Source organism: Apteryx mantelli, chromosome 5 (assembly GCF_036417845.1).
Source record: "Apteryx mantelli isolate bAptMan1 chromosome 5, bAptMan1.hap1, whole genome shotgun sequence".
NCBI classification, from domain to species: domain Eukaryota; kingdom Metazoa; phylum Chordata; class Aves; order Apterygiformes; family Apterygidae; genus Apteryx; species Apteryx mantelli.
The window spans coordinates 31954681-32026769 of record NC_089982.1 but is presented as its reverse complement, the minus strand read 5'-3'; positions in this window follow the sequence as shown (position 1 = coordinate 32026769).

The following is a 72089-nucleotide window of genomic DNA, read 5'->3' as shown; positions in this document are numbered from 1 at the left end:
AATCATAGAGTTATGTTGGAAGGAACTTGTGGAGTTCATCTAGTTCAACCTCCTGCTCAAGGCAGGGCTAACTTTGAAGTTAGATCATGTTGCCTTGCCCAGCTGAGCTTTGAAAATCTCCAAGGATGGAGGCTCCACACCCCCTCTAGGCAGCCTGCTCCAGTGCTTGACTGCCCTTGCAAAGAATTTTTTCCTCATGTCCAGTTGGATTTTCCCTTTTCTGCAACTTGAGACTGTTGCCTCTTGTCCTTTCACTGCACATCTATGAGAAGAGAGTGAACTGTTTGAACTGGATATCAACTATAGTTGATATAAATTAAGGGAAGGGTTTGGGGCACTTGTGGAAGTGTGTACTTAGGTCGCTAGGTATTTAGTGCTAAATGCAAGCCATTAAGGGTTTAGAAAGGAAAACTGTCACTGGAAATATATTTACATACACTAAAAATTAAACTTCAAAGCATTTGTAATTCATGGTTCTAAACACACTGAGGAAACAATATTTCTAAGCTTTCCCTCTGTCTTACTGTGTTGTTTACTGTGTAGGTAAAAAAGAATAGTAGGTGTCATTCATAGGGTATACTGATGTTTTCCACATCAGGGACAGGTTTATTGTGTAGATGTTTACTCAAGGCATAGCTCTGCATGGTTGACTAAGTATCTTGTGTAATTTTTGCTTGTTTCCTTGTGTCAGATAGTAGACAGTGCCAAGAGCAGGGTATTGAGCTGCTTGCATCAGTGCTCTGGGTGCTATAGCCATTATTTTGAATGATACCCTGATAGAAATGGGTATTTTATGCTTGAGTACATTAATATTTGGTAACTTCAACATTTACATTTCTAATTCTGATGCCTTCTAACAGTACTATTGGTACTTCTCATTGATTTGATTTATATCTGCAGTAAGTGGAATCCACTAAACTGCTTGTATTTCAGCAGTGGAATCACCTTTATCTACATTCGTTCTCTCTACAGTCTTTATAGCATATATAGAAGCTGTTTATCACTTCCCCCTTCCCCAACAAGAAGTCATTTATTCAGCTCCTCTTGCTGGTTTCCCCCCCCAAATCCTTCTTAATGATCTTTTATGCCTGACTAGTTCTGAAGCATTTATAAAATATATTGGGCAGGAGGCAAACTCATGCTTCTCAACCTTTCATCAGTTTAATGCAGAAACACTGTACTTCAAATGTGAAAAAGCATCTATGGCTAACTGGAAATTTTAAAAGATATGGAAATAAAGACTTTGAGCCTGAAAACAAGTGTGACAAATGCCATCCTATTGTTAGCTACTTTAATTTTGAAATTGCAATTAGTATTATGAGTGGGGTATTCCAGAAAGGAGAAACTGGGAGCTTTTAGTATGAAGGGCTGAATGAAGTTAAATTCTGACAAAACAGTTATTTGTTTTATGTGAAACATGTTCATTCGAAACATCCCATATTATTTCACTTATCCAAGATTATAGTCATTTTTTCCCCACTTCAAATTTGTACCTAAAACTGTTCCCATCCTTTAGCTTAAACCATGTTTCGCTGAAGTAAAATTTAGCTTGATCATAATGACTTTGAACTTTACCATAAGAAATGAGGTTGTTTAGTATGAGCTCAGGCTACTGAAAGCTATACTTGACTTTTAACTAATATATATGTGTGTGTACATATCTGTACCTATATACACATGTGTATATATATACACATTACATGTTATATACATATGTGTGTGTATGCATACATTTATGTGTATATATACAGACATATATATACACACACATATATATTTTTAGGTAGATGAGAATCCCCATAGAAAGCCACATAAACCTGCAAAAGCCTCCAGATTGCTTTCAATTTAGAGTTCTCACCTATGAAAAGCTAAAGCATGTTTGAGCAATATTGCATTTTGACCAACTGTCTGCAATTCATATTTTACTCATCCTGGAAGGGTGCACTGATAAAAGTGTTTAAGTGATACTTATGAATGTTGTATACTGAAAAGGAAGATTATCAGTTTTATTTTCTGTTTTATTTTTGTTAATTCAGATGTTATGTTTAAGAATGAGCCATAATCAGCAAAAACTCAGCTCTGGTCATACTTTTTTATTTGATATAATATTTCATTTTGGGGTCTAAGTTTAGTCATACCATCTAATTTCATATGATACTTCATTTTGGGGTCTAAAAGTTGTGGTTATGTCCTGAAAGTTGTAGCTGGGAATTATGTAGGTGACTAAGGCATGGGATCAACCCAAAGTTCTCCCTTACCCTGGTGACAGTGCTATGGGCAGGAGTACAAATACTAGTAGTAATAATAAATATTCATCAGAACCAGTTTCCAAAGGGGAAAATAATTTTAGCTGTTTGTTTAGATGAAACATACTTACTTTCTGTGGAAAATATAGACTTTTCAAGAAACTAAATACCCTTTGCTTAGAAGTTTGGATTTTATACTTAAAATAGAAACATATCCTTGAAAAATATCTTTAAAGCATTTGATTTAGGATTACTGATTTTTATGCTTTCTCCCAAATTCTCTGCCAATTTTGGGATTGCAAGTTCTCCATCTGGACTATGTTTTCAGTTAGATGTACCAACAGCTCACTGAGGAAGGGGAGAGCCATGGGCAAACACACTCTTCCAGTCAGGGAGCTGGGCTCCAGCGTGAATGGGGAGAAAAGGGAAGATTAAGTGCTACAGTTTCTGGGAGTCACCAGGGTAACACATCCAGTTTTAAAAAATCAGCTGAATTAGTAAGATTTTGAGTTGGAAGTTGAAATTTGTTATAAAGTCATCTTCATTTTCTGCCAGCTCTAGTTAGTAGACCTTGAAGGGAATATAAATTGTAATGTGCCCATTTTAGAAGCTGTTTATATTGCCATAGTTTATGTGAGACTTAGGGTCTTTGAAATTAATTAGCTGCTCATTAATGAAAAGCAAAACACTTTTTCATTTAATACCCTTAATTTTAAGTTGTGAGTACTTGGACATATAGATATGTTATTTTTGCAGATAGCTTATGTAAATTATTTTACTGCAGTTTTGACATATCTCATTCTAGCTGATGTTTTTTCTTCATCTTTCACTCGTCTTGCTCTGAATTTCTTTTGCAGCTAGAATTTTTATTGTATAGATGGATATTAAAATTTGACCTAATTTGCCGTGTTTTAATTTGTTATTCACGCTTTATATCTTGCTCTAAACTGATAAAATTATTTGTTTTCCACATGGGAAAGGATTTTGTGTAGTTGAAACATGTTCTTTGTTAGCAGAGAGTTGTTTTGGCTTTCTTTTTAATGCTCTGGGATTTCTAGTCAGATTTTTAGTTGTCTCCAGGTGAGAAAAAGACTGTGTTTGAATGACTTGCTCTTTTTAATCCAAATAATCCTGGTCTCTAAAGAGATTAACATAAACATACATATACTTGCTTCATTGTGCCTGTGCTTTAGTGGTTTGGTTAGCTACACTATCGACCATCTTGGATTTATAAAGAACAAAACAGAAAACAAACTAAAACCACTTTGAAAATTGATGGCTAATTAAAACAATAACTGTTTACTGAGAGAACGATGCAGGTTGGGTTCAAAATGGATTATTGTTCACATAAGAGAAATAACTCAGGTTTCCAGTTGCAAACCTATTTAAATAGTTATACTGATATTCTTGCACAGCCCCAGTGAAATTCTAAGCTGACTAATTTGCTTGAGGAACGAATTTCATGCAAAATAATCTTGTGTTCTACATGTTGATCAGAGAAATGTTCTTTTACTAGATACAGCAAATGAATATCCTGTAACTGATTGCGCGTATGGCACTAAAGTACAAAATTCTTCTCATATGTTTTGTGGGTTCAGTAAACACTGAAAGAACTGTTTGAAGGGGATGATTATTAAAATTTCTTTTAAAACAGTATGTACTATCCTTGAAGATAAAGAAAGGACCTTGAATGTAAATAATATAGAATTAATTTGCTTCCTTTCATTATTCTAAGTACTCAACTTCTTAATTTGGCCTCTGTTAGACAAAAACTTTTTCCTCCTGTGCACACAACTAATCTCCCTACTAATGTAGCTCAGATAATGACATTCTTTCTCATGAGAGGCTAAATTGTTGCCTAAAGTGTCATTAAGGAAGTTTCAACATTTATGTAAAATTAATTCTTTAAGAGCTGCTACAGTGCTGTGCATACATAATGTCCCATCTCTGAACACACGTTACAGCTATTTCCAAATAATTTACACTGTGTTTTTTGCCACTCTTAATACCTGAAGCTGTACCTTGCTTTGAAAGTAGCTCTCAAGGACTTTACCACATCAGTAAGGGTCTTACAACCTCGACTAGCAAGTATCTGTCTGGATTAGTGTTTGTGGTCCTGTTTCAACTCCCATTGATTCATTGCCAATTGTTTGTCTAAAATACTACAAAAATTATAAGGGTCAGGCAAGAATAAATGCAAATGGATATGGAATCTAAATTAAAATAGATATTATTAATCTGGATTTGCCCAAGTATTAACCATTCAAAAATATTCAAAGAAAGAGCTGCAAAGTTAAGCATGTTATTTTTTAATTAGTAAGAGTTTTCACACTGGCCTTTTAATTTAGTGTTTTGCAACACTTTCAGGATAGTTTAGTTGAACTGATAAAGAAGTGTAACATCAGCATCTACGGTTCACTTACTTCTCATTCATCTTTTTCTGAGGTGAATTCAATAAGTGTGAAGTACCTGCTTTTTCATTTTGATCCAGGCCAATAGGAAGCTCAGGTTATATGATATACCTTCTTGAGGTGTTTATATTGAAAAGCAGGTGTGACGATTACTTTGACTGTTATAGTTTGGACAGTCTCTGTAGTGTGTGATAAATAATGGCTTTGATTCGCTAGAATCTACATTCTTAGAATTAAAGTACTGAAAATAAGAGTGATGGAAAGTTTATTAAATCCGCTTTGTGATGGAGTTAGTTCGTACCTCATTTATCTTTCACATCAGTTATTTCTAAAGCAAATAGGAGCAGGATGCCAGTGAGTATTGAAGGTTACTAATATGCTGTGTGGCCAGAAAATTTCCTGGAGAACTTTTTAGGTGCTTCGCCAAATATTTGCTGAGCAAAATGGTCTTGGTCAAGGTCATTATAAATACATGCACTGTAACAGACTTTAAGTCTCTGTCATGGAACATAAATGAAGGAACTGCAAGATGCAATTTTTAGTTGATCCAAAAGACCTAAGGGAAAGATATTTTTCCCTTTTGTATGTTACCTGCACTAGCCCAATGAAAGCTAGTGAAACAGAGCTCTGAAGTGATTTGTTTTGCAGCTAGCTGAGTGAAAAACAAAAAAAACTTGGAGAAGAGGGAGTGAAAACTGCAGTTGAAACATGAACTTCTTTTAAAAAAACACTCTCCAGAATGATATTTATCTTTTAGGGTTTTTTCCTTTTACTATTTCAGAAATAATGTTTTAATAATTTAAGCACTTTTTCAAAATGAAGAAATGAAATATTCATTTTGATAATGCTGAAATAAATGCTTTTTAAAAATCATTTATAGTTGAGGTTTATTTTCTGAAACAACTCTAAAGTTCTGCACAATTTCACAAATTGTTTTAGCTTGAAATCTTGTTTTGTGAAAAGCTTTGTTTGGACTACTTTGTCCGCTGCTATAAAAATATTCAAGTAGTTGTAACACTTATCTAAATCTCTTAATGTTTTAACTAGCTCTTAACTGAAAAGAAAACCCAGTCCAAAACAGAGAATGCGGAGGATTCAACCCAAACTCAATCTATGAGACTGAATAGTTTACTGAAGAAAAGACACAGTTCCTAAGTATGAGGCATTGGCCATCAGATGTATTTTGTTTAATTTAAAACAACGAGAAAAATCCATTCCTGGAAAAGGAATGCTCTGGTGATTTAGCTGTTGCTCCTGGATAGTTAACTTTAAGATATCTTGATTTTCAATTAAATGTCAAAAGTCATTTGGCATTGAAAATGGCTCTGTAATGCAGAAAGCAAATAACTCTATATGCCATATTTTCCATTTGCAATTCCTGTAGCAGTGCCAGGAATGGTAATGTACTACAATTGCTTTTCTGGCAAAAATCAAGCCAACTGAAGCCAATTGAAATATATATATATATATATATTTTTTTACTACTAATAATACGTAGGCTGTTATATTATATACTTGGTTAAATACTTTGGAAAACTTGAAGTAAAAGAATGCAAAGTTATCTAAATGCTTACTAGAATATTCTTAAAATCTAAGCAGTTCACTCAGCAGCACCCTGATGGGGTGCTGGAAGAATTAGTTTTCCTGGGGGTCATTAGAATTAATAGTCAACTCTCTTGCATACCACTGAATCCTGGGGTATGTTCCATGTGAATGAAACACTAGGGAATCCATACAATATAAAACACCAGTTACTGCCCTCCTATACTCTGAGCCAAGCTCCCTTTTCCAATTTGCCTTTGTATTTTTCATATTTTTACATGTACTGCCAAAAGGATGGAGGAAGTTTTGATATGCGATTTGCAGGAAAGAGGTGCTAACAAACTTTAGGAGGCCAGTCATCACATGGAGTATCTCTTTTAGGCTTTAGTAAGGTTACAGAGGAGCAGAACACATCACAAGAAAGATAGGGAGCTGGCTGTCCTAGTGCATGTGAGTGACCTGATATGTTGTTGCAATTGAATTTCACAGCTTGGAAAGTAAGGAACCGAAGAAAGTGAAATAGTTCCTATGTGGCTAGAGAATGAAAATCTAAACCTCCTCAGAGGAAGGGCTATCATGAGGGAGCACAGTTTTCAAAGGTTTGCCACAGCAAATACTCGTCTGATAGCGAGGGTATTGTAACTGTGTGCAGTGCTCCAAGAAGCAGCTTTGTACTTCTGCTTGATGATGCCCTACATGTAATATAACATGTATGTGTTCATAAAGGGGTGTATCCAGAGTATCATGGGGAGACCTCATGGGATCAAGGTTTGCTTAAAGGCATTGAGCATTGAAGAGGAGACAATTTGTTTTATGTGCAACTTCCGATTTCAAGTCGGCTCCCTGCCAAGCGAGTGAAAGAAATGGAATCAGAAGATATGGGCCAAATGGAAATTACTCCCTCTTCTCCCCTCCACCCTCTTCTTAAAGATGAGAAGAAAAAAAGGCAAGTGATGGAAGACTGAGATGCGGTCCTCTAATAATAGCTTCTTATTTGATAATTTCCTAATGCTCAGATAGCCACAGACAGAAATCCAAGGAACTGAGAAGTGATTTAAATTATACCACTTTTCTTGCTGTTACCTAACAGTGTGACCATACCCTAGTACTTCATAAATCTAGTGTGATACAGAAGTTGGTCTGCCCTTGAGTGTCAAAGATGCTCCCATTGCCATCCCAGTGGCAGTTTTATGCCATGATCCAAGTCTTAGCTATATTGCACTGTCTATGAACCATAATTATATATTTATAGGCACTAGTTGTAACAAACATTCCACAGTAAGCTAAAATAGTAATGTTGGCATTTGTTGGAAAGCACTGTACTTGGTGGCAGGTGATGAGAAGATGGGAGGGACAGCAAATACTTCGGAAGAAGCAATTAGATTAACAGTGAATTTGACAAATTAGAGAAGTGATAAATATGGGATGTAGTTCAACAATGACAAATGCACTTCTCTGTATCTAGGCAGAAACAGGCAAGCGTAGGAATTGACAATAGGCGATAGCTGGGCAGGTAGCAGCAGTTTTCTTTTTTTAAAAAGGTGGGACTTCTAATAGGTTAGAGGCAAAACATTCAATGCCATTTTGCTGTGCAAAGACAAACAGCCCCCCTGGCTCTATAAACACAACATTGTCAGTCATGCGCTCATCTCACATCTCGTTGGTTCTGGAGCACGGTTGTCAGTTCTGAGTATGAAGTTAGACTCTTATCCACTTGGTCTGTGTTGTTTTCTTAAAGTGCAGAGGAGGGGAGCAAGAATCCCCTGTTGAAGTAGTAGGGTTTCACTTGGTCTAGTAAAATGAAGGTAATTGGAGTTGTGTTTGTGAGTCACTAATGCCTCTTCCAGCCCTGGGTACTGGTTAGGGATTTGATTAGCTGAAAGGATTGGATAAGGAGGTTTCTTTGAAGAAACTCATTGGAGGCCTGTCTAGCTGAACAGTACAGTTAAACGTTAAGAGAACCTCTCTAAGGTTAAGAGAGTAAAGTGTTACCAGCTGAAATGTAGAGGATGTGGAATATCCATTATTTCAGATAGGTTGAACAAATAAGTGAGAAATTGCTATCAGGATTAATTCAGTTTACTAAGGGGCATGGAGATGGACTAGAGGGTCTTTGAGTTCCCTTTCAAACTTATTTTACTACAAGTGTACATCGTAGATACTGCTTACCTGTGTGAAATGACTATATACAATCAGGAGGAACTTAAGTCTGTCTACAGAAGAGGGTAATGGAAATACAATTTATGAGCTCTTTAAAAATAATTCTTACTATCAGTAAAAGAAAGATCATGAGCTACAGCAAAGAGAGCAGTTCTCCTAACACATGGGGTAAAAAAGAACAATAAGTAACAGTTTCAGTACAAGACCATCTCTTCCAGTCACTGCTGTGGGACCATCTCTTTAGGTCGTCTGGGCCTGCGATATTACAGGATTGAGTCACAAGTGTTTGGTCACACTGGCAAAACTTTAACATGGAGTTTGAAGAGAGGGATAGGTAGGCATATCTGCAGGAACTGCTACACATCAAGTATTTTCAACTGTAGTGTAATTCTCTCCCTACACCCGCAAATGCCCTCCCATTTAGTTTACTTAATTTACTAGTGTTCAAATGCTAGAGTTCTGTTTCAATTTTACTCCTTCCTTGTTCACATAAATTTCCTGCAGCCACTGAAATCAGTGTGCTTTGCTTATGTAAGGATTGCATAAAAGGGTAGAGTAATTTGTTAGGAATTATTAACTGAGCTCTGAAATTCATAAAATACTCTCCTTGATCCATGACAGATTACCTTTTTTGTTTGGACAGGTCATAGTCCTGGGAGTATATGAGTATATTAGGTGATTATCTTCATGCAAGACTGAAGTCTGTTGGCAGCCTAGGCAATTAGAAGCTGGGATATTCTGCTAGATTTTACCCTGTTTATTGGCCAGTTTTCTGCCCAAGTCAAATGGACCAAACATTCTGGGTTTTTTTTGTTTGTTTGTTTGTTTGTTTTTTACTATCTGTCAGCTAATTTCCAGAGATATACAAACATAATATAACTTAGATGACATTTAATGTAACTTAAATGACTACTAGATTCTGCATCTGGTTGGAAAATAAGTTTGCATTCTAGCCTCAGGCAGAAGGTGATTTCAGATTAAGAATGCACAGCAGTGGTGCTGTAGAACCCTTAGAGACTTGGAAGTATGCTCATGACCATTTGACATGGGAAGCTCAGGCTGTCAAACCTTGAGATTTCAAGGGCTTCGTGTTTTTTCAAAGAGATTTTAAGGCCTGATCCAGAATTAATGGTTGAGAAAGTGACTAACTGGTCAACTATGGTTTGCTGGGTAGAATCATGGGAAGGAGCATGATGCAGATACTTTACAAGGAAGCTGATTGTTTTTTAGTACATACAAGGCTTCAAGCTACAATAACCCTGGTTTGTGCTGAATTTCTGTTTTAAAATCCAGTAGTTAGCTCACTGAGCCTTGAAAACCTTTTGTCACCTCACTGTATGTGATGAGTTCACAGGTGCTGAGTCAGATGCTTCTATCAGTCAAGAGTACAAGCATGTCACTTAGATATATCAGTGAATTGTCACTGCGATATCTTCTGATGTAGAATAAAATAACCAGATCAGAAATGCTTCTCAGAAGGTTTGAAATGAAATTTTATTTCAGTCATTTTTGGGGAAGTGCATCATAAAGGACATCTACATTACATTTTATGCTTTGCTCTTATTCTGAAGTAGCCCTTTACAGTGAGAAGTAAAAAGCTTGAACATGCAGAGTAGAAACCAGCAGAAAGGAGCATGTAAAGCTAAAGGTTTTTCTAAAGAACACAAATTCTTAAGGACAGTAAGAGTGACTTAGTCTAGTCCCATAGCATGGCAGGCAACTGATGTAAATAAACATTTAGTCTAGAAGGGTTCATAGTATCTGTACCATATGTCTCTGCAAAACACCAGTCCAAAGCGTTGTCCTGAGAACTCAAAACAAAATTGAAACCTGTGGTACAAAAGACTGAGAGCTAAAAAGTATAATTTAGCATTACAGGAAGACAAGAGAAGTGAAGGCATAAGCAGTACACTGAGTCCATGCAGAATGCAGGTTGCTTATTAGTTACTGATGTGATGTGGTGAGGTTGTTTATTTTGTTTTAGGAAAGTCAGCATTAGATAATGAATGTGTTTCACTTTATAGATCCTGTTACCAAAGTTTGTACCTGCAATATAAAAAAAGATGTTTTTGAGTATTCCAGAAGCCTTTGTGTAGTCCCCTTTTATGCAGTTGAAGCTCTGCTAGAATGCTACTATTTGAAGATGGAAATTTCAAAGTATAGTTCAAGAAAAAAATCGGGTATCTCCCCTATTCTTAGTCTCTCTGGTGGATTGCACAAAACTATCCTTTTTACAAGATTCTGTGAATGACTGTGCTATTGCCTGTTTTATTCAGCACTAAGTATAAAGTAAGCCAAGAAAAATCCAGATACTCTTTCCAGGTGAACAGATGTTAATGTCTTCATTCAATTTTTATTTTCAGTTCTTGCACTGCTAAACTCCCACTGAAGTCAGCAAGTCTGCCTAAATAAAGAACAAATAAAAATTAAGTAAATGCCTTAGATTTTGTTCCAGGGCAAGGAGATGACTGTTGGATAAATGATCAGCCAAGCTTCTCCACAGAGAACAGATATTAAGATTTCCATTTATTAAAAATTCAACATGTATAATTCAAAATAAGTTCAAAACCATCCATCAATGATCCATTTCGACCCCCATGAAAAACACAGATAAATATATTTTGAGTAATACTTATTTCTGTAATGGCCTTGCTTTTAGGACAATAAGTTTATGAAGTTTCTACATTTTACATGTATAAACTAATAAATTATCATACCACTCATCCATAGCTTCTATTAAAAGAACTGTTATTTTGCTTATTTTTAAAAAGGGATAGAATCAAATACCAAAGTCTTTCATGTGAGCATATTGTCTGAATCGTTACTGTTTGTGATAGAGACAAGAGAGAGATTACTTCTGTCAAAAAAGCCAAGGAAAAGCTGAGGCCTTTGTTTGCAGGGACTTGAAGAGCTTTCTGTATATTGTGCTTATGTTTGCTTCTTTTGGGACCTCTGGTAGATGATTAGCTACCTGTTTCTGAAAGCTAGGGTCCTAGATTAAAATGAGGTAGGTAATTTATAAACTGAAGTGGTAAACACAGGGAGTTGCACGGATATACTTGCATTTGTGTAGATACACTCATGCACTAGACTTAATTCTTATGTGGTTACACACAGATGTGCTGTGCTTGAGCACTCAAAGAGGGGACTGAGTTCTGAGGCAGTGGATGCAGTTACTGCACAGCTATTGAGAGTTAACATCAAAACCTTCTAAGTCTTAAAGGTCTGGTGGAACGCAGGCTAATCACATGCTAATGAAGAAGGAAACAAGGATTACTGCACAGCTGTATGATATGAATATGCATATTTGTTGCATTTATTATAAGATCTAAATACAAGCTATTCAGTGATTTCTTGGGTATGTTGATTATTCACTTGAGTCCAGATGTTAAGTGAGGTTCCATTGCTGTGTTTTTAGAAACCTGAGTATGGTAACAGAACATGGAATGTATTCAATGAGAGATTCAGCTTTTACTTTAAAGCATTCATCTGGTTTTGTGAAATAAGATAGTAATAATAGCTAAAATTATCTGTCAGCTTCCTATCAGTGTGTTTCTTTACTAATGTGGACTTGAAAGTTAATAGCGTTCAGTGTTGACTTAGATTTAGGTGTGAATGATTGGGTACTGTAGCTTAGGGGACTTCTGTTACAACTTGTTTTAAACGGGATAGTGTCACAGCATCTGCAGTGAAGCAACCGCAACCCCTCCAGCACTCCTTGGCATTTTTTCTCCTGCCTTTAGTAATTTGCATTCCGAATTTAGGCTAGGGTGTGATCCTATCAGCACTTCACAAGCAAAATTCCTCCCCCAAAGTGAATGGGAACTCGATGAATCAGTCAATTTTTGGAGATTCCAACAGTTGCTAGAGTAGTGAATGAGCAACTTCATTCATTATCTCTCCTTTTGTATTTTTAATGCTAAGTTACCGTATGCATGTCTCACTAAGGCATAATCCCAGGACAGAAATTCAGAGTTTTCATCATGATCAGTGCTGTGAATATAATTAAAAAAAAAAAAAAAGCTAGAAGAGGCAAGATCATGTTTGTCATTTGGTTCAATTAAATACTTCAGAGTAGATCATGGGTTCAGAATTTTTATGAACCATTCACCTATAATTTTAATCTTGATTATCATAAAACAAGTTGATGCAAGGCAACTTTGTCTTAAAACGGGTACTTTGTGAAGCACTGAGTCTTGTCACTCGCCAAGTGCTGAACAGACCCTGTATCCATTTCCAGATTGTCTTTGACACTTTACACTGGAGGGCCGCAAGACGTGCAAATGCTAACCTAGCAGAACCAGATACATGCCTCTGTTTTTCCTGGAGGAGAGAGAAAGACAGGGCCAAGACCTGTTAAACTGAGTGTTTCACAGCTATTCACACATCCCTGTCTTTTTAATTGAAGTACTACAGCTTCAGCAAACTGTTTTTCCTGTAGGCAAATCTTCACAGTTCAAGTTTTCGCAGCATGCCTGAGGGTTTTACTTGAGGTGAAACTCATGACTGTGTTTATGTTTACATTTTAACTTATATTTCTCAGTATGAGTCTAAGAATCAATATCTGGAGTTTCACCTTCTTTACTCAGGATTTTATCTACTTTAATTATGCTTGAATAGGGCAGAGTGTTAATCAATGTGGTATGCTTAAAAGTGTTTAAGCAGACAGCTGTGTTTTACCCTGATCATTAAATACTGCTGCAGTTTGTAGTTTTCTACTCCATAGCAAGACTTCATCTCACCGAGTTTTTACAAGACAGACACTTAAAATTTGCAGGTGCAAACCTGAGTTTTAACAGCAAGTACCGCTGGCATTTGTTGCAATAGGTTTGGTGTATGTGTCCCACTAAATGTAAACTTACAAACTCCGCTTTTGCTGTTTCAGCGAAACCAACACTGAAATAGAAGGAAGCCGCCAGGCATAGATCAGGTTATCTTGTCCAGGAAAAGACATGGAGAGTGACAAGCCAGGGTTAGCAGCATGGCAGTGTTGGGGGAGACACTTTGCAAAACCTTCCCTGGTGTCTTTCATGTCAAGAGATCGGAACTGTTTTCCTGAGGTCACACAGGCTGTATCTTTCTTGTTTTGCTGCAAAAGCTGGACCATCCATATGCCAATAAGCCCTTCGAAATTCCTCCTTGCGGTTTTATTATTTTAACTTCATAATACATATTGGAAAGGCCAAAGTTTTCCTTTATTATTTTGTCTCCTCTTAATAGAAGCAAACAGTAGTAGCTTGGGTGACACTTTAGAGCAAGTGGAATAAAAATTCAGTGTTCTGCTAATGGTTCAATACAAAGGCCTCCGCTTTTCCTTGGCTTTTTTGTTAGAGGTAATCTCTCTTTTGTCTCTACTACAAGCGGTGCTTTTGGCCTATTTATAACTGCAACTGCCTTGAGAAAGCCTAAAGGAGATGTGATCAGGCCAGACTGTACAGCAAAACATATCATAAAAACACGCAATTGGTACCGAGGAATAATTTGAAGTATAAGAGCAAAATGTCAAATAAGATGTCTGAGAACCAATTTGGCTTAAAATTCAAAGCATTATGTATATGTGGCATTTGCCAGCTTCCATTCATCCTTGACAGAAAAGCAGACATCAATCATACCTGCATGTCAACTATTGTCAACAATGCTAAACTTCTTCGGTGGATTTTCTGCTCTGGCACAGATTAATTTAGAATATATTAATGTAAGAACTCTTGCTGTGATCATTTTTATAGGTGAACTAGAAATGATTTTACCTCAAATACATTATTATTATTTTTTAGTTTAATAACATATATATGTCACTAGTGATACATGTTCACTGCCATTCAAATGTTGCTGTATATTAGGAACAGGTTTTTCTTTATGTTATTAGAACCCTTTGAAAGGATGAGCTAGAAGGGACTTCAAAAGATGAATTTATCCACTTCTGTGCTCTGAAACAAATAAACTGAATGTCCCTGGCAGATATCTTTGCAGCCCTATGGTTTAAACTCAGTTTTACTAATCTCTAAACTAAGGATTCCACCCCCCCACCCCAAATATGCAATGATTAATTCTTTTCTTCCTCAGCAGAGATCTATTAGTTATTCACTTAGAATAGCTTTTTACATATTTGGGAGTCTGTTGTTGTGTCACTTGGCCTTGTCCTTTCTGAACTTCTAAACTGCTTCCTTCAACCTTCCTGCTTGGGGCAGATTTTCTGGGTCTCATTTGCTCAGAGTTTTTGAGCTTTTTCTAATTAGTCTTTCTTTCTTAAATTGTAACGCCTAAAGCCAGAGGCAATCTTCCCGCTGAGGTTTATTGGGTCTGAGAAGAGTGGAGTGTATAGTGTCTTGCACATAAGTGTATATTGACCTATTTTCAGTATTTTCATATATTTAATTTTCTTTCTATGTACTTGTCTTTACTGAATTTTGTCTTTTTGGATATTTTCCTTGACCATTTCTACAACTTCAGAATCACTTTGTGTTTGTATCTTATACTCTAAAATGTGTGCAACTCCTTACAGTTTTGAATCAGCCACTGATTTTCTATTCTTTTGTTCGAATTCATTTTTTGATGGAGGAAAAAAAAATTCATCTTAAACATATCCTAATCTTTTGAATTCAAAAATATGACTAACAGTAACATTACAGCAGGCATCTTCACAAAAGGTTATCATTACCAGAAATATTACAATAGCTATTCTTGGAGATATTTAGCACATTTTACTTTTTGATTGCAGAACTAAGTGATTAATGTATAAATAGCAACAAGAATGAAAAATGATGCATACCTAATTTTCAGAAGAGATTTTTTTTGAAAGTGCCTCACCTGACAAATTTTTAGGCACAGTTATTAGTGTCAAAAGCATTACTAGTTTATTAATTCTCAATTGTCATCAGCAGATCTTTTGACAGTTATGCAGGATCCTTAGTTTGTTGCTATGGTTCTTCCACTGCAGCAGACATTCAAAGGTCGAGTAACTATCATGTGATAGGAATTAGTCTGGCAACATTTCCTTGAAATTACAAAGAATATAGTTTAAAAGGCCAGGGTTGCTGTAATTTTTATGATGAAAAACAGACTGAGTGCACATGGGATTTCTTTTCTGAATCTTTTGCTTTTGGTAGTTATTGGACTCTAGGGCTTCATTGTCATCCCAATTCACTGTGGAAAGTATGTGTGACATCCAAGTATTTAAATCTTTCTTTCTCTGTTCCAGCCATCGTTCCTGGTATGGGATTAGCTCCCTGCCCTTCCTCTTTGAGATTGTTGTGAGTCCTCTGCGAAGGACTGGACAGAGATGTTGGCATGGCCTATATGATTGATCGGCACATTCACAGTTCAGCTCTGCAGTAGATGTACCATAGATTCAACCTGAAGCAGGTATCTGGTGCTTACCATGCCTCAGGTCTTATCCCTGAGTGGCAATGGCGAGCTCAAATGGTGAGCTTTGATTTCTGAAGTTAGGATTGTTCTTCCTCATGTGGATCACTCTCTCTCCTCTGAGTTTCCTTACCATTTTATTACCTGGTCACCTGGGCTCCCCAGAACAGTGAATGGAGTTGGTAGAACTAAAACTAAGAAAGACTTGTAGAAGCATATCAATTCAAAATAAGAGTGAATGGAGTTAGTAGAAATAAGACTTTAAGATTTCTATAAGCATAGCAATATGAAAAAGAGTATGAAATATTTGGCAGATATTTTAATGATAGATACATGCTTGTTCAGTGAGAATGTAAGGTTTTGAAAATCTTCTTACTTTTTGCCTTCCTAAAGATCTAGGGAAAGAATGAGGCTTTTTGAAGCCTCTTCTTCCCTACTACATTCAAAATCTCTTCAATTTCTTTTTTCGTTTTAAATATAAATCATTTTGACTGCTTTTTTGTTCTTTGTTTGTCTGTTCACCCTTGTTGACTTGACACTATAGTAACCGTGGCATTGCTGTGGAACAGTGATTGTGTAGTGATTAATATTTGTGAAAAGGTCTTTATTTCCTGACACTAGAAAAATGGCTTAGAATTACGAAAGGAAGCGCTGCTTGCTTTGTTGTAAGTGCCTGTTACCATACTGTTTTCTGCAACACAGAAATTAATGGGAGCACAAGGATTATAGTCTTCGATGGTGACACTGCCAAATATGCTTGCTTGTGCAATTAGACAGGACAGAAGGTGTGATAGGCTTCAAGAAGGATGCCCTGAATCATTTCTTCCCAATTAGTTTCTATAAAAACACTGAGGATATTATTACTATTATTAATCATTATTATCGCTTGTATCGTCGTTCATTTTCTATCCCTTTTTCCTTATATTCATCAGACATTGCCCATTTTTGAGGTTACTGATTATTATGCCAACAAGAAGGTCACTGAACTTGGAGAGCATTCAGACGTCATCAGTTTGCTTTATAACTAGCGTGTTTATTCAGCCAACAGCAATTTCATATATGCACTGAGCAGAGTGGAACGTTCCATTTCTTTCTTCTTAAAAATAAGAAAACTGTGGCTTCAGTTAAATAAGAAGACTGACAGAGTTAAGCATGAATCGAGCCTGAGGAGGTGTCGGGTCATCAACCCAGCGACAGGCCTGGTATGGGATCGATCTCAGTGAAAGGCTCGCAATGTGGAAGTGCCGTGAGGGAATTTGGGTGCTTTTGAGACTCCGTTTGCAAGGACAGAGAGTGTGTGTGCCTGCGCTGTGGGGATGGGGCTGCATAACCATGACCACTGGAGGGTGAGGGTGCACGTGCTTGCTCCATCCTGGCTGCAAGGCAGACGGGCTCTGCAGCCCCCAGCCAGACCTGGCTCTGTGGTTACTGCGTCCAGGGACCCATGGTGCCATACAGCAGTCCTTTCTGCTTGCTGGCCTGGCTTCCTGCTGAAGTCAGCCAGGTATTTAGTGGGATGGTGTTTATGCAGGTCCCATGCGTGCCTGGATTTAAAATGAGAATAGCGTGTGCACGTGGCCTTGCCTCGCAGGACAGAGCCAGCCATTCTCGCCCTCTTGCCGTATGAACCGAGTTCAACACGTGGTCGTTGTTTAAAGGAGAGTGACCATGATAATAGTTTATATTCAAGTATGACACATACAGATATATGTGTGTCATGGTATGTATCTGTGATGATTAATGGACCATGTATTTTTGATTTGGTATTTGTTTTCATCTTTTAACTGTTTATAGTTGTACAGGCAGCAGACTTTGATAAACGAATCTATACCAGTTATTTTAAATGGCTTTTCAGCTACATAACTACTGCCAGTTGAGCCTTCTTGTGCTACATTTTGAGTGCTTTTAAAAAATATACATAGTCTATTATAATAGATTGTACTATAAATTCTGTAACGTTGGATAGGCTGCATCATTTGGTGTATTGTAAAAGGCATAGCAGGAATATTTGTGAAGTCCTCTAACTATTGAAGCTCTGAAGGAAATCCTGTTCAAGCAAAGGCATCAAAACTTGGGCAATATAAAAAGAAACAAAGTTTTGTAATTTTACTTTTTTTTGAAGACCCTGTTTGTTTCTTTTTTTTGGCTGGACTGAAGTCTCCCTCTTTTATTTAATGGTGATCTGTTACATTCCTCCGGAGTTAGCAGACTTCCTGTGGCATTCCATCATTATGTCAAGGTGGTACTTCACAATATTTTTCACGTTTTCTGCCTCATACATCAAACTACAGAATGTTATCCATAAGGTACAGCTGTCATTCTGCAAAATTCTTAGCAATGTTCTCATTTTTATCTGACATCTAGAAATACCTAAAGTAATAAAAAATCATTTCTACCTCATATTTGCTTTGGTGCTCATTCTGTCCCTGTCAGCGTCTATATGTTATAGCAGGCAAAGATTTATATATCACCTTTGTGTTTTGTGAGGGCCATGAACAGAACACGAGACTGTGAAGTTATTCTTATTTTCAGGGGGAAAAAAAAAAAAGATTTCAACTTGCAGAAACTTCCACTGAATGTATTCTTTACGCTCTGTTTGAACATATAGCAACATTTCATAGAATGTTTTCTATTCTCCGTATGCTCTTTTCTGCACACATTCTCACGTACTCCTGTTTCTGTTGTTCTGAAGATGACCATTAACTTTTGCAGGATTGTTTGCATAGAATGATTCTATTCAGGAGAGGAAATTATGTCAGAACCTGTCCTTGATTTGCTATTCAGTTGAATTAAATGTCATTTGCATCTGCAAATTCAGTTCTCTAAGCATTTAAATCATTTTGGAGAAAATATCAAATCTATTGTATTTTAAAATAATAATTTGCATTAAAAATCAAGATATATTACAATAACCTGATACAGCTGGAAAAAAAAACCCACCGCACTCTGAGTTCCAAAGTGTTTTTACCCCTTAACTGTCCAATATCTCTTCTATGCAGTTGATATCTTTCTCAGATCAGTAAAATGTCAGGTTTTGAGGGTCATCTGTTTAATACCTCACTACATTCTTCATGAACTAGGTTAACTTCAAAGAATATAAAGGATTTACATTTCTGTTGGTCTAACTCATTGTTTAAAATAATACCTGGTTAGTACCACTGAAATAGTCAGAATCATTATATTTATATTACGGTAGCATTAACTCTGATCATATACAGTAATTCCAGATGTTTCAAACACATAGTTATTGACTCCCTTATATTGACACAGATTGATTAAAAAAAAAGGGGGGGGCTTTGGAAAAGTTTATGCAAATATTGGTAGGCTGGCCTGGTATCTCCCATTTTGCAAAGGTATACAGACTTGAATTTATTGTTGAGGCACTCTGTTCAATATTAGCAATGCAAATATGGAGCTTTGCTTTATACAAGAGAGCAAGAACTGTCAGGGTTTCAAAGTTAATTAGACTAAACAGACAATTAATTACATCTTATTAAAATGTAAAGGACCTGTGACAAATTGCACTAATTGCGTGTTCTTATATATCTGAAGAGGTCAGGCTACTTAAAGTATGTTGTTAATGGAAGACAAATGTAGTTTTATGTGCTTCATAGGAATATTATAAACTGCATTATTTATGACTCTGGTAGAGCACTTAATAATTTTAAGCTTTAAATCAAACTGTTCATTAGGCCAGGGAGTCAGTACAGAGCCATGTAAAAACCTGCTGCCAATGTAATATTAATTTGAAGGTCTGTTCCTCCCTCCCCCGGCAATACAGAGATACTGTTATTTTAAAGTATTTAAAGCTTAGGGGAGTTTGAGCTCTTTGAAAATTTCCCTCATTCCTCCTATCAAATAGCACAAAAACATATTATATTATTAATATTTGCTATAGAACTATATAAAATTTGAAATCTCTCCTAGGTCTTAACTAACCTCTGTACTACTGTAATTCTATGTGGTAATCACTGGAAAAATGAAGGGAAATGAAACAGTGGATAATAGGACAAAGACCATGGCGGGGGGGAGAGGGTGAAGGAACCCCTTAAAAGCATTGTAGGTGTTGCTGTTAAATGTATGGTCACTATTGAACTTTTGAGTAGATATGCTATATTGCTTAAGGTACTGATTATCTTCCATTTAAATGAGCTACACCAAGTGGAAAAGCAGGTGTATTTATGTAATGCACATGTGCTAATTTAGGACTAATGAAAGAGTAAGGGTTTGCAATGGACTACGGACTTGAGGTAAAGAGCAGGAAAAGTATTCAGTCATCTCAGAATTCCACCAGGAAAAAAAGGAAGATGCCATTTCACATCTAAAGTAACAGGAAAAAAACACAGAAGCACGTTTAGATACCCTTCATCACAATGAAGGGGTACCTTATTTCTTAGTTAGGATGCTCATTTAGGATAAAAGTTAGCACTAAGAAATATATCTAGAGTGAAAGGACTGTCTGAGGACTGTGCGGTGATATTAAATACAAAATACTTGCACAAGATAAACATACTTAAACATAATTACTACAGTAACCCCAGTATTAAAAAATATATATATATCAAAATTGCAAACTTTTCTGGATACTTCTATACCAGGGAAAATAGAAGATAGTGTTAGAAGTTTGTGGTCGCCACACTGTACACTGAGAGCATTAGTGTTTGGGATTACAAGTGACAATAGAAAAGACTAGCTTAAATTCTAGGTAGTGTGAAGAACTGTGATGCCCCATGAGCTTCAGGATTTTGAGGGAGAAAGATGAGATGCCTGGATGTGAAGCTGGGGATGCATTTCATTTTTCTTTGGACCAAGTATCATATTTGAAATTTGGGATTATTCTTGAATTCTTATACTTTCCTCCCTTTTAAATTAGGAATACTTTTACATCTAGACATTAAAGTTTTTACTGATTCTAGTAGTTTGGAAAAGTTTTCAACTATTATAGGCATCATTGAGGCTTACTCCATACAGAGATTCCCCACTCTTAAGAGTTCTGTGTACATACAGTGTGGGAGCTACAGGCTACTTCATCACTTGCTCTCAGCATTTTATATGCTTATTTGTGAACATGGAACAAAGTGCCTAATCACCTTCAAGTTGAGTGAAATGCACCTCTTCTGTCTGGATCACAAGATTCATCTGGAGGTGAGCTAAGTAAATGGAGAGCAACCCATGATATTGCTCTGGCCAGTTCAGCTGTACTGAGTTTCGTGATGTAGATTCAGGACATGCTTAGGGTAGTTCAGACATATAGCCATCATATGATTTAGATTATAACATATCTATCTGAAAACATTTCATGCATTGTTTGCTATGCACAAAATAATTTCTGTATTAAATAAGTTAGTATATAATATAGTTTAGAACATTTAAAATCTTGATTACAACCCTTACCTGGACAATTTTTTTATTAGAAGCCAATGAGAATCTTTTACAACTTTGGAAGAGATTTGCACTTTAAATCATTATGAAAATTGGTTTGACTACATAGTCTTGAATCAAAAAAAAAAAAGATTCAGAATTCAGTGGATCTTTCTCTCTAAATTCATTGGCTATGGTGTTGCTGGAATGAAATTAGTATAACGTGTCTAAAAGCTAGTATCATTTGTCTGGTTTTTCTCTAGTTTTGCACTGGTGGTCATGTTTCTGCAATATACTTTTCTTCATTAAACAGAGAGGCTAAAATCATTTTTTTCATTAGTTCAAATGGTCAAGAGTAATGCTTAATTTTATTTAAAGAATGAATCTGCAGATACATTTCCTAATGGCTTGGTTGTATCAGAAGATAAATTATGGTTATTAACAGTGAATACAGCAATGTAGAATGTAGAAGAATGAGAGAGTGGAGATGATCAAGCGCAAATGGGATGGTTTTTGATTACTGATAGAATAATTTAAGTTCTTTGAACCATGTATCTAAATAATTCTTAAACAATCTGTCAACATAGTGTGTGCAAAAGGCCTTACTTCAGCAAAATATTCAAATATAAACCTAAACTTAAATATGTGATTATAGCCTTGTTGACTTAAAAAAAAAAAAAAAAAAAGACTTTTCAAATCCTTAAAGTGAGCATATTCTTAGATATTCTGATGAATTGGGGTTAGCAGCAAGGCAAACTGTTTTTGGTACTCCCCCTTTTAATGTTACAATTTGCCTATCTAGTGTTCTAGCATTTTGCTATGCTAGTATGAATGTTCAGTCCACATACGGGGCCATATCTTAGTTCTTCTCATAACAGGAGTATGTCAGAAAACATTTTTTTTTTCAGAGTTATCTTGCATTTGTCCTTGAGGATTGTGATTTAATTGATCTGTGTAAGAACAACTTCCTACTCAAAACAATGTTTGACGAAACTTGCTGCAGAGTAGTGGCACAGAAGCAGATCCTTTGAGCTTGGTTCTAGTGATTTTGCTTGAGCTGCATCCCTTGATGTTCAGGATTTTTCACATGATTATCACCATAGTTTGGCCTGTGGCACTTAATGGTGGCACTAAACTACTTACTGTGTACTATCATGGAGTACTGTTATTGATAATTAGTCCAGTTTAACCACGTGTAAAAGTCAAAGTCTGTTTTAATACAAGATACAGAAGTTTGTGTTATGAGACTCTCCTTGATTAACCTATGCAATAGCAAAGAGGAATTAACTGCTTCTAAATACTTAAGTTGCATTTGCATAATCCTAATACAACATTGGTAGGAGCATCTTTTATCATTTCACGTTTTCCCTGAGATTGGGACTGACGCACAAATCTAAATTTGAAGAATCGGTATACCCTGCACAGAAGTTGTGTGTAAAAGTGACACCTTGGTATATTGAAACAAGTCATTGATAGAATGAAATCTTCCTCTAAAATGATCAGGTTATTCTCTCCAGTATGTAGCGGTCGCAGATAGCTGTCAATATAAATCCACATAGAAAGAAAGCAGCAAATTACTGCTTTCTGAATGGCAGCCTTTGACTGCACTCCTCAGAGAACTCTTCAGGACTGGTGGTGATGAGTTTCAGGTATGACAAGGATAATAAATTGATCCAAAATAACCCAAACTTGTGGAACCCTCGGATGTACTGCACGATGTCTGTTTAACAGGATTCTTTAAGTATGCTTATCACAACCAGGGAGGGAGACAGAGGGCTGGCTGGCTAACCTTCCTTTCTGAATGACTGCTTTACTGCCGGGGTTTTGTTGCATTTACCCTACTTTCATGCAGCTACTGTGACTCTAGGAGTTGAGTAGAAAATAGGTCTTCTGCAGAGCAGAATAAGGTGAAATATAAGGTTGAGGAGGGAGAGAGGAGAATGACCATGTGGTTATAACAGTGCGGTGGGCAGAAGAAGGTAAAAGGCTTGAGGACAGGAGGAGTTTAACCTGGTGATCAAAGGAGAGGGAGAAGAGTGTATTAGAATACCTCTTCCTTCACATATGCAAAGCATACATGAGTTGTTGAATAAATCCCAGACATACTCATGCTTTTCTGGCACAATTTGAGGGAAGACTGGCATCTTGCTCTTCCCTTTCTCCACTCTGCTGTTGCATCCCATGGAGATTCTGATAGACACCTGCTGTCTCACCAAAGACTACTTATTCAGCTTATTCAGGTTTTAGATCTACTCTTCTGACAAGATATGTCTTCACCTTTAGTTTTTCCTGAAGCAAAAAGCTTCAGGTGAATTTTTCCACCATCACCTTCAGTAGAAGCTCTACTGGGTGTGAATTCACCCTTAGAACTTCCTGGAGTCACCAGTCCTAATAATTGGCTTTTCGTTATATAGCTTGTGAAACCTGTCAAATGAGAATAATAAATTAAACTTACTAATAGCTGATTATAAATACTAGGCATGGTGACAAACAAACCACTTGGGGTAGGGCAGTTTGAGAAGGAAAAAAATGCAAAACTAATGCCCTGGCTAATTATTTCTGCTCAAAGCTGGCTTGTTTGGACTGAGTTGGGGATCAGAGAGCGAGCGAGCAAGGTACTGGCACTGCCTCGGATGAGAAGGAAAAATAGTATTTTTTGTTAGGTCAGTAATAGTACATAGAAAACATTTAGGATCTATATGATGTTTATTACAATTCTACCACTGCAAGACTAACCCAGAATGTGATTACAATACATCAGTCTTTTATCCCATAATTAGAGATAACTGATTATATAAGGCAATTTGCAAGTATTACCTGCATACTGGAAATACATGATATATAAATAGCATTGCTATACAATTTATTACAAATGGGAATAGTTATTGACACACAGAAAAAAATCAGTCTTTCAAGATATTTTCTCATGAAAACATTGTCTCTTTTCATGAACAGACAGGGTTAGATACTTTTGTTTCTTGCAAATTAGATTACAACCTGACAGATCAATTTACTAATTCATAGATAACTTATTTTTAGGTAGCATCTAATAGTTTGGTTCAGAGAATGTGTCTCTCTCCTCCATAATGTTTAACTTCACCACAGCTGTAAATTTGTAATGGAATTTGTAGACTTATGCAGAATTTCTTCTGATGGTCTCTAATATATCAATATTCAACTAGTCAGTGAAAAGAAAAGTAGGCAGACATACAAATTCCTCCTATTTTGTTAGTCCATGTGCTGCAGAGAGTGTTCAGAAGGTCAAAGACTCGTTCTGTATTTACTTTGTATTTTTTTCACATGCAATGTCTTACCACTCACTTGCTATACAGCAAAAAACATTTGCTAATTTTCTCTTCCTTTACCTTAATCTGTAATTCAAAACCACAAATTAAATTTGGAAATGACATGGATTTGTTATTCATTCTTTTTGTCAGTGGATAGCTGAGGTTAAAAATGACTCGACTATTTGAAAAGACTGGATGAACGCTAACAAGTAATCTCTAGAGTATTATAACAATCCATGTTCACCTTTCAATGCTGGAAAGAAGTGGGCTTTTCCATATGTGTACCTTAGTAGATCTAAAGATATTTATTCTCTAATTACTTAATCAAAATGTACAGTTCAATTTAACACCCTCATTTCTACATCTTCAAAAGTGGTTACTTGACTAGGTACTAATACAGAGGGTGTCAGTTGTCTGAGAGTGTTCTAGGTACTGTGACCTAAGAATTGCCATAGCTATTTGCCACCACACTTGAGAAAATGTTTCCTCATGTTGTACATATTCAATATTTAACTATCAAGAATTTCACTGACGGAAGAAAGCCCAAGTGTCGTTTGGCAAATAGTGTGAATTCAGATATGGAATACTTGATTTCTCTCTTAATTTATTTGTGTACAAAACCTCTTATTTCCATCTTGGATTCTTTTCTCCCTTCCTAAATAAAGTTTTTAATGATAGTCTAAAATTGCTTCTTTAAGCCTGGCAAACATCTGTAGCAGCAGCATGCTGAAATTATAATTGAAATGAGGAGCTGTGATCATCCTTATCATCTGCATATGTCCCCACATGGTGAGCATTAATTTATTCTGGTTTGCTATCTTCTTATGTTAAAACTGATTCATGCTTTGTAAATATAATCAAAGACAACAGCTGCCCTCTTCCGTATCTTTAATAAAATTGAATCTTCCCAGCAATCTTTTTGTCTGGAAAAATTACTATTACTATTTCATTCCAAGACTAAATCTCTTTTCTGCAATGTCAGTTTGATGAGTAGAATAAACCATTTGCGTCCAGCTCCAGAAAGCTCCTGTTATAAAGGCATCAGTAGGAGCTCAACAGTTAAAATTGCATTTTGATTTCCAGTAAAAGCAGGACTAAAATCTCTCCATTTGCTACTTTAATGGTTGAATTTAATCTCTAAATTTGGCACAATAGTTCTTCAAGGGACAATTGAAATTTCTCCGTTCCTCTAATAAAATATTTATTAAGTTCTTCAGTAGAAACATTTTAAAAGGATCTTCTTAGAAATGCTACTTAGGTTCTCTCATCTGTCTTGCCTTTTCATAGTTAAGTCAATGGTAGTTCTCACAAATTTCCAACTACAAAGGCAAATTCTGATGACTTTTTAGACACTGGCCTTCTTTGAAAGGTTAAACACCTAGATCTTTCTTTCAGGGTGTCTAGGAGAGTTTGGCCAAGATTAACCAACAAAACTTTCTCTCTGTATTCTTGAGGCGTTGTACATTGAGGCAACAGAGTCATGGGGAACTTTACATGTGTCAGTGTCTCAATACAGAAGTTTATGCCTTAAGGCATACTTAATGCCTTATGCTCTATGCCTTAGTGCTGAGGTTATGCCTTAATGCAACTAGGTGTAAATGGAATTAGGTGTAAAATGAATGCGAGGAGAACAGTCTTTATCTGCTCGTGTATACAGGATAAAGTTGACAAACTGCATAAGGAAAACAAGGACTGATTTCATTTTGGCATTTTCTTTTTCTTTAAGCCCTTTTCAGCCTGTATCTTTTATTAGGTCTCACTTGCTATCTCCCTGTGTAAGATGTTAAAAAGGTGAGTAAAATAATTTCTCTGTTGAAGTCAATAGCAAATAGAATTAGGAAGACCCATATCTTGCCTTTCATTTCATGAATACTTTCCTTCTAGTTACTATTTTAAAATCATTATTAAATTTCCTTTAGTTTGTGTTTGGAAATTTTGGTCAGTCGGTCCTGGCTGCTGCTGCTGACCTGAAAACAGAAAACCTGAAATCTATAGGAACAAAACTTGTCTCTGAGCAAGTGAACACACATACATGTTTATTGATGTTGCTTAACATTTTCAAAACCATGTGATGATACCGTAAGACTCGTATGATGGAATGGTGTTGTAAAACTGGCAGGCTGCTACAGACTGTGAAATTGTTTGACTCTGTCAAAAATATTTGTCAGTATCTCAGAAAACGGAATGTGCACTTTTAACTGAAGTGAGCAGCTCTTCATGTCAATGTTTACATAAGTATTTGGGGCAGAAACAGTAATCAGCCGCCTAGAGCATCCATTTTAGGTGGCGGTTATGGTAGCTATTTTCCCTCCCTTTAAAACTCCCTTCATTATTATCAACATGCTAATACATGCTGGCTCTTTTTTTCCCAATATATACTACTCCAACTGGGAGGAAGGAGGAGAAGTGATGTTACACTTCTGAGCTCAGCAGGATCCAAGATCTGGAAGGGGCTGACTCTCACAAAAGCAAAATCCTCACTCTGTGAATGGGAGAAGTTGGTCCCTGCTGAGTGGGAAACTCAGTGGTACTTAGGACCTAGGTACTCTTGCCTCTTTAGATCAGTATCCATGTGACTACATTTCCTTACAGAAGAGATATGCAAAAATGTTAAAGTTTCTGTCAGGTCTTTGCACCCTGTGGTCTATTAGATGTTGATGCAAGGTCTCCAGAAGATTTACTGGTGACCTACAAAAAAACCTAGATGGCTGTGTGTTGAAAGCTCCCTGATTACAGCTGGTACACTGAATAAAGTTCTTTTTATGTGATAGGTGACAATGGCGAACGGATGTGACAGGGAGCAGGTGTGAAGGTCTGGGAAATTGCAACAGGAAAGGCAGAGAATGAGTTTCTTAGTGGATGGTTTGTGCAAGGAAATCTTTGAGGACCAGTCTTCCTACTGTCTCTGAGCTTTTAAAAAGTCAAGTCAAATTTGTTCCCTTCTTGTTTTCCACTCACTTTTGCAGTAGCTAGTCCAGACTTAGTAGGAAGGTGGGCTGTATAATGGATAGGTGAGTGAATGAAAGCAAAGGAGACTTGTTCATTATGTTCTGAAATAACATTTTTATATTTTTAACCACATGGTTTAAAAGCTTTTTAGGATGCTTTCTATCACCAGTTACTGGGAAAAAAAGAGACAGGCTGTATGGCTGGAGGGCTGAGACTTGTATTACTCCTAAAAGTCATTAAATAATGTATAAAACCACAGTAACACAATTTAAAACATTTTAAAAGAAAAACAATCCTCTCTTACATGCTCCAAAGTACTGCCTCAGGTCTTTAATCGTGCTGTGAAGCTGCTTAAGTCTTACCTGGCAAAAGTTCTCTGATTAGCTTCTGATGATAATCCTCTTGTTGCCATCAGATGCAAATCTAAATGTCTGTGGATGCATTTAAGCACATGACGCCTCTGTCTGGTAATTCGTACTATATGAACTCTTCAGCAGGAGTTTTCGAACAGATAGCAGTTACACTGCTGTCGTCTACAGAACACTTGCACAGTTTGAGGAAATGTGGGTTATTGTATTGTGACTAAGTCACCCCTCTCTACTGGCTAAAACATAGCAAAAAAACTCAAAACATTCATGAAGTGCTTTCGCAGAGTTAGTTTTCCATGTAGGAAGGGCTCTGGGTGACACAGATGTTAAATAATTATGAAGGAAGAATGAAGTGCTTCTTCAGGTGTGACTAACAAGGAACTTCAAGAATCCTTGCTCTATACCAGCCAGCTATGTGTTTCTGTTCAGTCTCTCAATAATGTCTGTAAGACTGGTTGTATCTTCCCTGTATTGCTGAAGTGACAGCTTTCTATTTCTGCCAAAAACAACTAGCCTAATAACAGTCTCTCAGTGGAGTCCAAACTCGCATCCTTTTTTTTATTTCTTCCTTTTATATCGTCAAGTTCTGAATCCAAATCTACTACAATATTTGAATGATTTCACAGATGCAGAAATATAGGAGCATATGGATGATTTTGGCTTTATTTTAGCAGGCTGTGGAGGTGTAATGCTAGCATCCACAGCTGCTCAAATGTTACCCCTACTTCCGTTCATAAATCTACAACTTGCCTCAGCAAGAACCGTGCTCTGGTTTAGAAATTAGTTGTCAGTTGTCACACATTTTTTATGCTTTTATGACTGAAAGCCGTAGAAATGGCAATAAGGCATAGAATTGACAAAGGCTCAAAAATAAATGCAAAATTAATTGCTAAGGTTAACAGCACCACAGAAATACCTGTCTCACTGCCCTAATGTTCACTTAGATAACCAAGTTGTATGAGTGAGAATGATAGTTATAATTTGCTGATATGAATTCAAAGGCCAAAACTTAAGAATGGAATAAATGTAGATGTGCTTTAGACATTGGAAAATCCTCAGAAGTCAGTATATAATGTTAATATAGAATTAGTCAGTAAAATAGCATAATTTCTATATGAGGTCCAGGGAAAGTAAGCTTTGTAGTAAGGAGAATATGGCAGATGTAAAATAACTCTCTCCGCAAATAGAAACATAGCTCTTATACTTTCCTGCTCTGCCTTTTCCTGGTACCTGATGTACTCCTGTGAGCGCCTGTTGAGTTTACATATGTGCACCAACACCATTTTTAACCAATATGTTCATACTACAGTTTGCTCCATTACTTACCTGACTTCCAGAATAAGCTTCCAGAGTATAATCTCACCACAGCAAAACAAGATTTTCGCTGGTGTTGCTGGGTCCAGGCTGTTGGTCTGAGAGCTGTTCACTCTGCTCTCAGGGATTTCTCTTGTGCTGCTGAGCAGCTGATAGGGCCTTTGGGAAAGAGGTGGAGGCAACAGAGCATGTATGTGACTGCTACAAACATCTGAAATAAAACTCAGAACCCAATTTAGCCATATGATGGGGAGATGAATAAGGCTTGAATGTGACATTTTTACTGCAAGCCAAATGGCACAGAACTTTTGAAGAGAGTGGTGGTTAACTTCAGTGACATCCCAAATTAGTGGTTGTGGAAAGGGATTTTCACACATTTAGGGACATGCATGGAAACTGTGATCTATTTGGAGTTTGGGAACCAAGAAATTTTTGATGTAAGTGTTACCACATCTGTCTTCTCTGAAGCTCTGTTAAGCTTTGCAATTGCTTTTACTGTTAATGTCTACTCTTAATAAGAGGAAAATAGAACTTTATGTACATATGGAACCCAAAATAGACTAGAAAAATATCCTGAGTCTCTGTGTTTTAGGGCTCTTTTTATAAGGTAAGAACCTACTTCTGGAGTCCAAATGGTTCTATTTTACTTGGAGTCATGTCCATACCAAGGCATGACACAATGATGTAACAAACTAGGGTGATATGCCAATAACTGAGCTTAGTTTTTATTAAAACTGTCTGCCTTTCTACAGCTTCTGTACAGTTTTCCCCTGCAGCTCCAGTGGCATCATTCCATGTACGTTTTGGAACTTTGCACAGAAAAACAAGAGAATGACCTGTGAATAACATTCAAGACTACTCAGGCTTTTATGCAGTGTCAATGTAGCTCTAATCTACAGAAAATAACTTTGCTGAAATGGGGGTCACCTATAATTTTTACTATTCTTTCAACTCTATGTGAAGAAAAAGAACTTCAACTGACAGACCAATCTATCTTTTTAATGCCAAGAAATATGGGGGGAAGGGGAATTACTGCTTCTATAAATCATGTCTGATGATTACAAAGCTCTGTTTAAGGTCTAGGCCTTTAAAGGTACATTATCAGAAAAGTGCATCGCTAAGCACTTGAATGCCAGGTATTATCTTATGTCTAGCATTCTATAAATGCCATGAACTTTCATTGAAAACGATGCATCCAGATAATTGTTCAGAGTTTTTAAACTTTTGGTTTTACTTTTTTACTTTTCAGATTTTTAAAGCCTTGAAAAAATGTATTCCCCCCCCTCACTGATCTTATCCTCTTCCATTTAGCAAGGTTTATTTTGTTTTTGATTTGTTTTGCTGACTTTTAAATGTAACAGAATCCAGGCAAGACTGCTTTTATTTATCAACTTCTATTTATATAGTGCTTTAATATCTTCCTGCAGCAGCATCTTCGAATGATGTTAGCACAGCTCTGAGAATATTATTTGATAGTGTGCTGATGAAGGCAAAAGAGGACACAATGTATTATTTTTGTGCTAACCACTAAAAATAAGTTTTTTCTTCTTTTTTTCTTTATCCCATTCTCACTATATTTGGGGTGGGAAGTTTAGGAGTATCTTTGAAAATAAACAGCTACAGAAGCTAACATTGTTGAAATCAGTAAACTCAGAACGAAGTTTATAAACCCATATTGAGCTCTGATTTCTAGAGATAACTGGGCATCCTCTCACTTAATTTTAGGCATACAAACCTCTTCATCCCCTTAATCGCTCTTAAATTTTATGCTTTGAGCCACGTCCAATTCTAGATGAACAAGTCTAAATGTTAAGGGTTTCCGTGTTTATTTCTAGGTCTTTAGGCCATATTTAATTTAGCTACTCTTTGTACTTATTGTACTTGTATCACAAGTAATTTGCATTGCTATAATCTAAGGCTGAGAGAAACCAATACTCTCCATGGTTTGAAATTGGTGCCTTTGGTGACTTAGCAGTTGTAGGCAAGGTACTGCAACAAAGACTGAAACTCTGGCAGCTTGGATTTACTCATCACCTAGAACTTGAAAGTCATTGTGGGCACCTAATGTTCATTTTAGGTACAGTGGTAGGCAGTATGAGTATGGCCACTGATCCCTATAGTGGGATCTAATTTCTTTCCTTTCACCCTGCAACTGCAAGTGAATGTGGGGAAAGTTAGGCCCTGCAAAATGAAATTGAAAATGGCACAAATTCTGAACTGGGATTCACTTAAAATCACTGCTCCAGTTCTAAAAGCAGCCACAGGTATATTATATAACGCCATAGATATACTTAAATTATTCTGGCTACAAATATGCCTTAAATTCTATTTCTTCCTTCAAGCTGGTGAAAAAATGCCTATGTCTTCTCCCCCCCCACCCTCCAAGGTCAAAGAACTGTTTATGTTCTTTTTAAAAAATGTATCTGCCAAGGTGCTCTCTCCTTTTGCAGTTGTTCATTTTTTTCAGGCACTGACCCAAGAGATCAGGACACAAGTTCAGTTCTTTTCTCCCAGAGTAGTTCCATAATTCCAGGAAAGACTAATGTGTAATTAGTCCTTGTCCTCCTTCGGGAAAGAGTGAAAACAAATTTGATCAGAAAGAGAGCACAAGAAAGAGTGTAACTGTGTACCGTAGCGGTTAGGGTATTTAAATGATCAGAGACTTAGCAGGGATGAGAAAACTGGGTTTCAGTTTCTCTGTTCTATAAAATAACAGTACAGTCATGGTGCCCACCTGCATTTTATGGAATGAATTTTTATGCAAAATATAATAAAGTCATGGAAGTGGTAATGAACTTCATTTTTTGAGGAATAGAGTCCTGTTATACTCTGAGAAAGTTTACAAGTCCTTAAGCAATTTAGGCAGAGGAATTTCTGCATCCTCACTGGCAGAATGCAGACTTGTGAACATTATCATGGTCAGCAGTTCTGGACTGAGCAGGGTACAACTCTAGGTGCTCATGAAAAGTTGCATTCAAAAATACCAAAGTGAGAGATGTATCCAGGACTACATGGGGACTAAATGCAAGTTCTGAGAATTACAGGTACTTAAATACTCAAATTCCATAGAGTTTTCTGTCCTTTCACTCTCCTTCCTTTTTTTCCCTTTCCTTCTCTAGATCTGTTCCTCAATACCAAGTTGCAAGGTAGGCTTAAGATCAGGGAATAAAAGGTGCCTGGCTTTCAGAGAATCAGAAAATCCACTGAATTTCTGTACAGTACAGACCTGGATCTGAATCAGCCCTCAAATTTATCTCTACACAAAAAATCATGAAGTATCTGTCATGTAATCATTTCCCTACTCAAAGTGCCTCATTACATATATCCCCTGTCCCTTGTACCTGTACCACTGTGAGGATCTTAAGTGGTGGCGGTGCACTGAGAATGGAAGTGAAATGAAAATTATCTATGGAACCACAGCCTCACTTGAATAAGACAATCATAAAAATGCCCCTTAGGCAGTAGTTTCACGAGCGGTTTATGCTGACACACCTTCAAAAGAAGCAATCCTTCTTTCACTCTGTTGCTTCCCACTCCCTTGTTTGTGCCAACACAGCCTTATCAGAGAGTAGTTTGGAGTTAAAACGAATCCAGGAAACTAATGGGTCCCCTTTAGCCCAGTTCAGTTTTCTGTTCCTGTTCTCTGTGCCTCCAGCATGCTTCTAATGGCACAAAGGCAGCTGTGACCAATTTGGTAGCTCAGAGGAGTATAAATCTCTGTCTTTAAGTGGAAGTGCTGACTATTCCTGCTTAAAGTACTTCTAAAACTGTTTTCTTGGATGAGCACCTACCCTGTATATAACTCAAGAGGATGTCAGGGAATCACGGTCACTGGTGTCAAGCACAGAATTTCAAGGCATCTTTTAGAATGAAGATTAGGAGGTGTCAGACTGGGGTTTAGGAACTGGTAGTGAATGCACCTTCCCAGTCTTAATATCATTGCAGAGAAACTAGACCAGACTGCACAAGTGTCTGTGGAGTTTCTCCACCATGGAGTCAATTAAAGTTATATTTCAGAGTCAGAAATACACAATGATTTAGCTTTCCTTGGAAAGAATGTCAGTCAAATAGCAATACTGCTCCTAGTCAGGAAAAAGTTTGAGAGTTTTATCATTGTAGTTTGCAAAGAAATGAACTTGTAAGTCTATATAATATGTTATTACTCCTGCATGGCAGTGGGTAAGGCTGGCAGGCAGCCGACTCTATACAGTGCGAGTGTGCCAACACCGCATTACAACGGAAAATCAATTCTCAGCCAACTGTACTTGGATTGGAAGAAATTCAAGCACAGTGCTCTGAGTCTTAAATTGTCACCATATCTTTGCTCAAAGATAGATCACATGAAGGTTTTAGAACAGGACTTGTAGAGGCTGCATCTGAAAATAATATTTGTATTAAGGGTATGTTAATGCTATTTCATTTGAAAATAATGAGACAGAAAGAGAAAGCGAGAGAGACACAGATATAGACCATAAAAATTATAAATCTCATTAGTATGATGCTCACTGGCATGGTGTGTATAAAGAGAGATGAGATTATGAAAGAACATGGTGATGCATTCGTAAAATTGAAACAATGAACAAACAGTGAACAGCTAGGAGCAATGATAATACAGTATATGCATAGTAATAACATTTCAGTTTTTCTGATTGCCTTGCTTTCACTGGTCTGTCTCTACAGTAAAAGCATCTGATTAACCTGCTTTTAGAATTTGGTATCAAGTTAGTTCAATACCATGTGGCTACTGAACAGTAGATTTTATGGCATAGTTATAGAGCTGATGAAAATAATAATATGAATATTATTATTGGGATTAGTCCTATCTTTTTTCTTGTAAAACTGCAGTTAATGTGTCTGAGCTCTCAATACTTGGGCCTGCTCCCTTTCCTTTCTCAGCCATGCTTGATTTGGCAAGTGGTGGCATAGCTCCTCTTTCCTATGCTTTCCTAAATAGCTGAGGAGGGACATTTCAGTCCTTTCTCTCCTCCTTTAAATCTGGAGTGCCTCCATGTAGACAATTGGTTTGCTAAGGCTGAATGATCTCTGCCAACCCTGATTTGAAATTCTCTTCTAGCTGTAGTTGGTCTTCTGCACCTTCTTTCAGATGGTCCAGTACAATCCTATTAAAAATGAACTTGCTTTCTTTTCCACAAGTGAACATTTTAGTTCACAGTACTGGACAGTAATCAATCAGCAAATAAAAGATTTATATCTTTCTTAAATCATTAAATGTAATTTATGATGGTAACAGCTAGCTGAAATGCTAATGGCCAAAAGAATCTACTCATGGTTTGGTCTTAAAAGAAATACTGCTTTTAAGGGCTGTCTTTAGGACACAAGTATTACTGAGTTAATATACATTCTGCTGATGGAATTATCAGATTCACAACATCATTTGGGAAATCCTCTTCTATATTTATTTTACAAGATTTGGGTAAGAGTTCCCAGATTATGCCTATTTGAGTTCATCTCTGATGCAATTTAAACAAGGAAATAGTTCAGTATTTATTCTAGTGTAAATCTGTGTAGAATAGGCCATTTTTCTGCAGACACCTGAAGGAAAACTTTTTTAACCTTGAATGTCTTTAAATGAAAACTTGATAACTTTTCTCAGTAACCAGTACCACATCAATTGAAATGTAGCTATTTTATAAAGGAAGTAAATGGTTTTAAATATGTTTAAAGAGACTTTTAACTTTAGCAGAGATATGATGTACTTGTATTGAGTCTTGGCGACTAATCCACTGGAAGGATGTACCGTTAGGGAACTCAAGGTCTGCATTTCAAAGGAAATATTGGTAAAGATTATTATTCCCTTGTCCCCAGCAGCTCTCATAATCCCCTTACATTCAGAGTGGGATTTACAAATACAAAATAAATGACAAAACTAGAATGCTCTGAGGCCCTGTGTTCGCAGAACTAAAAATGGAGCCTACGTGATTGAATCCTATTTTCAGTTCATTGCTGGGCACCTCTATTTTTTTCGTGATAGGCAATATGGCAAATATAGGCAACTACCAAGTGGCAGCAGCAAAAACCTACATCAAAAAGACCTCAGTTGCTTGCTTACGAGAGAGATCTTGAAGAAGAAACTAAGTTGTAACATTGGGATTTAGGATGCTTTGGTCAGTGCATAAAAAGGTGACCCTTGCGTGGCTTGTGTTTAGGTTTATAAATGAATGTTCAAGAGAGAAGCAAAGAACAAAATGCGGGATCTGTTCCTCAGCCTGTTGAAGTCGATGGCAAGCCTCCCATCTGTGTAGCTTTAGGCTGAGGACTTGCTTATGCTGCTGTAGCAGAGCAGCAGAAAAGGGTTGTTTGTGTAAGTGATTGTAAGGGCCAGAGCTCGTGTTTCAAGTTAAGCATATGCTTAAGTGCTTTCCTGGATCAGAGTCAGGTTGAGGAAGGATTTTCATTGAGCAAGATAAAGCAAAGTTAGCTAAATAAAGGCAAATGTGGAAAGATCAGTCAAATTGGGTGATAATTAGGTGGTCCAACAATGTGAGATTCTTCCATGTACATCTTCAGAATGACTTTCAGAATCCATTATATTAAATTATTCTCTGTTAACTCATTCAAAGATGAATATGGACAGGCTTTAAAGGAATTTACATGTATGCAGGGAAAAGTTTCCTTTGGGAGTTAGAATTTACATGTTTATTCTTACTTCAAAAGATACTTTGCTACCACAATCCTTTATAAAAGTATAATGAGTATATGAACTTTCATATCCTATTTCTATTAGTCCCAGCCCATTTTGAGGGAGTACTTGATAGTAGATCGCTCCACTTCTGTGTTTTCTGATGAGGACAGTAATAATACATTATGTTTCATTTTCTTAAAGTGCAGATAAAGCCTACTAGAGACTAAGATACTTTTGAACAGCATGTACTATTTTAATCCACAGAAAATATCTGAGTTCTACTGTTTTCCTGTTATGGTTTCTCACACAAATGAAGTATGTTAGAGTGTGAGAAAAAGCATTCTTGTGCTATTTCTGTCCCTTCCTGTGACTTCAGATCATTCCTTTTGACACTGCTTTTTGAAATCTAAATTATAACGGGTTGCTTGGATTCAGTCCAAGACTTTCTTTGATTTTGGTTTGTTTTTTGGGAAGCAGTCTTGGGGGGCTTTCAGATGGAATTAAGACTTCACTTAAAGATAAATCCCATGACAGAGCTGAATAAAATATACAAACTAAACCGTATGTTGTTTAGACCATCAGTAATTTATGTAAGATGTACCTATGCCTGTGAATATTGTATACTCTAATGGAGAGGATGAAGGGACGTTTTCTTTTAAAAGTGTCCGTTAATTATCCTTTTTAAACAAGTTACATATTTTTGGCTAAAGCCAAGCCCCAATGAAATTAGTCTTTTCATTGGATTTTATGCGTTCCATAAGTAATGTCCTTTCTGCGTTGAAGTATTTCAGTCTGCGTTGTCTGATGGTACTGCACTTGGTCTCAGAGCACTGTCTGTACCAAGCCAGTCAATGTGGGGACACAATTCCATCTCTGGACCTCAATCTGCTGTGCTTGTGTGACTGAGAAGGAGAGGGTTCAAGGATCCGATCGATTTGAAAACTCATCCTCTGGTACTAAAAAGTCAGATCCAGGCCCTGGACAGCTTACTTTGCATTTGCACAAGGACTAAAGCTGACACAAAGGAAGGAGGATGCTGTGGAAGGGGAGAGGTGGGAGGTGATGGTGGGCCTATGGCTTATTCAATTCAGAGCACAAGAATTACCATGGAGTTGCACCCTGAGCCATAAGGCCTCCTGAGCTCAGGAGGCTTTCCTAGAAAACGTTTTGAGTGCTTTGTTGAGCATTTCACAGGAAAAAGATAAGAACTTTGCTCAGTGGTGGTCAGATTCAGGAATAATTATCAGTGGAAGTGAGAGCAAAGCAGAACAGTACTATGTGACTATTTAAAGTTGTGGTATGCTAGTAGTTCTCATCACCCCATTTCCAAAAGATTTCTAAAATTTGACAAAAACAGAAGTGGACAACAGAGTGCCAGAAGCACCTAGCCAAGGCTACTGGTCTGACCTTGGTCTGACCAATCATGATGTGTCTTAAGCGCTCATATAAATCTTAGTGTGCCAGCATTTTTCAGTGGAATATTCTGACTGTCAGTCAGTCAAATCAGAAAGTTGGGACCAAGAAGCAGTGAAAAATGATCAATCAATAGCGGTTCTTTTCCAAAGACAATTTTTTAGGTAAATAGGAAAACTTATATTGTCAAAACCAGCCTCTGTAGCAAAAAGTCACGGTAAGAGGAAACTTCGAGAAAATGATCAGCCTCCTGAGATGAAGTTTTCTTACATCTTTGACATGTTTGTGGATCTGGGCTTATTTCCATCTCCATCTAACCATTCTTCTGTCTGCTGCTGTCTCTCCTTGAGTCAATAATTTAGTTCAAATTAATAACCTTGAAAAACCACCAGTATATTATACATGATTTAAAGACTTAGTACACTTTGTTCCTGGTATGATGATATTTTGTCTGAGTGCCTTGTTTCTAGAGTGTAAAACTTCCTTCCAGTCTGGAAACTTTGTTAGGCTTTGCTTCAGACTTCCTGTTCATGGTAGTGAAGTGCATACATGACCAAACAAGAAGAGTGACTTTGCAATAAGGAGCCAGATTGTCACAGTATTTGAAGCCTCTAAAGAGGCACAGAAGACTTCTTGAAAATCCTATTGGGTGCAGTTTCTTTGGCCTTTAGTTTGTCGTTTCAGAGTTCTTTATCTTTCAAATGGGTGTTGTTATAGCCATTCCCTACTGAACAGGGCTGTACGGGGATATTAAAATACACAGTTCATGTCAGTTCATGTGATACTGGGACCATTTAACTATGGAAGAGAGAGGCTGATTAATATCTTATGTAAACTGATAATATGCTACTGCCTCCGGAGGGTAGAGTGATTTTTAGTGTATTATACTCATTTTAATGGGTTAGAGTTCTGTTCATCAATGGACAATGAGAATAGGTTGTTTAGAGCAAACATATTGTGTTTGGTCATTTACTGGGATTTATATTGCAAAGAAAAATGGAGTTCTGACACAATTTACCATGAAATTAAATAGCAGCTTACCCCAGTAGCAAGCAGAAATCAGCCCTCTGCCAGAAACCAAAACACTTCTCCCACACAAATGTAGTACCTATCTTCCACCACACTCTGCACAAATACAGACACCTTGCAATGTGCCCTGGGAGTTAGTAGACTAGGGCTATTTCAGATTAGGAGGGAATTTGTTCCAGACATAATACAACTATGGAAAACAGCCTATTACCAGATATCTCTACCTTCACAGTTTTCTGCATGTGATTTATGGCTCTCTGATTATCCTGAGGTAGGTTTTAAAAAAAAAAAGTTTACCTTCTTCCAAACTCCCATATGTGGGTGCAGTTATATTGATATAAAAAATGCTAATCTTCTCTTATACGCTTAAGGGAACAGCATAGTAACTTTCATTTAGCTTGGAAGTAAAAATGAATGGCAGTTTTTCTTAGCAAATCACAACAAAGCTGGGACACATGCATAAATACCTACTAAACTTTCTGAAGTTTCTCAGCTTTCGGTATACTCAAGTGCCTAGGAGACAACTGGGAAATAAAACCACAAATATGATCCTAAGATGACTTTGGAAATGAAATATCATCCGGTCTATTCTTTCAGCCCCAGGTTCTTCCTCTAAACTGTCATGAAGAAGGAAGGCTGGAGTCTGCACTGAAGCAGAAGCCGTTCCTGAGCCGACGTTGCTAGTCCATTTTAGGTTTAAGCTGCTTATAGACTGCTATGTGTGGGAATCCGGACTTACAGCTTCAACAAAAACCTATCAAAATACAAGCTTTTATTGTGTCATCACTGCAAAGATATATGCCATAGCTTCATATTTATACTTAGGCGTCTTTCTACCTCTTGGAGTATGTTGTTGTGCCTTTTCTAAACCCTCCTATTCTATAAAGGCGATCTTGTGTTAAACATAAGTAGGTTTATTATAAAATTGCTTCCTTTTGGACAGTGGAAAACCAGAAGGAAAAAAAAGATGAGACTGGAGCATTGTTTGGATTCCTCTGTAATAGTTCATACAAAATTGTGATGGTTTTCCTTCATGTGCAAAAAACCCATAGTGCTATGCACACTGTGAGAGTACTGTGGAAAAATAAGCCCGACAATACTAATGGAAGGCAGCAAATGAGATCTTTATCATGTTTGGAGGGCCGGTATAGGCATTTGTTTTATCGATTTTTATTTTGGAAAAAAGAAGAACAGCTAATATGGCACTTGCTGGGAAGCTGAAGTATTAACTGTATATTTTAAATGCTTATGAGGAGAAAGCAAGCCACAAGCTGAGAAGTAAGCCATTTATGGAAAAACTTAATGGGGTCTGTTCAAGTCAGTTTGAAAGCTGTTGTAGGATCCCCACTCTGAATATGTTTAATGATGCATGAAAACCATTAGTCTGAACTTGGCACAACATCAGCAAGTAATTGCATTGCAGGAAAACTCAAGCATTGTTTGCAAGTCTCGGTGCTGGACAACAAATGAAGTATATGACTGGTTACATGAAAGTCCACACAGTTGTAGTTCTGGGGCTTTGACCAAAGGATTATCTTAGAACATATGTGATGACAGTGCAGCTGCTTTCAAATTTCCTATAACTTTAGTCCCATACGAGCTGGCATGAATATTCTGTAGCACTGGCAATTTGCAAGGTGATATATACATTGAAGGCAAGCATGCTGATTAAATACTTAAAACGCAGTCTCTTGGGCTTGTAAAGCATTCAGTGAGTTCAAGAGAGATTCCTTTCCATATGCATGTGTCATGATGCTGAAAGAGCCTCTGGAGTTGACTTAGGAAGGAGAATGGAACAGGCATGTGTGAAGTTCAGCTCAGAAGGACATAGAAAAGATAGAGGCCTCACCTTGAAAAGACACTATATGTCCTTCGTTCATCCTTTTATTCTTTTAATCTCTGAGCCTTCTTTCTTTCCACAGATTCTTTGAAAGAATAGTCCCTTAGTAATTAAAGGAACAATGTCCAATGTTACAAATCTCCTTAATGGAAGACATAGTTGATGTTTTTTCATGTCATTAAATGGCAAAATTGGAATCAGGAGGAATTTTCTCTGGTTGTACTGGTTAAAACTGCTTATCTATTTTAGTAAATACAACTACAATGACTTGAATAATTACCATCATTTGTCTGATGATAAATAGCTTGATGGTTCTGAGTTATGGGATGCTACTGAGAAATCAAATTTAAGCCAGTCAAGAATTTCAGACTGAAAGGAGGGGAAGAAGGAGAAAGAAGGCAGATTCCTCAAACATCATAAGGCAATGCCACCATAAACTCTATTGCAGAATAGGAATCAGTTTGAACTGGAAAGAGCAGTAGTCTTTAGCTGTTGAATGTACTTTCTGATAGACATATGTTGCTAGATGAAGCCTTTATATCAGCAGTGTCAACTGCCATAAGAGTCAGGAAGATATAAGTAGTTCATTGGCACCAACCATGTTCTCATACATTCAGCAGAGCTCAAACATAAAGGAAAAACTGTTCCAAATTTCTGATGAAAAACAGCAGAAGGCCAGTCCAGCATATCAGCAGAAGTCAATCTCTATAATATTCCCCTCCACTGTCCACATACGTTAAGGGTATTTACAACACTCTGCCTTTGACTGCGGTTCCTGGAGAGCTTTCTTCTTTTACTCTCTTTGCTTACCTGAATAATTATGTAAGCATGCAGCAGACACTCCAAAGGGACAAGCTTTCCTATCTATTTATTAAGAACTGAACAAAGGCCTAAACAAAGAGGTAATGAAAAGTAAGTTATCAGTTGGAAAGACGGAGATGATTTATGTGCATGCAAAACAGGGTATCTTGCACCTCAGCATGTTGGGATAATTCTGAGTTGATAGTGGGCCTATCCAAACATGAGCCTTGCATTTCTAATCCTTGTGTTACAGAATTACTCCTCAGCAGTACAAAACAATTCTTATTCTTTTAATTTCTATTATGTGTAAACCTGCTTGTGTGCTACAAGCTAACTACAAAGCCATACAGAGAGCGTGAAGCTTAACAGCAGATGCAAAAGCTGTGCCTGAGTATTTTCCAACTCTGACTGTGGGAAACTGAAAGGAAATTACTGTGAGAAATCTATTAGTATTAAGCAGGAAAAATTTTCATTATTTTTGTAGGGAGAGGGAATACATAAATGAAAAAATGTCTAGAACTACTGCAAATGAGTTAATTTACCTTGGAGAAAAATTAGTTGACTCTGGTATTATTGAGTAAATATACTGTGTGTAGTGAACAATATTGAAACACCATTTCTTACACAAGCAGAATTATATTAAGTGAGTGATAGCAAGTCTTTATATTTTACTAGCGTCCTTGATCTTTTGGAGGTAGTGTTTTGATTTTGGACCAAACTATGTATCAACAATTTTAAGTTTTGTGTAAATTTTGTCATTTTCCTCCATTTATTTCTCACAAATGACAATTTTTGAATTTGGTGACGTTGGTCTGTGGCTTGCACACGCTGGAGGTCTGTGAGGGTGCTGCAGGGCCGCTTGCTCCTGGGGAGCCATGGGGGCTCCAGGTGGGAAGAGGCTCGCAGCGGGGACGGGCTCCCAGGGCCCGGCCCACCCGCCTGCGTGGGAGCAGGGCACCGGGGGGCAGCCGGGGCAGCCCCGGGCATCGGGTGCTGCCGCGGGGACGTAGCAGCTCGTGGGCTGCGGTGGGCCTGGCGGCAGCCTCCCCACAGTGCGCCGAGGAGCCTCTCCCCATGGCAGCGCTGGGCCGGGGCCGCCCCAGCCCCGGCAGCCAGGCCTGCAGGAGAGGCGAGTGCCCAGGGCCCTGACAAGGTCAGTCGTGCTGCTCCAGCCGTGAATTTGATTCACGGGTAGATTTCTCCCCCTGCCCCCGATCCACGCTCAAGGCAGTTCCTTTGCGTGCACACGACTTCCCTGAAGCCATGCAGTGTGCGCTACAATCTTTGTCCCATTTCTCCACACTTTCAAATTATCTCTCTACTGCTTTTGGCTGTAAATTAGCAAGAACTAAGAGCCTTCATAGAAAAATCTGTATCTTCAGGGATGAATGTGTTTCTGGTTTGAGTTCAGATGCTTTCTTCTCTGTTATGTACTTAGTAATACCACAGCATCTTGGGTGGCTGCATTAGGCAAAGATAGGAGATAAATTTCCATCAATTAGATACATGGAGGTTTATTGCTCTTTTTAAAAAGGAGTCACAGAATCAACATTCCAAGCGAGTTGCTAAGATGGAATATGACAGTAGCGGGAGGCTTCCTATTTTCTCTGAGTTTTGCTTGGTGTTTTGGGATTCGACTGGAACCCAAAACTAAACCCCCAAATAATCAAACTTGTGCCCTCAAGCTTCGCTTGGCATTGGGTCAAAACTGAACAGCCTTAGAGGTTTCTTCTGATTTCTGTGGCGGTTTCTTGAAAAGAGAAATGAACTCAATCACTGATGTGCTGGTGAGTGCTGGGAAAGCCCTTCAGCCAACATACTCTGAATTTCAGCTTTGTAATTAAAGTATTATCATTGTCAGGCTCCATAGGCTATGGGAGAAAACTTTCATTTGGCTTCTGGCTCTGTATAGCATATCAGTATAATGTGCTTTCATGCTGTGACGAGGATATGCTTCTGCTAGCCACTTTAGATAACAAACATCATTTGTCAATAACTCCTTGTAGAATCATTTTCTGTCTACTTAAAGTTATTGCAGTGTAAAAAAAAAAAAAAAAGGAAAATTTGGTAACCAAAAGCAGAAATTACCACCCTTTGAAAATGATGTCTTGAAATATTTCCTAATAAGAAGGTATTTAAATTCTGTAATGATTGTTGGCAGAATGACTGAAAAATGCAATACCAACTGGGCATTTGCTATAGCTGTGATTTCAACTTGCACTGATTTTCTATCTCAAAATCAGGATTTTCCAAAGCATTGAAGTCAGATTTTAGAGTTTTGTTCTTACTCTATCACAAAACGGGCTAATTGTGAAAACCTATCAAATGTGATCAGTTTAATCTTGTTTCTTTTTATTAGAAGTCAACTGGATTACCTCACCGCACAAAGATTTCTCTCTCTGTCTGTTTCCCCCCTCCTTTATTCAGTAACAACCAAACATTAGAAGTTTATCTCTGTCAGATATATTTATGGGATGTCACAGTTTAGGGTCTCATATCTAAATGTAGCAGAAGAATTATATTGCTGCTATAACCAATACCAGTTTTAGAGCCAAAGGATTTAGAAGTAAATAATTTTGTAATGGAAATTTTGTTGATATGTAACTGGACGGTATCTAACAACACTCTGTAATATATAGTTTTGTAATTGCATTCTGTTCCCAATGAGTTTCCTGGGATCATAAACTCAAGGAAATTTCCTACTCGCTGATAAAACTGCAAACTTTTATGACATCTGATAAATTCTAAATTTATTCTAGACTAGCGTGGCTTACAGCAGAGCTTGCCTATTAGCCCCTTCGGGAAGTGGATTTCTTTTTATTTCACTAAGCACAATAGCACTCCACTGTCTGACTATATCTTCTTAATGATCTAGGAACACAGTTCATTTAATTAAAATAGTCAGACACATAGGGAAAAGGGATATTTTTGTCAGCTGTCTCCTAATGTTTAAAACTGTATTCTGTGTTTTGACTAAATAAGGGTCCTTCTTATAGGCAAATATATCCTTTACATCTGTGATTAGTACCCATCCCAAAAGGTAACAGTGTAGGCACAGAGCAGTTCTGTCACTGCGTTACCTTGTTAACAGCTATAAAGATCAACTGGGGAGCAACATCCCTTTATAGGTAAATTTATGATGTCAGACCAAAGAAATAGAGCTCAGCTATGAATAGTGTTTGAGATCTCCTTAGGGCTCCTCTTTACTCTCTTTGCTTTGGGATACAGCACAGTCTGTTAGCCTGATCTGCAGATAATCTCTTTCTTTCCAGATTGTCTTCTTGCAAACATCTCTGAAAGTAAATCTTTGTCAGTCTGCTGGCCTTCGATCATCTGCCATTTCTCTGCACAGGACAAGCACTTTTACAATGTCTCCCCTGTCCAGTTCAAGATGATTTTAAGAATTATTGTCACAGCCATCTTTCCTCAGACATAATATCAGGCTCTCTAGTCTCTGACCTGATATTAACTATACAGCAAACACAGTAAGGGTGGGATGTGTTCAGTGCCCTCTTGTTCCCGTGGCAAGTTACTCATATGCACAGTGCATATAAAAAACTGGTACCTCACCTGTTCTGTAACGTTTCGCAGTCATTACCCTTTTATCACTCCAAGCACAGTTTGTCTTCCTATTTGTCTGCTGCAACTTTTGGTTTTGTTTTTCTTTCTCACTCTGGATGACTCAGACAGCATCTGGGCCAGTGAAGTGTCCCTGAAATATGATGAGGAACATATCAAAAAAATTGCCTGCCAGCTCTGTCTGTCTAGGACCATGCTGCCCAGACATACTTGTTGCATTGTCCTCTCCCATGCCTTAATGGCAGCTGTAATCTTGTGTCACCTCTCTTCTTCCACTATAGCAAATTAGCAGCTACTGGCAGTAGATCACAAACTGCTTTTGGCAGTAATTTACTGTTTGTGCACCTTTGCTCTAAAGGTCAGGCTAAGCTAGTGTCTTATGTTGATCCAACCCTATCTAATCCATTCAGTTTGCTTTTTTACACTTGTTATGTTACATTATTGTAATTCTTCTCTTCTGTTTCTCTAACCTGGCTGTGAATTATTTTTTTCTGCTCTCTTCTTGTTGTGCCTTGGGGATTTTTATGGAATGTGCTTTATCTTTGTTTTCCTTTGTTTCCTCTGCTGGCTAACAGTGGTAAACTTTCATCTCAGCAGGAAAGGTTTATGTGAAAAAAATTCTCTGTACCTTGACATTTTCTTCAAGGCACCTGAGAAATCTTTTGTTCAAGGCCTCAGAAATTAAGCAGCAACAATATTTTATTTCCTATCTCTTTAAATATGTCATCTTACAGTCAGACTTCCTGAACGAGGGCTCTGAGAGCTTGGGTGGGTTTAGCTGCAGCAATTTAAGGTCTTACCTCCCCAGTGGTACAGCCTTTCTCTTCTGTAGGGAGTTAGAGCCCTTACTGCCTGAGGAAGTAAATGCAGCTTTTCAGCTGCAGCAGTGTCTGGCTTAAACCGTCTTCATCCAGTTTCCAGCCAGAATTACCAGTTATATACTGAAACAGATGAAATAACAACTGTAAGGGAATCAGCCTTAGGGCTTCTAGGGAGGTCTCTGTGCACACTTCTGTGCAGATATGCCAGGAAGTAACTATATAATTAGTCTAATTTCAAAAGCACACTGAGCAGAAGCAGCCTCTATTAAAAATAACAGAAGAAATAATAATAGGAGGTAGCTGGGTCTTTTAAAAAAAATGTAGATAATACAGTAGCAAGATTGAAAGATGAAATACCTGTGAAATCTAGTGTTATCTTTCAGATACTCTGAAATATTTTGGGGAAGAATATTAGCTGATGGGTCATTAGGAGAAAGACAGATGTTAGCTGATGGAGTTCTGAGGAGCGCCACTATTCAAGAAGGAAATAGCAACACAGTTCAGGAAAGCAAAATTAGAAATTCCTGGAGCTCTGTGAGGTTGAACATAAGAATGGCCACACAAGAGCAGGCCAAAGGTCCATCTAACTTAGTGTTGTCTCTCCTGCAGTGGCCAATAGCTGATTTGTGGAGGGACAGGAAGGATAAAGACAGGGTAAACATGTAGCAATATTTTCCCAGAATACTCCCCAAGCCTTCAACAGTTTGTGGCTCTCAGATTTTGTGCATGAGAAGTGGTGTCTTTGTAACACACAGGCTGTAACACCCTTTGGAATCACGCAGCGGGATTGAATTAGCTCCCCAGGGTGGTGTGGAGTGGGGCCATAACGCTTCTCCCACTAAACACTCTTAGAGCTCATGATGCTCAGAGCATGGCAAGAAGGAACTATTCTTGTATGCTTTTTGTTCTCTTTGCCCATGTGAAGGATGGGTTTAATTTAGTCGTTAGTAAGTTTCCTTTTGTGGCACACTAGAATTCCAAGGGGAGCTTCACTGTTGCTGAGGGACCTTGTTGTCTTTTGTGCTGGCCTGGGAAAATGCCATTATTTGAATAGACTTAATCCAATTTGGAATATATATATATGTGTGTGTGTGTGTGTGTGTGTGTGTGTGTATATGTGTGTGTGTGTGTGTGTGTGTGTCTACACCCACATGCAACATTGCACTCGGACCTAATATTTGATTACACTGTTTGGTTTGAGCTCCCAGTCACTGAGGGCAACATCTGTCCATTGACAGTATCTCAAGATATTTTTGTGAGAGCAGATCTAAGTAGATCAATGTGTACTTTGCAAAAGAGGCTGATCACAGTATTCAAACAAATAAAATTGTCTCATATGCATAATGGTCTGAGAGGTGGAATAAATGTCATGTCAAGATGGCAAATGCCATACAAAAGAGCAAACTGGGAGACTGAAAGCATTATTTCATAAATTTTGTCAGCCTTGCATCCTTCCTTGTGTTTGCAATAAGCGTTTGGAGATGGCATGTGGTATTTCTGGGTGGGGGCTGCAATTCCTGAAGAAGCCTTCCAGGATGTTCTTGTAGGGTACAAGTCAGGCTTCCTGCTTCAGTTGTCAAACAAAATAGAGACTATTCAAGAAGAATGCAGGTGTGCAGCTTTTTTATGGAACTATCACTACATAACGTTTTGCTGGTTGTGACACACTTCTAATCAGAGCAACTTAACTCTTGTTGTAACCCACTAAATTCCCTCTCTGGGAATCCCTGAGACATGTCTGCTCAGATCATGTGAAGTATTTAATCTGTAATGTTCAACAGATGTCAGTGACAAATCAAAGTTAATATGGATATCTAGTTACTCATCACTATCAGACACTTCAGAACTATAAGGCCAAGCTGAGAGCACTTCTCAAGTATCCTCTTTGAACACCACACCTGGAAGCAGTAACTCTCAGTGTTGAAGATTACGTTAACATTCTTGGGTGGAGAAATGTGCCTGCCATTTCCACACATGCTTTCAGAGTTTTATTGTATCAGTTTCATGGAGTTTCAAAAAATGTTAGTGGGGGCTATGTAAGTGGTTTCCATTCTATTTTGGAAATGACATTTTCTGTAAAATAGTGTGTTATTGTGATTATCTACATCACTGTTACTTCAGGATGAGACTAATAATGCCACATTGCTTGAGGCTAAACTCTAAAATTTGGAATTGAAGTCAGGACAGAATCTAGATGTTGGCTTACTAAGCATTGTACTGTGCTGTTAACTCTACTTTGCAGAGGTCCTTTATGCTTTTGGGACTGTGAAAAGTTTTGGTTTGAAATTGCAAAATCTTAAGCAGTTTCCAACAACTTTATGGATAAGGTGTTGCAATGACTTAGATCTTCACAGTGCTTGCTCCATAGCTCCCAGTGGTTCCAGTGGGAAGGAGCTGTTGGCAGAGTTTGTCAGAAATACTTTGTATCCCTCAAGCATGCTTTTCTTAGGATTCCTGCCTTCTGAATTAATCTCAGTGCTTGTTAATCTCTGAATAAATAGCAAAGTTTACCACTTTTCCTGTGTGGTTGGGAAGTGGCTATGCAAATAGGCATACTTATTCCAAAGCATTTAGTTGCCTCAGTTAACTACTATTATATAATTCTTGTGTGAGATCAGCTGGAATTTTTGAACAAAGTGTAGTTTCCATTGAAAAATCTTCCAGTTTTTTTTTTTTTTAGAAGAAAAATTATAAAGAAGAAATGAAAAATGATCCTCTGTAAAGGAGGAATCCTGAATTCAAGGATTGTAAAGGGGTTTGACCTGCTATGCTGACATGGCTTGTTCTGGTCACTGTGAGCTTGATTTCTGAGAAGGGTGAGGTCTTCGAGCTATGTAGGGGAGGGGGAGTGGAACAAACCAGGCTGCTCGTTTGTTCTTCTTTATTAAGCTATGTATTTCCTATTTTAGGTTACCACCTTATGCCATATGCTGTTGTTTACAGTTGTGGAAGCTGGCATGTTTTATTTCAAACAGATTGTTTAAAATTGAAGCAACTGATTATTATGTGGTGGATGTATGTTCTACAGGAGCCTATACCTGCAGGGACTGTAGAGCAGCAGTACTGAAGTGCTAGTAAGTGATACTTCCAAAGATGTGTTTAACTGGTGAGACCGCACAGGTGAGAGAGATATAAAACTCTGTCAAAGCTTACTTTATTAAAACATCTGTCTCTCTGAAGCTGATCTACAAGTAGCAGACACAGTTTAAGATGTTGGCTGGGCCACATTAAGTGCTGCTAGCTGTCCTACCTCTGGTGGTCACGCATAGTGTTAAGAAGAACAGAAGCTTATTTGAGCTTGGTGTTTGCTGTTTAGTTTGCCAAAGGAGTCCAGAAAACACTACTGAGGAGAGTCAGCAATGACAAAAAACAGAGTGTGCAGCTTGTGGTGTGCAGCCAGCTTGTCAGTCCAAGGCTGAGTGCCCTAGAGGAAAAGAAAAATATATTATATACTGTGTATACATATACAAAGATTCAATGTATTAAGTGTTTGCTCTTGGTTATATGATCCCATTTTGTGGTTTACTTTCTTGAAATGTGCAGGACACTTCAGGGTTGGTGGGACTCTGGATCGGATGTGCTTCACCTCTGCTGTGGGCTAATGGAAATTGGATTTCTCACTCCTACATCCTCTCCTGCAGTGCATTGCAATATTCTTCGGACTACATCTTGAAATAGGAAACAAAATGGCGTCTTTATATTATTCAGGAAGTTAATTTGGATTCATTGTTGCGCTAATGTGGTTACATGCCTCTAGAGCAGAACAGATTTGTGTCTACCAGGTTCCCGGTGCCGGCAGAGTGGGAGTGGGGCTGTATGGTTTCGACTGTGTAGACATGCTCTACATGTTACTTTATAAGTCACTCCACACAAAACTCATGAGCATATCTTAAAGGCAAAATTCTGAAGCAGGTATGGCAGTGATCAAATAGAGCATATTTTTTTGCTTTCCTTTAAGTTCTTTAACTCTTTTTTTTTTTTTTTTTTAAGTTCTTTTCTCTGTTGACTTTTTGAGGCTATCAATTATAACAGCTCTTGTTGACATTAACGGTGACCAGAGATGTAATGTTTCTATGGCAAACTAATCTTGGACAAGCTTTTTAGAGCCAAATTTGGGGGCAGGGGATGTCTGTAAAGCTCAGCAGCTTAGTTCAGGTCTCCTCTTTTACACAGTTAGGTCTTCATTTTCAGAAAGCTCATGGGGATTCTAAAGCTGGTCTGGAAAGGAAATGTGCCCCAAATTAAGGACCAGATTAGAAAATATGCATTCACTCTGTCTGTGTTTCATTTCCCCGGACTACAGTAGAGTAAAATTTGTTGAAGAGACTATATGGGTTGGGAAGACCACGGGAGTACTATGAAATTTAGTTCCTTGTAAGGGGAAAAAATACCTTACCTATGTGCTTAAAGCCATCACTGTTCAGAAAGTCACATTAGCATGTGCTTAAATTTAAGTTTATGTGTGAGTCTCACTAAGCTTGTGCTAAACAGCCTTCCTGGAGAGGAAAGCTTTTCTGAACAGGAATTAATTAAAAAGTTGTGGTCATGGGATAAAAACTGCTATAGAAAGAGAAACTAGTGGAGGCTGTCCCCAATACATTTAAATCTTCTTATTTTACTGTGTTTCCGACTTCAATGTGTACACTCAGCCTTTTAAAAAAATATATAAATGGTCCAACTTAAATACAGAGCAGTTCTTTAATTGGTATTATGTTTCATGAAACATGTGTTCTAAATAATACAAAATAATGGCAGATGTGTTTCTAGACTACGTGAAAATTCAAATAACTTCCCCCTAATGAATGCCCAAAATAGCTCTCCAAGTACTTTTACTTATACATTTTGAAAGCTGTAAGAGCAAACCTGCAATCCCAAATGTCTTACTATTTTTATGTCCTTTATAGTACATAAGGGACAAGAAAACATATCTTGTATGTATATTTCAATGGGCGCTTAAATCTTAGCTCCAGCTTGGCTTTGCAAATTGTTAGCAGTGCTCCTATGTAGTTTATTTTACATCTGTGTTACTAGTTTCTCTTTTTCCTTATGGAGAAAGTCTTTAATTGGTCCTCCCTTTGTAGAGACTTAAATTCCTTTTTTTTAAGTAAACAACTCTGTATTAAATAAGCACGTGATTTGCATGCACAATTAGAAACTTGGCCTATCTGTGGGTTTTGGTGGTGCTTTCTCTGGATTTAAATCAGTAAGACCTGGCCTTGGCCCCATTAATATAAAAAGCTTTGATGAGGTAAGTTTATGATGAAGTAAAGGTTGCAGTAGTAGTTAAGTACAACATCAGTTTAGAGCTTTGCTGGCAGGATCTCATGTACTTTGAGGAAAGAATATGGAAAACACGTTTGCCTCTGAGCTTGGCTGAATGCGCTACAAGATTTTTTGTATTTGCTTTCCCCTTCAAAAGAAACAACCCCCCTAAAAACCCAGTAAATAGAATTCCCTCCCTTTCTTCATGAAGTATTTCCTGCTTATTGGCTAAACAGTGTTCAGGAGAGCAGTGTTACAGAATCACCACTAATCATACAACTGTCTGAAAATACAAAAGGGCCAGTGCTGCTGTTCTGCGTCAGGATCCATCAGTCAACAGACGGTGAGAGGTTCGGTCCCACAGCAGAACTACAGCAGTTAGAGAAACTTTGATGCTTCACGATCTGCCAGCGGATCTGCCACCATGTCTTTCTGGAGCAAGAGAAGCATAAATAAAATGTTACTGTTGCTGCCCCCCTTAGAGGGCAGATACTCCAAGGAGTCCTCATGCTTGCTAGGGCCCTGCTGGGCCAGGATCTGTGCAGTCCTGAGTAGCAAGATGACTATATGCCAAATACTAAACCATGCAGCAATTCCTCAGCATCACCCTTCTGAACTTGCACTGACTGAGTATCAGTTGCTGCAAAGTGGATCCCCCTTTGGGACTTGCATCCTAAGGTCACCCTGGGCTCTTGGACAAGTATAGTAGTATTGCACTGCCCATATAAATGCAGCACACTCAGCCAGTAGTGAGCTAAACATATCGGGGAACATTTGTGGACACAGACGCTCAACTGTCTGTTACATTTTCAGAATGGTCCCAGTCATTGTTTTTGATCAGGGCAGCTAATACCCTCTTGGTTTGGTTTAATGGTCAGCCTGGCATAAAGATCATTCCTTGTAGGTACTTTTGGGTGCAGTCTCCTTGTTTTGGAGGGCAGTAAAACTTAATATTGTGGACATGAAGTATTCTGTGCCATTTGGACTGTATGTCAGAGAATGGGCCTCAATGATGTGTAGATGTCTAAAATTGCCAGATGTGGATAAGCGAGCTCTGGAGGGAGCTTCAGAATTATTTGGAGTGCTAAATGAAGGTTGGTGAGCTAAAAAACTCAATAGATGGAGGTAGGATTTATTTGTATGGTTTATTCCTAACTCTGGAGGGCTACAGAAGTCAGGAAGTTCGTAAGAGATTTATAAGAGGCAAAAGTGTTTCCCAAGCAGATGCCTCTGTTCTCATTCTTATGTTGTTTTCTTGGTATATGTAATCTAAGTAACACATATGGGTACATGCAACTGTCTGCTAAGCGCTATGATCTACTTGTTTCTGAAATGGGTTATTTTTTCCTTTCTGAACACCTCATATCTGCAGGTGGCGTTTTTACCTGGAAAGAGATGTGGATAGGAGTAGGAATGTAAAGCTGTAACTTGTTTTTTGTAAAACCTCTTAAAGACATGAAGTGATGTAAGACAGCTGTGGTACTGAAACATCATTCCTTTGCAGTTGCAAAATAGGCATTAACATCAATGTTGTAGCATTCATACTCTGAGTAGAGCTCTACTCTTTTCCTTTAGATAGAAAATATTAAACTGATCTGCATATCTGACTGTCATGACTAAAGTAACAAAAAAGTTCTGTGCTTCTGTGTAGTTGTGTGTATTGCCACAGGCGTATCTCATTGGCGTCTGTCGGCTGCTTGCTTCTTGTCTTCAGGATCTGACAATTTTAAACAAGGTAGGAAAATTGTCTCCTGCCATGTCTATACAGAGCCTGACATAATATGGCTAAATCCGGGATTTTATGTCATATTATCACCACTGTTGGATTTTGGGGTTTTTTTATTATTTTTTTTCTTCCTTCCTCCTCGATATTTTCAGCTAGAGTGCCTTTGTCGTGTGTTTTACACTCTCCTCTCAGGTGTGTCTTGCTGTTCATACTGCTCTGGCCCAGATACGATCATGACACAAGCTAGTAAAAATACTGGAAGAAGTTCGCTTTTTTGAAGCTCACTAGAGGAGATATGCTGAAAGGACTCTATTTGTATTAGCCTGTCCTGTAAAGCCATTGTCTGTCATCTAATTGCCTTCAGTCTTGGTTGATTAGGCCAGTGGAATTGTCTACCCCGCTTGGCTACAGAACTTGCACAGTGCTTGCAAATGATTCTGTCCCTGGACTAAACTGCAGTTCGGAAAGTTCAGATTAAACTTCAATGGTATTACAGCTTCCTTCTTTGAATATCTCATGTTAAAAGTTGACTATTAGATTTTGGCTGCTACATCTTTCTCTCCACCATAGTCAAGGATGAAAAGAAGCTCACCCAGTGAAAGGTCCTTATTTTCTCCTTGCATGTGAAAGCACTGTCTCTGAAACTGCTGTGCAGATGTCCTCTTATCTGCCCACTTCACAAGCATCGTTTCAAAGCTGTAACCTCGCAAAGAGAATCAAGAGTATGAAGAACAGACGGTACCAGGCACATTCACTATGATTATATTATTTGCAAATTTGCAAGACTTTTTTTCACCCCTCCTTTTCATTATTCAAACTGCTCTTTCTTTGCTGAATGAGCTACATTTTAGCACATCTAAAAATAATTTGCAGAATTTATGCTTCAGGAGGATGAGTACTTGCTGCAAGGTAATCTTTCATGGAAACACTTATATATCTCACTGTATGACTCAGAATAGGGTTCAAACAAACTCTCATAAACAAGATTTATTTTACCATTTAACTGTAATAAAGTTGTGCCTTGAATCCTACTGTCTGTAAGTCATACACAAAGAAAAGGGACACACACATTAATCCTTTAATATTAAATCACTCTTTTTATTCAGTTAGTGTAAGAGACTTCTCACATTTAAAATGCTGCGTTTTTTCAATTTCAGAGTAGATTGTTTTTCCCTGGTAAAGAGAAATGAGAGTCTTGTTTAATCTATTTTTTCTAAATCTTCTGAAACCTCCTCTATTAACACAATAAGGAGAACTTCCAGGATCTGTGTCTCCTTAACCTGAGAGTAATTTACACACTTGTAACTCAACTTTTGAATGCAATGTAACACAATTGCATTCAAAGATGAGTGGTGTGACTTATGTTTGGGCTTGTACATGTAATATGGTAAAAAGTAATTTTTTTTACTGTATTTCTTAGAGGATTTGAACTTGCTCATTAAAAGAAATACTCCCAAAGAAACAAAATATGAAATCATACTATTTTGCCTTTTCAGCTGTTTCATCTTTTGAATTTTAATTTTGGGCAATTTTAGCGATTCTTCTTATGTGTAAACTTGATTTTGATCTTATACAGCCTTTATGGCCTACTGGGTATTATGTATTTCCCAAGTTTTTATTGAAAGGTTTTCTTGAAACTATACCACATCGTTTGATCTCCCTTCAACATGGAAAACATTTGGGGCCTCATAAATGTTGTGTTAGCTGTCAGGTGGAGATTAGGGCACAGTCTAAATGTTGCAACTGCTGGATAAATACCTGGAAATATGGTTTGTCTAGAATCAAGGGTGAGCCCCTTTAAGTCAGCCAAATTATTCGGAGTTGTTAACTGCTGGGGAAGAGGGGAATGTGGGGAATGATTTTAAGCAAATCCTTTTTAAAGATTATATCATCCCAATGCAAAGAAACTTGGGAAGTTTTACTGCATTGAAGTATGGCTTTACTTACCTCTGTAGGAGAAGAACTGGTTATACATAGTAAAGAACTTCTAAGAATTTATACCAGTGAAACCCAAACATAAATCTTTTCCTTGATGCTTAGATGATGCCAAGACTGGATTCTAACTAGTCCTGAGAATGTTTTACTTGAAGGCTGAATGATGCACCACTGAAGCACCCCAGGACTGTTACCGTTCCTTGACTGCTTTTAGTACCATTGTGCAACCAGAAAGCCCAGGCAATAGAGAAGACATAGGAAAAAGGGGCAGTCAAGGTGCATTTTGGTTTAAAACTAGTATTTTTCAAGCATAACATTTTCTCTGTTACTATTTTCTCCAAAAAGTTGATATTTTGCAAAGAAATATCAACAGTTTTGAAATAAATTCCAGCATTTGAGGAATTATTTTTACCAAAAATGTTCAGTGAGCGGTGCAACAGGAGTAGTGGAGGACTGAGAAACCTTTTTTTCTTTCTGCATATCAAGTCACAGATGCTCTTTTTCAGTTACAAGAGGAGCATTTATCATTTCTTCTTTAGGGTTTGTTTGTGAACCTTTGCAACCACAGCAGCTTTTTGCTTGCATTTTTTTAGAATGCTTGGTATTGATACGGTCATGGTAGTTTCCTTCAGCTTTGTGTTGGGGAATTCATGTCTCAGTTTGCAAGCCTTAAGTCAATAGGAGATAAATGGAAGTAAGATGAGTTCCTGCTGAGAAGTTTAAAATCTGCATCTTACTTTATCAAGCAAGAGCTGAATGAGAATGTATACTCCAAAGGATTGTAGTTACAGTGACCCCGCAGTGTGCAAGTGAGTAGAAATAACCAAAATCTGTAATTTTCTGTTAATATTTATCCTTTTGAACTCTTCTCTCACTCCAAGCTGTTGCAGCACAAATGCTTCTTTCTCTTCAGGCCTGTTCTCATTTTTCTATTGTTGAAGCAAGTGCTGAAAACAACAGACCCCCATCCTAAATTGTAGCATTTTATTTAATAGACAAAGTTACTTACTATTTGCTCGTGAATTCTCTTTCTACCGCTCCCCTCCCCTCTGCTGTCACTGAACACTTTATCACGTAGGGAAAATCTGGGTAATGATTAATTAATTGGAAGGACAGAGGGGAGGGGAGGATCTGTGTCTGTCTGGTGTGAGGCCAAGGCTGCAGGCACCCCCCAGCTGACAAGAAAAACCTCCTGGAACCCAGTTCGCCCTCAAAGTAACGTAAACCCATTTTGTCTAGGTGTGGGGGAGGCCTGCCAATGAAGGCTGGGTGTAAACTCTGCTCTAGGCCTGGCTGTTTGACTTCAAAAATGTTATCTTCTGTTCAGTGTATGAATTTTAGATAAGATGCAATTAAATCACAGACAATCATTGACAGTGTCCACATCGTTCGTGACAAAGGTGCCTAAATACCACGGTAATATTACCAGAGAGGGAAAAGATCTGAATTGTCAGCTGATGAGTGTTGTGTGTCCTTTTATTTCATTAGACAGTGAAGGTATTTGTGGATGACTTAGGTGGGCATTCATATGGGTAAAATGAGAGGGTCTTTTATTCCCCTTGCAATAATACTTTGAAAAAGAATATTTGTTGTTCACAGGTTTTCCTTTTACGTGCTTCTTGAACTTGCATTAGTTATGTGCTTTGACCACTGTGAGATTTTAAATCCATTTATGCCAGAACACAAGAAAATATTTTGGTTCTATTCAAGAAAGCTCATCAACAATGAAGTAACAACAGAGTTGTTTATTCTTTCAAAGACAGATCTCTTTTTTGCTTCAGTATCTGTGCTCATCCAGTTTAAAATGTAAAGCAGATTATCATGGAATTCTTTGAGATTTAAAAAGGGGAAACATGTCAAATAACAGAGCAACACTTCCCAACTGCTTATCTGGCAGACTATAGAACCCTGATATTTAACTTGAATCAACTGTTTAAATGAGCAGTTTAATGATAGTCATTATTTGTGTGAGATTTGCTTATGTAGCAACTTGACTATTTATACAAAGAATAGAAGCTTGATGAAACAAGAGTTAAGAAATGCGTGCAAGCAAAATTAGATCTGTGCCAGACCATCTTGTTTCACATTTTTACATGAGATGATGAACTCTTCTTCCATAAATGGAGAAGCCTGTATCACTGAATAGGGAAGAAGTTAGAAAGAATCCCTCTGAATTTTAATTGGGTTGATTACTCTAGGAAAAATCAGAAGCCTTCTGTCTGTTTGACTGTCCCCCTGAGTATGTTAGAATCTACTTTTTTCTGGCATAAAGTTTTTTCTGTTTGCAGAGAAAAAAACCTAAGATGTTTCAGAAAATTTATTTCCTTGTTTCTGCTTACTGGAGAGTACTTAGCTGTGGGGCTTTCACGGTCACGACTTTACTTTGTTATATGGGATAGGATTCATCTTATCTATGCTGTCTGCAGTTTACATGCTTATATCTAGTGGGCGTTAATTCATTTGACTTGTTTTGGATACCCCCTTGGGATGAGAAGTACTGTTCCATAGTAGTGCCTAGTTATTTCCATTGACTATGATGAGGTCCTAGGGAAAGTATCTCAGATCTAGACATCTGCAATGGAGATGTCTGTTTCTGATCTTGAAAATCCTCCCATGTGGGCCCCGTTAGTAGGAAAAACATTCTATGGTTTTCTCTGCGTTGTTAGACTAAAAGTTACCTATGGACATAATTTTCATTTTTATTTTTCATAGCTTATGTGTATGTGGGAATTTGGTCCTTGTTAGATGCATCATTTATTCTAGCTTGTATGTTCTTTGAAATCACTGCTGCTTTGAGGTTGAGGGTGGAAGTGAAAATTATACACTAGGCAGATACTGCCTAAATTCTTCCGTCTTTGTATTATCCCAAAGAGAAGCTCTGAACTGTTTTGTTTGTGGAGCCATTTGCATTTATTCTTTGGTAGGAAGAGATTGGTGGTCTTTTCACTCAGCATAACTTGATCTCTGAACAGTCTTTTGAGAGATGTATTTCTGTGTCTTGATCTCATACCATCCTCATGAAGGTGTGCAGCATATGAGAAAAAACTGAACAGGCAGTAGGAGATTGTGCAGTGCTTTCTCATGAGAATTGGTAAATACACATGCATTTAGGTGAATATTTTCTTAAAAGTTTGCCTGTTAGAGCATTCTTGTGTTCACTTTACATATGTTTTCTGGTAAATACATTTGTCAAGAAAAATGCTTGTATAAGTAGCGGATTTTGAGATAAAGTAATAAATAGCTATAGAAATGTATCCAGAAGTAATACTGTGTGATCTGTATGTGATTCTAGACTGTAAAATATCAACTGTTTGCAGTGTGCTTAGAAATGTATTTATAGAACAAGAATTATATACTAACATTTTTTCAGCAGTACTTTTAAAAGAAAATAAATTTAATGAGGAAAGTAAACTAGCATTAATGCTAATTTTTCTGATAGAAGTTTTGGCTTTTACATGCAAGGTTATTTTAGTAAAGAATAGTAAAAAATGTCATTCTTGGGAAACATAATATAGATAGATGTACATACATATGCATTTATCTATCTGTGTAGGCATAGAAGTGTGTTTTATTGCAGCAGGTTTTAAAGGAAATAAATTGTATTGTCACCTTAAACAAAATAGATAATGTACATATATCTGCATCATACAATGTAGCCCTTGGACTTGTGCTGTAGCTTGCATATCTGCTTGCGGATGCAGCTGTGTTAGCTGAAGACGTTTCTGCCTTAGCTTCCTCTCATTTTCCCCCTCTTTTCCGCACCCCTGAAGCTTTTGCTGGATGAGGTGATTTGCAACTTTTTTTGATCAAAAGAATAGGATAAGATTAACCTAATGAGTTTAAACAGTGTATTTGAATAACCAGCTTGGATTGAAGGGACACTTGGCAAGGCTGTGATGTGGAGCTGGGGGTGCCTGAAGGGTGATAGTTTTATCAATCACTTCCAGGGGAGGATGTGTGCAGTCGAGCCTGGTATAGCTTCAACACCTGGGGTAACACACCTGGGTCCATCTAGTGCTACTCGAGGGAGCGAGGACTCTGGCAGTGCAGAGCTGACTGCTGCTGTAGTGTGCAATGCTGGGCTACCATCGTGCTCTTCTGCAGCGCAGCTAAATACTCTGCGATACGCTGCCCTGGGCTGTGCAGCGCCAGGTTGCTGAGGAATGGCTACATGGTGCTTTGTTGCACTGTATAGACATAGGGGTTGATTTCTAAATGAGAATTAGACAGAAGCAGTCAAAGCACAAAAATCTGCAGTGCCTCTTTAGCCCAAGCACACTTTGGTATGTAGCTCTCAAATAACAAGATGTAGAAACATGTTCCACGTAAATAGAACTAGTATGTATTGGCTAGAAAAAATATAGCTGCGTTATTGATGGAGAGTCTTAAAAGCTTTTGGAGAGCTGCCCCACTGTTGGAAATTATAGTATTTGAAGCAATGAACAAACACAAGTCCACATGTTTGGGGGCTTAATTTTAACTCTTCACAATTTGTTTTGAAAGTATTATTAATGTGCCCTACTATTACTCAGCTTATGTTTGTTTTACAGAACAAACACATGAATTTGCAAAAGTATGAATCTCTGCCACAAAAATGCCTGTGATGTTCTCTAGAATCTTTTGTTCTTATAAATTGTAATTTGGTTGAAAATCAAATTAGACAATGAACTTGCATGAAATTCCACCCCTCTAGTTTGTAAGCATACAAAGAAAATAGATCAGTGGCATTCCGGTTTCGTTTCACGGTTAGATAAATTATGAAACGTAGCCGTGTTACTGAGGCTGCTTTGACTCAAGGCCACATTCTCATCCTCCCACACTAAGTCTGATACAGAAGATTAACATGAATAAAGGATCTCTAGTTTCAAGGCCCTGTGATGTGCAAAGATTGTTCGTCTTCAAATTCTGTGTTAGCCATCAAAGTTGTTTGAACCCCAAGTTATTTTGAGAGATTATTTTTGTTTGAAAACTAACATCAGAGGTTTTTTTTGAAATATATTCATATTTTTGGAAAAGAGCTTTCTCATGATCTAATCCTAAAGAAACCTATATGCAAGGATGGAATTTAGGTGCATTTTCACAGATTTCCCTAACTATGAAGTGCAATTTGCCATAGCTGTGATACTATGACAGTATTTCCGTCTAAGGACAATCTTACTTTTTAAGGTATATCTAACAGATTAAAAAGAGTTGGCGGAAAGCAAGAAGAAATTTTCCAACTTGGTTTGAGCTATCAACTGTAATAGGTAATACAATGCCCTTTCAGTTATTCTTCTTTCCATATGGATTTGCAGCCTGTCTCTTTCTAAGAGAAAACTGAAGTATGGCTGCTTCAGAGCTGGATTGCTCTGATATTACTGGGTAGAAACAGGCAATTGGGATATAGGAAATCTACCATGTGACTTATGTTGTGATATTTTGTAGCATCCTCTGCTCATGTTTGAACTGCAGGCTAATAAATTGGAGTGGTAGCTGGACAGAGCAAAGTGGCTTCTAAGGAGAATTCACCAGGTAGAAATAAAACTTAATGAATACATGCTGGCTTAGACCAAAGCTGATTTAAGTCATTTCATTTAAATGATTGCCTAGTTCAAGACATGTCTACTAAAAAAAACAACAACAACAACAACAACAACAACAAAAACCCTGAAAAGGTAACTCAAGTTTTTATGTAAAACGAAGTACCGTGAACAAAACAGTATATTCTAAAAATAATCTCTGTGTTTGCTGTCTGCCAAAAATCTGTATAAATCTTTTGAAAATATAATGGACCATCTAAGGATATTCTCCTGATGGCTTTAGTAGTGGCTGACCTCTTCAAAACATGTGGTGAGTTGGAGAAATTCAGAAGCTGAATCCACAGAATTAGTGTGTCTGGAAAAGGAACAAAAAAGGTAGAACAATGGAAGTTCATTAAAGTTAAAAGATAGTTTTGTTTTTGGATTCAGTTTGAGCTTAAAAGGAGCTTGTGCTTTTCAAAATCCTATAGAGATTTGACAGCTCAGAATGCAGTAAGCTAAATTTGTTGTAAAAATTATTCCTTTTGGCAGTAACACTGATCTATGAATATTAATGATTCAACTTAGCATACATTTGAATTCTGTGGTTGCCATCCACAGAAGCTCTGTAGAGGCTCTTCTCTTCCTCACCATCCATGAAATTCATCTGATCCAAGGGAGAAAAACGTAACAAAACCCCTTTTACCTGTCTATGAATCACTTGACTTACTCTTGGCTTTCGGCTATCTGATGTTCCCACAAACCTGTTGGGAGCTGAGATGTGTTTCCATGTAGGCCCCGTAGCTGGCGTTCACAATCAGTAGGCTTGATGTGTGCTGCCATTATGTCTTCTTGAGTGGACACAAGAAAGAATCAGTCCAGACTCCTCACTTCCAAACACCTGCTTTCTCTGCATTCACGCTGCATTTACTTCTGCTGCTAACATATGCAGGGGCCATAGTATCAACATCTTCTTTAAACTTTTGACATTGTGAGCTGGGAATAAAGTTAAGGTTCTGATTATGCTTGAAATCATCTAATAATCTTTGATCTTCCCAAGGACAAGGAAAAAATGGAGTGGGCACAAAACAAGTGAGCGGTAGAAAGGTTCTCAAATAGAGACGCTCATTTGGCAGCTAGTTGTGGGATTGTGTAGCATGGCATAGATGCTGATTTCACTGCACCACGCAGGAGCTCCGTGTGGTCAGGATCCTGAATGGATCCTAAGGAATAGCTGTCATTTAGAAAATACAAGTCTGATGACAGAATAGTGTTGGGGAGCAGTTGACAGCTTGCTGCTCCTCAGGGACAGGTGAACGGGGTGCTGAGGGTGACAGCCAGGCAGGCAGGGACAGGAGCCATGCTGACCAGGGGCCCGGAAGTCACGTCAGCAAGTCGGGGCAGGATCAGGCCTGGAGACATCAACATCTGTTGTAATCACAGCTAGCTAAGGATCTGATCCTGTTTCTCTGCTTAGACAGTTATCATTCCAAGCCTATTATCACCTGAAAACATCTGCCTATTTCTTTGTCTAGTCTTAATCAGTATTCAGTAGTGAGTCATCTGTAATAGTGCCATTTGTAAGTGTGCATTAAGTATGGTTACCAGTGGACACGTTGTATGAAATACAAGGATTAATGTATGGAAAGGCAGAACTTTGATGTTGGAATATTTCCTTGCCTAGGAAAAGGGATATTGTTCTCTGTAATGAATTATCAACCTGTTGAAGGCTTAGGCAGTCTTGGGAACGGTCATTAACAATCTGTCTGGGCAGGGAGAGAGTTTGGAGGAGGCCCAGGAAATATTAGCATATCCAGGGCAGGCAATAGTGTGCAGTTGCTTGGGGAAAGTAAGGCCATAACCCTTCTTAGCTGGGTTACTGTGCATTGGGAGAGAAAAGTGGAATGCAACAGTTATTTTCACCTGAGGGGGTTCAGTAGGGAATATGGTCAATAAAAGACAGAAAATCTGTCTAGTCTTCAACCTGTGTCTGTGAGGTTTTTATAACAAACCTGAGAATTGTCTGCCAGCTTATTAGAACTAATTCATATGCAAAGTAGAGAGAGATGACTTTTTTACCTTCTCTGACTGGTACTGAAAAGCCTCTGAAAATTCAGATGGGTGTTTTTGCTGGCGAGGAGAACCCAAAGGTAACACCACTCAAACTGCAAGGCTGGTAATGCAGAAGTCTGGAAGGTAAAAGTGGCTTCCCCTGATGACCAGGAGAGTTGCCTGGCATGAAGCGAGATACTCAGGAGTGTACCTGAACCCCAGGGATTCAGACAGTCTGGGACACCAATACTAGAGGGAAAAATTGATTTAAAATAAAACTTATATCTATCCGGTCTCATTGTGGTTAAGCTCTGCCAATTGCAGTTATAAAATGAAGGACAAAAGAGCACAGTTGAGCTGAGAAGATCCTGTTATGAAATTTAATATGTACTGCTAGTACTATTTTGTCAAGAAATACTTCCACTTACTGTGAAGGAATTACATTCTCTTCCTGTGCACGCACGCTCGCTCACTTGCTCTTTCCAGTGAGTAGTCTGCCTACATTTCTGTTAAGGCATCTTAATGTGAGAGCTGCAGTTGGGAATTGCACCTTAGTATGATTTTAATTTGTGTTAGCATAACTGGAAGAGTTTGGTAACCCTCAGCAAACTGAGGATCATGTGAATAAATGGGTATATTATGGGATTACTCCCACACCTCTATTTTATTTGCATTTTTTCCATTTCCTGTTTTCTTAAGCAGTATCAAAAACTGCCATAAAAGTCTGAAGAATAGTAACTATTTGGATGCCAAGAAGAGATTTTTATCCCTTTCTTTTTTTTCTTTTTTTTCTCACAGGGATATAAAGTGTAATATTTAATTGCAGGCAAGAGAGTATAGCTGGAAGCTCTAGCCAGCCTAGCACCGTGAAAACTATTTCTGTCTCTAAATGGTTGGCTTTGAGCAGAACACCAAAGATGACAAAACTCAGGAATCATTTTAGGGAGCTGTTGTTTTGGAAAGTAAGATACCAAGCATCTGTTTCTGGCTTATTAACTTACAAGTTACCTTGATGTAGAGAGAAAGATGTTTGCTTGGGTTATATTTTCCCTACAGCTTTAACACAAGGTTTGTTGGGTCTCACTTTGCCTGGTACCTATTCATACACAAAGCTCTTTTGCAAGTTTGATGTTTTCCATCCAGATGTGCTAGCCTGAGAGAACAGGCTACTGTCTATGTGATACTTTCACCACTTACATGATCACCCTGCAGTCAAAGCTGGCACTACTCCAGTACCCGTTTTGCATTTCCCCAAATCTACTGGAAAAGAATCCTTGATCGGTTTATTGCAGGATGAAGGACTATAAGGTGTGTCCTCAAAAGTCCCAGTAACACACCCAAGCTCATAGAGATTGGCCTTGGGAGATCTCTTATTGAAGACGCCTCAGGCTCTGTCTGGCCTGTAAGCCCTGAGGGTGCCCCCAGATCCCTTGGGCTATGTCTATGCTATGTACTGGATAGGCAGCTTTATGGAAGATCTATTTTACAGACCCATGCAGAGTTGCCGCGAGAGGCTTTTTAACACTTACTCTGTGCCCCATGTGGCTGTTCATTGAGTCTTGTAACATTCCATACAGCTTTACATAGAGTGCCCTGCCTATTGAGGCTCTGCAATTTCCATGCTATTTTCATTGCCATTTGCTATGACAGGGTAATACTGTTGAATGCAGGCAGAGTAAGAGAAGACTGGAGGTTCCAGTAAGCACAGATGGGGAGAAGGATGAAACCAATTCTGAGAGGCCAGCTGCCTAAAGTGTCACTATCCAATGTCCGCTGCAAGTACCTGAATTGTGAGGGACATCACTCTGTCGTACTTTAGGACATTGCTGATCATGAGGAGTCACTCCAGCTGGTGAAGCCAAGTCAGCCCGCGTGTTCTGAACTCCTGTGTCCTCTTAGCACAACAAAGCACCACCTTCTTTCACCACACCAAGGCGTGGATGGAGGGTGCTATCTTCAAACTTCCCAGTTTTTGCTCCCTTCTGTTGTTCCCTCAGCCCCCTGAACTAAGTCCCATTGCCCTTCTAGTTCCCCTCCGTCATCTCCCTTGTTATTTAAGGGGTGACCTCTCTCTTGTTGGAGAGGCCTGGCCCCCTGAGTGCAGGATGTGGTGGGAAGGTTTTCTCACTCAAATAACCGGGGAAGGGGAGAAATAGGAGTCTTCCATCAGAGCTCAGACTCAGGTACTTCTTGTTAGACTAAATATAACAGACATCCTTACAAATACACAAGTTACTCAATATCTAACATACATCCCTATGTATTTCACCTCTAAATGTGTTTTACAGTTTTACAAAAGCTTCAAATTATTTATTGTCATAGGAGTTAATCTTCTTTTGCCCCTGAACAGGAAATGTGATTAGAATAAAGAATATGTTGTTCCCAAAAAGCAAATCTTCCTTTTTCTGTAATTCACAGGACAACGTTCCCTGGCCTCTGCCTGTTTGAAAGCCTGTAACTCATTTAAAGGAGCAAGAAATACCAGCCTTCCACTGACAAAATGAAGTCTTATGTAAGTGTAAATTTTTCAGCTTACTTCAAAGGATATCCACTGAATTTGTAGGGGTTGCTTATTTTCTGTGGGGGAGGATATTGTCCTTTAATTAGCCTTTTCAAATGTAAATTCTTAGCAATGAAACATTTTAAGGATAAAAGCATTTGTTTGTGTCATTATGCCTCAAAGTGTCAACAAATCTGAGTCTGTAATCTCCATATGTTTTGATTACTTGCTATCAGAAGAAGCTTCTTGCTAAGCAAAACTTCTTTTTTTTAACATTCTAGTTGCTTCTCCTCTAAACCTGTATCTGGTGCCCATACTTTCTTGCAACTCACATATGACTGTTTGAGTGGGAACAAAACCACTTTGACAGATGGATATGAACTCAGGGACGCCAAACCACCAGTGTTTGCACCAACTTTGAATGCTAACAGGCCATTCATATCCACTAGTGTCAGGACAACAGCCTGTTCAGAGCTCCAGGTCTTTAGGAGTGGAGGGGAGTGCAGGACATGCACTGAATTAATAAACCTGAACACTCTGTTGTTGTTTTTAATACTATTAAAATAGATAACTTATAATTAAAGGAAATGTATCTAACATCTAAATTTAGGGAACCAGATTATATAACATATAGAAGAAAATCATACATTCAGTGTAAGTAGCTCTGTATATGGCCAGCAGCTGAGAAATGTTGAAAGAAATCTGAAAGAAATTCTGTATCCTGCATTTTACAAATGGCTTGTTTGGCAGCAGCAGTGAGTTTTTGCAGCTTACTCAAGTCATTTTCGAAAGCCATCTCCTGTATCAAACCATACCTAGGAACCAGCAATTTACCAAGACAGATTCTGGCAATTATTGTAGGAGAGGTGATAGACCATCCAGTCCTCATCAGATGATTTTCACAGTGGCCTGTGCAGTGAATCAGATAGGTAGCAAAGTGTTCAGCAGCAACTGCATTAGCTTCACATCACTTTTCAAAGAAAGATTTTGAAATGAAAGAAACTACACAGAAGATAAGTTGCAAAATAAAAAGAAACAGTTCAGCTGGCTCAAGTTCATAACTCTTCATCATGTAATTCTTTTGGGGATGCATGCCTGCAAATTGTGAATAAATAGTACCTGCTGCTCCAGTGAACTATATACTAATTTTTTTTGTATACTGTATTCAGCTAGGATTTGTTTCCTTTTTTTGCAAGAAAAGACTGGGACCTTGAGAAGTGACAGTGTCAGCCCTCCCTTTTTAATAACTGCTTCCCATTTAGAGATACTGAACCTCTTGACAGGGACTTTGGGTAAGGTAGCTTAACTCAGGGGAAAAAAGTTGGATGGGGAAAGACCTTTATCATTTAGGGCTTATTAAGAGGGCCAGAATTTCGCATGAATCTTTGCGCTTGATGATTTCTCTTGGCTAGCTTCAGGCTTTCAAAAACATTTAGTCAAAAAGAAACACTAGGCTGAGGGGCTTAGATGGAATTTAGGACATCTGAATAACTCCAAGTGTATAAAACAAGCTAGCTTTTATCAGGACTAAGGTAGCTGACTCTTTTGGGGCATGAATGTTTAGGATTTAATTTACAGTTTTGGCAACATGGCACAGGTTTCATTTAGCTTTCCCTTCAGGCAAATATTGAAATTTGTTTGTGACTGAGAATTTTCCAGCAAACACCAAGTTTGTTGCCAGGGTGTAGGGGCGCATGATAATTCTTGACCTTCTACAGCTTTGAATTTAGAATTTTTTTAATGATGACCCTCTGTTATGGCTCCTTCCCCCAAGTTTCATGTTATATTTTTCATGCACATGTTTTTTCAATTTGGAAGAAGTTTATACTTCAGATCAAGGAAAGGAGCAGAGAAGGAAATTCCCCTTCCAAAAGAGAAAGCATTGTTGAGTATTGCTCCCTCTTTAACATTCAAAGTGATTCATATGAGGTGTTTTTGGCCACACTGACCTGACGTGTGGAAGCAATGCTCAATTTAAAAGTTGCTATGGAAAAAGAATGGAACTAAAATACCAATACTCTGTTTTAAGAGGTATTTATAATTCATTTCCAAGATAGCACAGATCATTAGAACCTCCATTTTTGAGAACACAGTGCTAATTCTGATCATAGTCGCAACTAATTTTAACAGACTTGAGTGGATGGAGAGTTTGGGTCATTATTTGGAAACCCGAGATATCAGATTCAGCATATCCTGTAAAAAGGGTAAAACTTTCTAAAATATTTCTCTATATTATGCAATCAGTGACATCTGAGAAATGTGTACATATAGAAACATATACATTTCTGTAAAAATAAATTTACCCTGTTTTTCTGGGCCTTGCTCAGATAAGTATATATTTTTATGTGCAGTCATACTTCCAAGAGAGCAACCAATGCAGCCTACAGAGCTCTGTCAGCACAGATGGGCTACGGACAGCACTATGTGTACCTTTTTCTACGTAATAGCTTTTTGCAATTCTGTTTCATTCTGTCTCATAAAGCAGGCATGGAGAAAGGGAGGAACCACAGGCACTCATGCTGCAGAAAAGAAGTAGCATGTGCTCCGTTCCTGCATCATTGCTTACGACAGGGACAGGAAGCATGACATGTTTGTGGCTGGTGCACTTTTCAACTCACCACAAGTTTAGGATGTCTTGCTCTTTTCATCTGTGTTAAAAGCCAAGGTAGAGAGCATTAAATGTCATTTTCTGCTTGTAGCCCTGACAAGGAAACCCCACATTGGATTTTCCTATTATTCTGGCCATGGCCAATAGGAATTGCACTTTAAGGCTAAACTGTGGCGTGGCAATCATATGACCTGAACAACTGTTCCTCAATTTCTACCACTTTAAGTTTTAAATCTACCCTTGGGGCAGCTGGTAACCACATCTGAGACAGCTGTGTGGTATACTAAGATCCAGAACCTCAACTGGCTTGCTTTTGATTTTGTGTGTGTGTCTTCCTTCATGGCTGTTTATTTTCAAAAATCAATATTTTGAAAGACAGAAGAAATCCTGTTAAATATTGACTTTCTCTTTGGATGTCAGATGTTGTGAACCTTCCATCTGTTGATCACTTTCCAGACAGATGCCTGAAATAAGACATTAGCCCTTCCTACCTCTGAAATACTGCCCCTGCTCCTACACTCTCTCTTCCCACTTTTCACACCAATATCTGAATTTCTCCTCTCCCATGTGCATACAGAAATATGTGCTTCATTTCTACTCCCTCTACTGTTTTAGTAGAAGTCTCACTTTTTATTTGCACCTTCCCAGTCCTCTCAGACACAGAGCTGGTATGTTTGAAACATAAATAGAGGTTAAAAAACCAAAACAAATCTGAACAACAACCCAAAACAAGGTGAAACCTCAATGCCAATAACCTAATTTTATAAAGAACTAACAGATACAGCAGAAACTATGAAATTGTGGATCAGGCATCACTTTTCTCTCTGAAGTCCAGTTATTATTTTTAGCAGTTCCATTATAATCTCTGAATTGCAGGAGATATGCTGCGAACTGAATGTTTGCACAATCCTGACAGCAGCTTTTCAGGAACCTAAACAGGCTCAGTAACTAACTGTGTGGGTATTTATCTCCACGCGCTTTGCTGATTGTTGGTGCTATTGTATCACTGAGAGTGAAGGCTAGGGTTTTTGTCCTTATACGGTTAGGAACAAAAAAGGAATCTCTGGGATCATAACTGAGGATTGCGTTGTGATCTGCAAAGTCACATCAGGGCTGGCATAGGGTGAGACGTTTTCAAACAAGCTTCAGTCGCAACTTTGTCCATCTGGTGTATTGCTGGCTCCTGTAGCAGGAAGTAGAAGCACCCACAGAAAGAAATGAAAGATTATCATTGCAATGCTCCAGAGTACCTAAATCTCACTTTAGCTTGATTTGGGCAGAAGGCTATGGTCTGGGGTAGATAATTATTTTTTAGCTCCAACAGTGTGTGGAGCTGCTGAGCCAGACCCAATTCCAAAGGCATTTAGATGTATCAGTAGTGTCTGAGCAGGGAAGTCACTCAGCAAGACTGTGTACAAACCCACCCCTTTTATGCAGTGGTGGTTAGAGTGCTCACTTAGAGGAGGTATCAGGCCTTTCACAGCCATTAACTTGGCACTTGTTAAGCCACTCCTGTTAAAATGGTTATGTTTTGGCATGAATAATTAAATATTTGGTGGATTAAGCATGGGGAACTTGCATGGATCTTATATTTAGGATGTATCTAAAGGAAAAGAATTGTGCATAGTAGCCTTTGCTGTAATCAATGCTTGCTCTATGAAAATATTCATTAAAGAGTGACCCTCCAGGGTAAACCTCAGGAACATTATGTTGGGAACTTTTTTTCTGCCTCAGTTTTCCTTTTCCTGTGACTACAAAAATCATTGAAGCATCTTGCAAGCCAACAAATAACCCGTGTGCCAGTGGTTGGGGACTTTGGCCTTAGAATACAGAAACATGCTTACTGCTGCATTTTCTTTTTCCTGATGATTTTCTTTATTGCAAGAGAAAGGGTTATCAGAATCAGGATACACTGCATCGTGTGAAGCTTAAGCCATCCCTTTCCTCAGCCTTTTTTAGATACTTCTTTCCTAAATTCCTAGGTATTGTTTAGAGGGGTATTTCCCAGCTCAGTGTACCTGCCTCCTGAAGCCCACTCTTAAACAGCTACATCTTCTTAATGCTACATGGATAATCAAAGCTGCAATGCTGGCCAGGCAGCAATATAGTCAAAATTAAGAAAATGTTTAGCACGTAATTCCCTCTTGTAAATCTGGTTCTGAGTCATTCAGACCTGTATTTAAAAGGTGATTAGAGATTTTAAAGGACTTTAGGCACTGAAATGCCTTTTCAATCTGTGACTTTGGATTTTTTGAAAATGTTATTGTAAATATAGTTTGGGAGATGTAAAAACCTTTACAAAATGTGAAGATAGCATTGTGAAAGACAAAATAGCTTGGTAATGGTTACAAAGAAACTCTATTGCAAGTACCAAGTTCTCATTTTTATTGGCCAAAATGTTGTAGCGCATTTAAAGGTTGTGTTGTGCTTTTGGTCTGTGTGAGACCATTCAGCTGGTGCCCTTTTGGCAGTTCCTGCGGGGAGTGCGCTGTGCCTGGGTCCACAGACAAGAATCCCCTGCGCTTTTCAGACAACTGAGTCACACACCCAGCTTACAACACAGCTCGCTCAGACCCAATTGCAACAGAGTTAAGAGTTTACCGGGTGAGACCAGGCCACAGAGACGGACCAAGATTTTGGCTCTGTTGCTCAACACAGCTAGATACTGTCAACAGTAAACTTTGAATGAGGTTGGACAACATCTGTGTTGTAACTCAGTCTTGTGTTTTTGTTGTAAAAGCAGGCGATGCCTAAAAAGCTGTGGAAAATTTACACATAAATATGGAAAGCAGTGGAAATGTTTGGACTCGTAGAAGTAGGAGGAAAAAGATGATTCTGTTTCACAGATGTAAGTGTTATATCTGTTTTTCTTCTGCTACAAAACAAAGACCCAATCTTTAAAAATTCATTGTGAAAGAATCTAAATCTACGCTTTGAAGCATGCTGCCTTAGAAGCCCTCTGGGTTCTGACTTACATGCCAGACAGAGGAATGGCAGGGAATATTGTCCCAAGGAAACTATGTTGAAATCAGAAGAAACTAGCAAAACCTGCCAGAACACTGGTCGGGGATGTGATTTTTTTGTGACCACATCCTTTTGGAATTCTGGTGCTTTTCAGTCACAGATGGACTCTTGGCACTGAGCTTTAGCATGTTCTGGTTTCATTCCAGTGCTAGTGGTAGGATGTTTTTGAGGTTGTTGGCTTTGTATGTTCTCTGGCTTTAAATAATTATATCTTCTGCTGTTATTTTGCTCCTACCAAATAAGTTGCAGCCAATTGTAAAAAAAGAATACTTTTAGCCCTACAAACACTACTGTGAAGGAAAAAGTGTTTCACAGTTGAGTGTATTGAGGCAAGCTTTTTAAAAATGTATAAAAATATTTGGTGCACCTAAATTTCATGAATGTTCATAGTAATTTTGTGCACTAGCAAATCAGCAATACACCTCACGTTTATTTAAATGTCCGTTAGTGATATTGTTTAATTTTATTTACTACTAAGAATGTATAATGGAGATATTCATGAACGTCCTATAACGTACATAGTTTTGAAAGATGTACAGTGCTCTGCAGTGCGTTATTGAGAAGCTGAATGCCAGAAGTGCTGCTGTGTCAATGCAGAATTCCTTGGGAGTGGTCTTTTGCTGCTGACAGCGAGGAAAGGTAAATTAGCCTGAGTGCTGTTTCATACCAGCTTGGCTAGTTTTCTTCTGGTGTCCAGTAATCCTGACCACAGTGAAGAAATACCCAGATCCAACCCTGGTGATCTGCCTGCTCCAAAAAACCCACCAAACTTAGCAACAAAGCTCTTGTGGCTTATACTGCTAGAAGCTTTAGTGTGGAAAAGACTTCTGAGGTAGGACTGTGTTATATGACTTTGATTTGACTCAATTTCAGCAGAATTGTCTTAAAAAAAAAAAAAAAAAAAGTGAGAGCAAGTCTGCCTAAATAGCCATTCCTATTGGATCCAGTATTGGTTCAGATCAGGATGCAGATTATTTTTCTAAACATCTCCAGGACTGACATAGCCTCAGAAGCTAACCAGTAAAGCTGTTGATAGATGTAGAACAGAATGCAGGTCTATCCATCTTGTGTCTTAGCTCCAAAATCATCCTTTGAAGAAGACTTCCCAGGACCAGTCACGTTTTGCCATTTATCAGCACTAAATTCACTGAAATTTTGCCTTTTGAAGTTTCATAAAGCTGAAGAAACCTTGTCTAAGCTCTCTAGATGCTTAGAGGCATATTTCTTTTTGTTGTTGTTTTTTTTAACTAAGTCTTCCTTTAACTGCAAAAAAAAAAAAAAAAAAAAAAAAAGCCCACCAGGAGATGCTTTATGCTACTTTCCTGTTTTCCAGTATGACAGATGCATTGGAAAGCGTAATGCACTCTAACAAACAAGGAAACTTTGCATATTGAATATAGCACATGAAATAATAAAAGAACAACAGCTGCTGAGAGACAGAAAGAAAAAAAGAGATAAAAGTTAACTTGAGTTGTGTTTTATATGAAGAGCTTTGAATTCAGTCAGATTTAAAATTCAATGCCAAGTAAATTTACAGACATCTGGGAAATCAGGTCACATACTCTGTTAAGTCTGCTCCTATTGGTATGAAGCAGAGCACATGGAAATACAAGTCTGTCACAAGAGCACCCTTTTTCTTTCATAAAATGACAATTTAACAATTACATTTGTGCAGTGATAAGTGTGGCCGGTGATAACTGGAAACAGGATAAAATCACAAAGGGGCTATACTGGGATGCAAACTTTTTCAAAGTTTAAGGCTGAATATACAGGTTCATTGAGGCATTTCTTTACAGCAATTGAGCCAAATCTACCCTTGCTAAATCAGTGCTAATAAAATCTTGTGCATTGGGACATTAACTTACCCCTGAAGGAATTAAGAAAGCACACATACATCACTGCAGAATAAATAACTGTTTATAGTGAAATTATTTCATTGGATATTGGTGTACAATTGCCACTGATTTCAGCTGTCAACATGAAGCCAATAGAGACAATGTATATAGCATGCTGCCCTATATTCCCAGTTGTCTAAAAGTGTACTTTGCATTGAATGTCAAATTAGACTGACCTTGAGCAGCCAAGTATTTGTTCTTTGTCCATTTCTAAAAGCTGGAGTAAATTTATTGTGATTGTGATCTCTTACAGTGGACTTGAAACTTGGAGAATGAGGCAGACTGTGCTCAGGAAATGTGGGTGAAGCTGTGTGGGCTGATCAAGTTGCTGAATCAGCTTTAGGAGTTGCATCTGCTTACAAGCAAGTGTCTTTGTCCACAATAGGTTAATGGACAGGAGTCTGAGATGATCTGTGCAGTGTCCTAAGCGCTAATATACAAGCAATGGTCTCATGGTTACGGC